Genomic DNA, 72,089 nt, shown 5'->3' on the forward strand with positions numbered 1-72,089 from the left:
TTGTTTTCTGTGAGAAATTTCTGGCCCTTGAAATGTTGCCATTTAGGCTTGTGGAGGCTTCCGCAGCCTGATGTCGGTGGCCGTCCCTTGGTACGCAGTCCCCAGCTGCCACTATTTTTCACGGTGTGCTGTGTCCACCTTTCACCAGCATATGTCCCAGTACATCACCTGTGCCCTGACCAACGCAGTTAGTGTGAAGGTCAACTTAACCACGGACACATGGACAAGTGCTTGTGGCCAGGGACACTACATTTCCCTGACTGCACACTGGGTGAATGTTGTGGGGGCCGGGAGTGAGTAGTACCCTGGTTTGGCACAGGTGCTACCCACGTCCAAGATTGCGGGCCCTATGTCCATCAGGGTCTCCGCCAGCAGCTATGTTACTGGCTCCCACCCCCACTTCTCCTCCTCCGTCGCCTCCTCCTCCACTTCCACCTCCAGCCGCAGTCAGCCATCAGTCGCTAGCTGGAAGCAGTGTAGCACTGCTGTAGGTAAGCGTCAACAGGCCGTGCTGAAGTTGATCTGCTTAGGGGACAAATGGCACACCGCCGCAGAGCTGTGGCAGGGTATAAGGGGTTGTGTCTGACAATGGCCGTAACTTTGTGGCGGCTTTGGAGCTCGGCAACCTGACACACATACCATGCCTAGCCCACGTCTTAAACTTAGTGGTCCAGCGGTTTATCAAAACCTACCCCAATTTGCCAGAGCTACTAGTGAAGGCGCGCCGCATGTGTGCCCATTTCCGCAAGTCGTTCACAGCTTCAGCCGGTCTGTCAATGCTACAGCAGCGCTCACCGACTGTTGTGCAACGTGAGCACGCGCTGGAACTCTACTTTCCACATGTTGGCCAGGCTTTGTGAGCAGCAGAGTGCAGTTGTGGAATATGGTTGTCGCCTTTCGAGTCAATTACCACTATTCACAAGTGAGGTGTGGGCATTGAGGAATCCATACAGATGGTTGGTGGCGAAAATGCTATTATCAGCGTAAACATCCCACTGCTGTGTCTACTCAAATGATCACTGCACACAATTAAAGGGTTTCTGTCATGAGAAATAATGTTATGTAGCTGACTGACATTAGCGATGTGCTAATGTCAGCAGTACATAACAGTATGCTTTATAACTCCCTGCCTGCCGCCGTTTTCTTGAAATAAATCAAGTGTACATGGGCGTGCCAAAGGGTGAGTAGACCGAGCTTCTAGGTGCTGAAGCACTGCCCTAATAGCACCTAGAGGTTCATTAGCATATTTTAAAAGTCTTTATTTCAAGACAGCGGTGGCAGGAAGAGAGTTATAAAGCATACTGTTATGTACTGCTGACATTAGCACATCGCTAATGTCAGTCAGCTACATAACGTTAATTTTTCATGACAGAAACCATTTAAGGACAATGCTCTGAATGTGGCAGATGAGGAAATGGGGGAGGACATTACACAGGGTGATAGCCAGACCACCCACAGTTTGTCTTCTCAGCGCGAATTGGACCATGAATAAAAGGAGGAGGAGCTGGAGACAGTTGGCTCTTCTACAGAGGGTAGTACCCATGGAACTTTAATTCCATCTGTTCAGCGTGGATGGGCAGAAGAGGAGGACGATGAGGAGATGGAGAGTCATCCTAATGTCAATATCAACATCTTGCCTGTTGGTACTCTGGCACACATGGCTGACTTCATGTTAGGCTGCCTTTCCCACAACCCTCGCGTTATACACATTTTAGACAACATGGATTACTGGGTGTTCACCCTTCTCGACCCCCGCTACAAAGAGAACTCATCTCTCATTCCTGTGGTGGAGAGGACGAGTAAAATGGTGGAATACCAGAAGGTACTTGTTGAGAAATTGCTAAAAAAAATGTCCATCTGACAAGGCGGCCGGCATAGTCCGTACTTCCTTAGGCAACCGAGGAAGGGAGACAAGGGGAACACACAGCAGTTCCAACAAAGGCAGAACAACACTCTCCAAGGCATGGGACAGTTTCATGACACCCTGCCAGCAACCTCACCCTGAAGCGCGGCGTAGTGGAACAAGGAGGGAAAAGTTTTGGAAGATCGTGAAGGAATACAAAGCAGACTGTGTCAGCGTTCTAAATGATTCCTCAGTGCCTTAAAACTACTGGGTGTTTTGGTGTTTTGTCTGAGCGTGTATTTAGTGCTGCTGGTGGCATTATAACAAATAAGCGTATCCGCTTGACCACTGGCAATGCTGACTCAGTGGCTAAGGGGACACTCTAGCCCCGAAACGCGTCTGGTGGTTTTATTGGTACCATTTTGTGGGACATGCACCTTTTTGATCACTTGGTGATGTAAGGTGACAAAAATTGCTTTTTTGACACAGTTTAATTTTTTTTATTTTTACGGTGTTCACCCGAGGGGTTAGGTCATGTGATATTTTTATTGATCTGTTTTTTACAGACGCGGCAATATCTAATATGAATGGAAGAGTTTCTGAGGCTCACCAGTCGATCTATATGGGTAGAGGTGCTCAATTGCCGGTACACCTAAAACCGTGAGGGTATATAGTATTGAAAAAGAAAATTGCAATGGCACACTCACATTTGGATAAAATTATTTAATGTTTTGGGTTAAAAGTGTTTGGTTTGCGATAATTATTAAATTGTCTATATAAAAAGATGTAAAAAATGGTTCAAAGTCTTTAGAGAGTCTGTGAATCCTGGATGGTGTTATCATATAGGTCAAAAATAGAATAGTTTACTTTTGTGGATTAACGTTGTCCTTCTAAAAATGGGCAATATAGTTACGAGAGAAAAAGTCCAGTATATCAAATAATGGTGCAAAAATAAAGAACATGAATAAAGTTTTCAGTTGAATAAAATGTAGAACTTGAAAAAGGTGCTCAATTGAATCAAATATGTTGTGCACAACAAAAAGTTAGTTAGTATATAGATGTTGTTTAAAAACTGGTGAATCATATATCATATAAGTGGTCTTCCTATATTGCAACACTGACCAATGGTTGTAAGTGTGAATGCCGCAGTTTTTGTTCGTATATTCACCGGGTTTCCCGGTGTTAGGACCTCCGCCTTATATGGAGATAGCGACTCTCCTAGCAAATGTTCAGTATACTTAAAGCCTGTTATATGCTCTCCCAGTAATGTTCTTTTGTATGGTCCTTACTGTTGGCAGTACATATACATTACAATGCGGAGGAACAGTAAAGATAAGATTGTACTTTACCCTTCTTCATCTGTTACGATGCTTTTCCTTTAGGCAAGGACCTGCATGGCGTCCCACGTGATCGCTCGCCTTACCATGTGATGCTTGCACGTGATGGTGATGCGGTTTGATGTTACTCAGTGTTTGGTTTCTGATTGGCCAATCCTTTTCACTGTGGGAAATTTAAAAGAATATCGCAGTGGCGGATATTTTTCATCCAATGATTTTCAATTCCAAATGTTCGTTTTTCTTATAGTCACTAGTTCCTCAGACCAGACGCGTTTCGGGACACTTATGGTCCCTTCCTCAGTGGTCAAGTTGTGGTATGACTGGAGCAAGTGAGGATTTATTTGCTGTTTTCTTTAAGGGGTGTTGCCTTCAATTTGTTTAGGTTGTTTGAAAATCCCGGACCGGATTTTGTCAGCGGCTAGATAGATAGATAATTAAGTGTATGTTCACATTGTCTATTCACATTGGATTTTTTGGGTGCGGTTGTGATACGAATTATGTGTATCCTACTTTATTGTTGGTTTGTTGTTTAAACTTCATCTGAGTGGTATTTATGGTAATCTCTCTTTTTATAATATCGGACCTCAGGTTTAACCTGATAAATATTTTAATGTGTTTATAATTTTTCTTCTTCATTTGTGAATACACGTATCTTGAAAGAGTGTTACTCCATAATTGGGGTTCATACAGTTTCTGCTGTTTGCGTTGCGGTTTTTGTGCGTTTTCTTGTAAAGTGTAGGTTTTTTGTAATGTCCAAATCTATTTTAAAGTTAGGATTTCTTCTTCTTTCTTAGTTTAAAACTAACTAATTGGATTTCTGCTAATAATTATCATTTTGTTATTTTTATGCCAGTGTTATTTCTTGATTCCCTGTTTTTTTTATTACCCAGACTGCTTAGTTCTGATGTTTATGGTTAGAATGTATACCTGATTTATGTATCACATCAATAACTTCTAAAAGACCTTTTCTATTATATGGACACATTGAGTGTTTATTTGCGGTTTCTTCTGCGGTTTCTGTGCGGTTTATCATCCGTGGTTGATTATATTGAAGGGATTGCGTATAAGGGAGAGGGGCCTAATATTTACACTTTTTTTTTATTTCACTTTAACACAATAATAGGATTTTTGAAACAAAAAAATGATGTTTTAATGTGTCCATGTTCTGAGAGCTATAGTTATTTTTTTACATTTTTGAGCGATTTTCTTATCTAGAGGCTCATTTTTTGCAGAATGAGGTGATGGTTTAATTGGTACCATTTTGTAGGACATACACCTTTTTGATCACTTGGTGTTGCACTGTTTGTGATGTGAGGTGACAAAAATTGCTTTTTTCGACACAGTTTTTATTTTTTATGATGTTTATCGGACTGGGTGTATCATGTGATATATTTATAGAGCCAACCGTCACGGAAGCGGCAATACCAAATATGTCTATTTTATTTTTTCTATTTTTAACATTTTTTTAATTCCTTACTTTTTTTATTTTAACACTTTATTTTTTTTTATACTTTTCGTCCCCCATAAGGTCATACAAGACCTCTGGGAGACATTTAATTTCACTTATTTTTTTATATTTTTTACTATTGATTTCTCCTGTAACTGGGGCAGCCCCAGTTACAGGTGAAATACACCCCCTTTGGAGGCCATTGAAGCCTTCAAAACCGTTAAAAGATCTTTTAGGAACGCCCCAGTCTTGATTCAGCTGGATCAAGAGAAACCTTTCATAGTGGAGGTGGGTGCTTCTGAGGATCGGGTGGGGGCTGTTATTTCCCAGGGACCCTCTAACCTCACTAATTTAAGACTTTGTGCATTTTTCTCACGGAAGTTCTCTCCCACTGAGAGGAACTATGATATTGGTAATCGGAAAATGGGCTTTTGAGGAGTGGAGAAATTTTTTGGAGGGGGCCAAACATTATATCACTGTTGCCACTGACCATAAAAATTTGTTGTTTCTTGAGTCTGCGAAAAGGCTAAATCCTCGTCAAACCAGATGGGCATTATTCTTCATCCGTTTTAACTTCTCTATTACTTTTAGGCCAGGAAGTAAGAATGTGAAGGCTGATGCCTTGTCTCAAAGTTTTTGTGCATTTAAATCCCTTGACATTCCTCCTGAAGCCATCTTACAGCTAACATCATTGTGGCAGCATTATCCGTGGATCTTGCATCTCATATTGAGGCAGAGCAACATCTAGCTCCAGGACAGACACATACAGATACGTTTTTTGTTCCTGGGCATTTCCGTCTCCGGATGCTTGGTGAGTGTCATGATTCAGTTTTTTGTGGGCATCCCGGTATTGAGGGCACCAGAGAACTTATGTCCAGGTCTTATTTGTGGCCCATGTTATCTAAGGATGTCAGGTCTTATGTCTCTGCTTGCGAGGTATGTGCCAAATCCAAGACTCCAAGTACGCGTCCTGCTGGTGAGTTGCGACCACTACCCATTCCTAGTAAACCCTGGTCACACATTTCTATGGATTTAATTACTGACTTGCCACCCTCTTAGGGTAAGTCAGTGGTTTGGGTAGTGGTTAATAGATTCATTAAAATGTTACACTTCGTTCCTCTAGCCCAGCTCCCGAATGCCAAGACTCTGGCTTCTGTGTTTATGGAACAAGTTATACGATTGCATGGAGTTCCTAAAAACATTACAAGGGTGTCCAGTTTGTCTCCAAATTTTGGAGAGCTTTTTGTCAGAGATATGAGATATCTTTGTCTTTTTCGTCAGCTTTCCATCCCGAGACCAATGGACAAACCGAACGGCTTAATCAGGGTGTTAAACAATTTCTAAGATCTTACATCTCTGATAAGCAGCAGTTATTGGCAAAATACCTCCCTTTGCCGGAGTTCACCAATAATAACCATGTGAACTCTTCCACTGGGGTGTCTCAGTTTTCAGCAATTTTGGTTTCAACCCTCGATTTAATTCTGGTTCATCTGTTCCTTCACCTAACCCTGAAGCTGATAGGATAACATCAGAACTGTGCACAGTCTGGGCTTGGGTTCAACTGTACCTGGAAAAAGCTCAGGAGGATCAGAGAATTAAGGCTAATAGGAAGCGTTCCAAAGGGGTGGACTTTCAGGTCGGAGAAGAGGTTTGACTGTCCACCAAAAATTTGTCGCTAAAGGTGTCGTCCAGGAAGTTTGCACCACATTTTATTGGTCCATATGAGATCCTCAATGTTATTAATCCTGTATCTTTTAGGTTGAAGCTGACATATTTGTTCCGTCTTCACAATGTATTTCACAAATCATTGCTTAAGAAAAATGTTTCCTCTGAAATTCCATCGCAGACAGTTCCTCCTTACCAAAATTAATTTGTCATTTCTAAAATCATTGACGTCAGGAGTAGGGTTGAGTGAACTGTAAATTTGTGACCCCAGACCAGAAACCGAACATTTCAGAAAAAGTTTGGGTTCGAGTTCGGTGTTCAGCGATTTACTGGCGCTTCTTGAAAGGCTGCAGGGCAGCCAATCAACAAGCATTTAACTTGTGTGCCCTTAGAAGCCATCACAGCCATGCCTACTAATGGCATGGCTGTGATTGGCCAGTGCAGCATGTGACCCAGCCTCAATATAAGCTGGAGTCATGTAGTGCCGCATGTCACTCTGCTCTTACTAGTGTAGGGATAGGATGCTGCTGCTCTGAGGGAGAAAATAGGAAAGAATCTATCTGATATCCGAACTTTCTGTTAACTCTGAAATCTACAGTGATTTTTTTTTTTGTGGGTGCAATACAACATTTTTGCACCCTGCCCTTAGCCCAGTGACACAGATTATTATTTTTTATCCGTCTGTTAGTTAGGTGGGCGTCGGCGGACATTTTGTGCAAGTTTAGTGCACCAGCACTGCATATGTGCCAGGGCCAATCATTTTTTCCTGTTCTTTTAGTTCAGTGGGCAACATATACCCATTTTTAAGTACACCTGCACTGCATATGTGACAGAGGAAGGGAAAATAGCATAGGTAATCCATCTGTGAGTTCAGGGACCCAGGGGGTGACATATTAAAAAAAAATTCTGTAAAGTACAATACAAGTAAATCCATCTGGAGGCAATTTTTTTTTTTGCTAAAAAGTACATTTGCGCCCTGCACTGCATTTGTGATAGTAAAAGTAATTCAGTTAAATCCATCTGTTTAACTGTGGGTGAAAAAATCATATATATTTTTTCCATAAAGTACCTTTGCGGCCTTTGCTGCATCTCTGACAGTCCAATACAACCGTTAAATACTGCTGTAATATTGGGGTTTTAAAAAAACACCCATTTTGTGCAAGATAATACATTTGCGGCCTTTGCTGCATTTCTGACAGTCCAATACAAGCGTTAAATACTGCTGTTTTATTGTGGTTTTAAAAAAAAGCCATTTTGTGCTAGATACTACATTTACTGCCTTTGCTGCATTTCTGACAGTCCAATACAAGCGTTAAATACTGCTGTTACATTGTTAGTTGAGAAATTAACATTTTTTGTGACCTTGAACTAATTGTATAAAATTTGCCTGTCACATTGTTGTGTGACCTCAAGAAATGTTTCCTCTTTATGACACCGACACTGCCTTACTGTCAGTGAACTTAATTGTTGACTATTGGCGTTACATTGTCGTCTAACATAAGCCATCTGTTAGTTTGGTGGGTGAACGCAAAGAATGAGGAGAGCATCAAATAAGGGGCATGGCCCTGGTCGTGGTGCTGCTGGTGTTGGTGGAGCTACTGTTGCAGGGAGAGGACGTGATCGATCTGTGCCAGCCACACGTACAAGTGAAACACCTTCCTCAGGTGCCAATAGGCTACAGAACCTTCAGCATTATTTGGTAGGGCCGAATGCAGCTCTACGAATGGTGAGGCCAGTATAGGTGATAGTAGATTGGGTGGCTGACAGTGCCTCCAGTTCCTTCACATTGTCTCCCACCCGGTCCCCTGCTGAAAGATCAGAGTTGGCACTTACAGCCCATGGCCATCTGTCTTTCAACTCACACCCTTGCAAATTAGGGAAGCATTCTGAGCCCCAAGTCATGCAGCAGTCTCTTATGCTTTTTGATGACTCTGCTGGCAGGGTTTCAGTGGGCCACCCACATAGCCCTGTCCCAGAAGTAGAAGAGATTGAGCGCAATGATGCCCAAGCACTTATGTTTCAGGATGAGGACATGGGAAGACCACCGCAGCACGTCTCTCATGATGACGAAACATAGGTGCCAACTGCTGTGGCTTTCTGCAGTCTGCAGACCGACAAGGAGGGCAGGGGTAAAGATTGGGTGAAAGATGATGTGGAGGATGATGAGGTACTAGACCCCACATGGAATTAAGGTCATGCGAGTGACGTGTGCAGTTTGGAGAAAGAGGCGGTCAGCACAGAGGCACCAGCACAGCAAAAGAGGAAGCAGCGTGCAAAAGCATTTTTTTTTACAATTTTTGCCATAAAAAACCCTGCTCTGCCTAGGGGACAGGGGCCTAATTTTTGTAAAATCATCTGTTCAATTGGTGGGTGACATGAACCCAGTTTTGTCGTGAATAAACCCCTGCTCTGCATATTTGACAGGGACTGAAATTTTTTAAAATCGTCTGTTCCATTGGTGGGTGACATTTCCGCCTGATCACATTTTAGCCATTGACCTCCCTTGGATGTGGTATCCCTTTCTCAGGGTCCCTCTCCGGCATGGAACCCTGATTCCCCATTACCCGTGAACACCATGGTAGGCGCATAAAAGAACATCGAAAGTTGATAGAGAAGATATCCAATTGGATCGTGGACGTCACGGGGATGTGTGATCAGGCAGAAGTTATCTAGAGTCAACAATGTGTCAGCAGGGCCTCTCCTGTCTAACATTTCCTAATCCAAAATACCGCAGTGACATTCCCTGTAAACTTTTATTAATCATTCCAATAACAGGACATCTTAAGAGTCCTGTATTGTTATTTATTGTCACTACCTCCCCGAGTCGGGAGTGGGTAATTGCCGCGTACCCCCTCCTTTACTTGGATGCTTCCACTTTAACAACTTGTCCCACATTTCCGCTCGATCACATTTCATCCATTGACCTCCCTTGGATGTGGTTATCTTTCTCACGTTCTCTCTCCGGCATGGAACCCTAATTGCCCGCTACCCGTGATCACCATGTTAGGCGCATAAAAGAACATCCAAAGTTGATAGGGAAGATATCCAATTGGATCAAGGCCATCACAGGGCCATGCGATCAGGCAGAAGTTATCTAGAGTCAACAAAGCGGCAGCAGGTCCTCTCCTTATTTATCATCACTACCTCCCCGAGTCGGGAGTGGGTAATTGCCGCGTCCCACATTCCTGCTCATTTACATTTCAGCCATTGACCTCCCTTGGATGTGGTATCCCTTTCTCACGCTCCCTCTCCGGCATGGAACCCTTATTCCCCGTTACCCATGATCACCATGGTAGGCGTATAAAAGAACATCGAAAGTTGATAGGGAAGATATCCAATTGGATCGTGGATGTCACGGGGACGTGCGACATGCTGGAGCAGTATGTGTGCACACGCCAACACGTATCGACTGTTAGGTCTGCCACATTCAACTTCTGAGTCTCCAAATTGGGCACATGGCCTGAGCTTGCCCTTTACTCCTTGGAGGTGCTGGCCTGCCCTGCAGCCAGTGTATTGTCTGAACGTTTGTTTAGCACGGCAGGAGGGGATTATCACAGACAAGCGCAGCCGCCTGTCCACAGCCAATGTGGACAAGCTCACGTTCATTAAAATGAACCAGGGATCCCACAGGACTTGTCCGTACCTTGTGCAGAATAGACATGTACTCCAGCGCACTTTCTCTTTGTTTTATTTTTTATATTTCCCAATGTTTTGTGGTCTACCCAAATTTGAACAAAAAATATAAATAAAATAAAAAACAAAAACCAGTGTTCACTATCTCCTCCATCCATGCTTCCACCTACACCGCCACATCCACCACCTCCTCAACCTTCTACTCCATATGGACCTCCTCCTCCTAGATCAAGATTATATTTTTTTATTTTTACGTATTTTATGTTATTTTAAGTCATTTCCCTATCCACATGTGTTTGCAGAGCACTTGCCATGCTTTAAACCACATGTTGCTGCCTTTTGCAGCCCTCTAGCCCTTTCCATGACTTTTTTAGAGACATTTTAGTGCTCCAAAAATCGGGTCCCCTTTGATTACAATGGGGTTTGGGTTTGGGGTCAAGTTTGGGTCCCGAACTCGATTTTTTTAGCGAAGTTCGTCCGAACCCGAACATTCAGGAGTCCGCTCAACTCTGGTCAGGAGAGTTCAAAACTCATTTCAATACCTGGATCATTGGAAGGGTTATGGACCTGAGGAAAGGTCATGGGTGCTAGGGAACGACGCCCAGTTGTGCTCCGTTACTTAGGATGGATAGTGCAAGTAGGCAGGGACAGGGGTGTGGGTGGAGTCAGTGGTGCACCATCCCCTCCCCCTCTTTGTGACAGGTTCCCTGCTTTCTCCCCTAAAATGGCGCCCCTTTCTTATTCACAGCCCCCTCTTAAAACACAGACCCTTCCCCCCACATTAGTAACCTCCACCAACTTAAACTGCCCAATCCCCATTCCTGCTTCCCTGAACCACCCCCGTCATGTCGGCTTCTCGCTAAGGCTATGCCTCCAGTCCGGCCTCACTTGACATTGGTAGTGGTTACTGGTCCGCTAACTCTCCAACCTATGTCCCAGGATCACTTCACATTTTTCCCAATAACCAGACTGACACAGTGGTGGATTTTAATTGGCCACAGCAGTCGTTTTATTATTTACATCTATACAAATTATGAACATTCTGAACATTAGCAATAAAGAAAGGTTCTCAAAGCCTAAAATATTTAAATGCCATATGTGGAACTCCACCTTGCCTCCAGCCATTAAGCACTAGCTCGGAGGCACCTACCTATGGACCCCTTAAATCCGCCACCAACCAAGGAAGTCCAGCCCCAACCATAGGGCCCTCCCCTCCTCAGCAACCTGGCAACTTCGAGGACCTCCCAGGGGATCCTATGACTTCTCTTGATGGACGCTGTGCAGACCTCACATGAGAAGAAGATCCACTGCTGGAAACTCTCACCACAAGAACTTGGAAAACTGAAGACTGCCCTCCCGCAACTGAAAAGCAGGGGGCGCTGAAGAGCATCTGGCACCCATCTCGCAGTGCAGGCTGAGCAGGGCCAGCCACATGCTGCCCGTTCTCTCCACAGGATTCACCAAGATGGCCCCTTGCATCCCTACTGCCTCCTGCCCGGTCACAGGCAGCAGCAGCGCTGGAATCCCTGATAGCAGCTCCGGAGGGGTAAGAGGATACACGCCCCCTCCCTGGGTACCGCCGCACTACAGGATTCCTCCCATGCCAGGGAGGCCGTGAAGGATGCGGTCTCCCAGCCTCCCGGTGCAGAGGGTCCCCGGAGGGGCTCCTCACCCAACGCCAGACCCTGGGGGTGACCTCTGGGCTTAAGCGCGCTGGAGAAAGGGACCTCCTCAGCCATCGTGCCCCGCCACTGCAGTGTGGCATCCACCTCAGCAGCCCCCAGAAAACTCTGCACTTGCCCTTGGAGCCATTCCAGACCCTGGGCCTGCTGTAGGATAACTTCCAAGCCCGCCATTGAGAAAGGTAGGTAGCAAGATGTAGCAGAGCAGATGGGTTCCCTGCTTTCGCCTCTATAATGGTGCCCCTTTCTTCCCCACAGCCCCCTCTTAAAGCCCAGACCCTTCCTCCCAAATTACTAACCCCCAGCGCCAGCAACTTAAACTGCCGAATCCCCATTCCTGCTTCCCTGAACCACCCCCCCGTCATGCCGGCCTCCCCCTAAGGCTACGCCTCCAGTCTTGCCTCACTTGACAGCTATACTTACTAGTAGACAAAGTAGCAGCTCTTAGCGCATATTATTAGTCAAAAATATGTCAGGCCCATCTACCCAGTCTAGATAGATATGAGATAGATAGATATGACATAGATGGTTAGATAGACAGACATACAGACATTACGCAAGCATATAAACTCACCATTTGTTGATTTCTGGAGGTCTTCTCTTGCTGGTCAGGAAGCAGGACCTCCTTTGCAGAAGGGCAGTGGAGGTGAGTTCAGTGAGGGACAGACAGGAGGTCAGTTAACTCTCTACCTCTCGCTACCTTGTAATGACCTCTGTTAGACATAACAAGACTTCCAAGTGTTCTGTGTCTCTGCAGCCTGCATGACCGAACTCTATCTGCATTTGAGACAGGAGGAAAAAGCAAACGGAGATAGCAGTACGTACATAGGGAGCGGTCTGGCTTTGCTTTGCTGGTGTGCTGCTCTATTCCATTCAGACTCTGTGTCAGGGGCTGCTCGACATTCCTCTGCTCCATTCGCCTGTTGGTAGCCGCAGCAATGAGCCGGGTTCTCCTTTAGGGATGTTCCTAGCCTCTTTCATGTGGCTTTCTACACTCTGTTTCTAGGTCCTCTACATTTCTCCCAGTCTTATTCCCTGTAGGCCCATCTGCATTAGCAGTAAGGGAGGATGTCAGGCCTGTGGGAAGCACAGCTAGATAATAAGCCAAGACACAACATAGGTATATTGCAATTATATGTTAGACTGTAGCCTAACTCTGCCTACCCTTTGTCCTGGCTCTGCAGACAGGACTCCTATTAATCATGGCATCTGAAGGGTTAAAATGCAGAAAACGGCTTTAATTCCAATTCCAGCTGGAAGAACCAAGTGCTAGCTTTACAATACAGTCAGCACCTGCAAGTGATGGAGTGAGCACAGATCCTGTGCCGCGTTATTTCCATGACATACTATTATGTCACAGACTGTTAACTACCAGCACCCTGTAACATAATACTATGTCAAATAACGTTAAGGAGATACATGCGCTGTTTGCATAGGGATTCTGGAAATTTTTGTTATCCAATGCAATAGAAAAATATGAGAAAATAGAGGAATATGGTATCATTTGTTTTTAGTTAGTGTGGTGTAAACACTGTGATGTCTTCCAGTGCATATGGTAGACAGGGCAATCAATTGTACTACAGCCTCAGATAAAGTTGCTTACAGAAATCCTTTCCTTGTACAAACATATCATGTCAGTCCTTTAAGCTACTCTGGCTCTAGTAATTTCAACCTTGAAATATATTTCCAAGGCTAAAGCAGCACACTCTGATGTATTAGAAGCATTTTGGATCAGTAAGAGACAATACATAGAAAAGACAACTTAAGCAGGTCGGGGATTTAAAAAGAGACACTGATGCTGATAATGTGAAAATAGACATTTTCAGATCTTCAGCAGTAAGCTCAGTAGACAGGTAAATGTATGCAGCCCATACGATATACAAGTGCAGAAAGATAGAATAATGCATTTTAGTGTTGATTGAGCACCAAAGTACTCGTGTGCAACACTTCCCGATGCTCAGGTGCTCTACAGAGCATCCAAGCACAATGGAAGTCAATGGGAGAAACCAAGCATTAAACCAGACACCCCCTGCTCTGAAGAGGGGAGGGTGTTGAGACTCTAGTTCAGCTTGAGAGTCCCTGCTCTGACTCCATATATAACTATGTCCATATATGGAGTCAGTGCTTTGGGACACCCCAGTGTATTTAAATCTAATTTAGCCTCTATTTCTGAAAAGTTTTGGAAAAGGATTGCGCTGCAGGAGAAAATTCTTTTGTATAAAAATAAAAATATATAATAAAAAGTTCCTTTGGTAGATCTTCAATCAACGTGGTCACAAGCCAACCTCACAACTTAACACTGGTATGGAAATCTGTTCTGAAATGAAAAAGCGCACTATGGTGTAGCAAGTTCCACAAACTTAGCGCACCTGCGAATAGATTATACTCACAGGGTATCTTGCGAGTAAATGCGGATATGAATGGATGGTGTCTTCAATAGTACTCTGTGACAGTGGCCCCCTCCTATCTCAAGAATTCTACTAGTGTCATTGATTTAATCAATGATATAGGAGAAATCCATGGATCTCTATGGCTAGCTACGGTGGATGTTTCTTCCCTCTATACCTGTATTCCCCAAAATTTGGGTATTAGGGGGGTTCAGGAAGCGTTAGATACCGATCTGAATATGGGGTTGGACCAGAAAACCTTTATTCTGGATTGTGTAACCTTCTGTCTGACTCACAATTATTTTCTCTACAAAGATAATTTTTATCTTCAACATTCTGGCGTGGCGATGGGGGCGAAATTCGCCCCGAGCCTCGCTAATCTTTTAATGACTATGTGGGAGAGGGAGAATATTGATCCAATTCTCAAAAAAGAGTTGGGTAAGGGACAACTTTTAGTGTGGCGAAGTTATATAGACGACTGCCTTCTCATCTGGCTAGGTGAGAGGGAGGGTCTAGATACCTTCATAGCAGGCATTAACATAAATGATTTTAATTTAAAATTCACCAGTCACATCAGTGCGGTTTCTGTGGACTTCCTAGATTTGGTTATATTTGTGGAAGAGGGGAGATTAAAAACCAAGACCTTCTTCAAAACGGTTGATGTAAATACATACATTGAGATGAATAGTTGCCATCATCCATCATGGCTAAAAAATATCCCTAAAAACCAATTTCAACGTATCTCGAAAAATTGCAGTAAGTTAGAAGACTTTAGAGAACAAGGACAATTGATCAAAAACAGATTCCTGGAAAAGGGTTATGAGACAGAATTTTTGGATCATTGTAAAGAGGAGGTAGAACGGAAACGCACTGATGTCACTTTTCAGTCAACTAAGAATAAAAATGAACAGAAGAAGGATTTTAGATATACCTTTTTGACTCGCTATAACAGCAAGGTGGGCTGTATAAAAAATATGATCAGTAAAAATTGGCATATCCTTCAAAACGATCCTGTACTCAGTAAAGATTTACCAACTAAGTCTCCTGTAGTCTTCACTAGAGCCGACAATTTGACTAATAAACTGGTCCGTAGTGCTAATCTCGCAACTAGTAAAAAACGCATCAGTGCACATAAAGGCAGGTTTACTTGGTGCGGTTTTTGCCTGCCCTGCAAAAACCGCATCCAAAAAGACCGAGAAAGGTTTGTGGAGACCATCAAAACCAATAAGATGAAAGACACTGCCTTGAAAATAAGGGGCCAATTCTCTTGTAATAGTGCTGGCGTAATTTATCTTTTGGAGTGCCCTTGTGGCCTCCAATATGTCGGCAGGACTACACGAAGCCTAAAAACTCGAGTGCAGGAGCACGTACGTAATATTAAAAAGGGTCTCGAGACCCATAGTGTCTCGTTACATTTTAAAATTTGTCATAATAAAAACCCTAGAGGTCTGCGCTTTTTTGGATTAGAACTTGTGCGCACACCTACTCGTGGAGGGGACTTCATCTCCTTAATAAATAAAAAAGAAGTTGAATGGATGTTCCTTTTAGGAACTATCCAACCCCAAGGGTTGAATGTAGAATGTGACGTTAATGCCTGTCTTTTTTAACACATCTTCCTTTAGCACCTTGCCCCATATACAATTTTTAATTTTTTAATTTATTTATGTTTTTATGTGGATTTTATATATATATATTTTTTGTTCATGTGTGTCTGCTTATGTATTCCTGTGAAGAATGTCATGACGTGGTAGAAGGGAGGTCTCCTGCTAATTTAAACTCTGTGGAATCCAATCACCAATCAACGCCCCAGACGAAGCATCACGGCGAAACCCGGGTCGGGCATTTCAGAGACTTTAGTCTTGTGGTTTTAGCTGTAATTTTATTTCTCATTAAATAATTTTTATCCGACTCTTTGGTGCGCATCCGTTCCACTTACCAGTCCTTTTGAGAAGCTGAGGTCTAGTACCATCTAGGTGCAGAAGCATTCCATCTGTCGGATCGATATTTGGAAATTCCTACTCGAGTATCTTGATCCTTGCCTGCTCCACCCGCCCAGCTGCCTGTGAAGATTGCACAGATTCCTTCCAAGCCTCTCATAAGGGACATCCTGTGAGTATAACCTTACAGCAAGCGTTTTAAGTGTAATTATATGCTACACTATAGTCCTCTCTTTTCAACAGAGTACTATTGAAGACACCATCCATTCATATACGCATTTACTCGCAAGATACCCTGTGAGTATAATCTATTCGCAGGTGCGCTAAGTTTGTGGAACTTGCTACACCATAGTGCGCTTTTTCATTTCAGAACAGATTTCCATACCAGTGTTAAGTTGTGAGGTTGGCTTGTGACCACGTTGATTGAAGATCTACCAAAGGAACTTTTTATTATATATTTTTATTTTTATTTTTATACAAAAGAATTTTCTCCTGCAGCGCAATCCTTTTCCAAAACTTTACTTATTTGACTTTTCCCACATTGTCTCCGGATTTGCAGCGCTAGAGAAGACAAGTATATCTAATAGAGACTTTACTTTATTTATTTTTCTATTTCTGAAAAGTTTATGGTGGGATTCAAACTCACAACCTTCTACATTACAGCCGATAATCTTATCCACTACACTGTAGAGCTGCATTGCCAGTTACCAGTTATTTACATATATTATTATATATTTAGAATATATTATATATACAGGGAGTGCAGAATTATTAGGCAAGTTGTATTTTTGAGGATTAATTTTATTATTGAACAACAACCATGTTCTCAATGAACCCAAAAAACTCATTAATATCAAAACTGAATATTTTTGGAAGTAGTTTTTAGTTTGTTTTTAGTTTTAGCTATTTTAGGGGGATATCTGTGTGTGCAGGTGACTATTACTGTGCATAATTATTAGGCAACTTAACAAAAAACAAATATATACCCATTTCAATTATTTATTTTTACCAGTGAAACCAATATAACATCTCAACATTCACAAATATACATTTCTGACATTCAAAAACAAAACAAAAACAAATCAGTGACCAATATAGCCACCTTTCTTTGCAAGGACACTCAAAAGCCTGCCATCCATGGATTCTGTCAGTGTTTTGATCTGTTCACCATCAACATTGCGTGCAGCAGCAACCACAGCCTCCCAGACACTGTTCAGAGAGGTGTACTGTTTTCCCTCCTTGTAAATCTCACATTTGATGATGGACCGCAGGTTCTCAATGGGGTTCAGATCAGGTGAACAAGGAGGCCATGTCATTAGATTTTCTTCTTTTATACCCTTTCTTGCCAGCCATGCTGTGGAGTTCTTGGACGCGTGTGATAGAGCATTGTCCTGCATGAAAATCATGTTTTTCTTGAAGGATGCAAACTTCTTCCTGTACCACTGCTTGAAAAAGGTGTCTTCCAGAAACTGGCAGTAGGACTGGGAGTTGAGCTTGACTCCATCCTCAACCCAAAAAGGCCCCACAAGCTCATCTTTGATGATACCAGCCCAAACCAGTACTCCACCTCCACCTTGCTGGCGTCTGAGCCGGACTGGAGCTCTCTGCCCTTTACCAATCCAGCCACGGGCCCATCCATCTGGCCCATCAAGACTCACTCTCATTTCATCAGTCCATAAAACTTTAGAAAAATCAGTCTTGAGATATTTCTTGGCCCAGTCTTGACGTTTCAGCTTGTGTGTCTTGTTCAGTGGTGGTCGTCTTTCAGCCTTTCTTACCTTGGCCATGTCTCTGAGTATTGCACACCTTGTGATTTTGGGCACTCCAGTGATGTTGCAGCTCTGAAATATGGCCAAACTGGTGGCAAGTGGCTTGACTTTTCTCAGTTCATGGGCAGTTATTTTGCGCCTTGGTTTTTCCACACGCTTCTTGCGACCCGGTTGACTATTTTGAATGAAACGCTTGATTGTTCGATGATCACGCTTCAGAAGCTTTGCAATTTTAAGAGTGCTGCATCCCTCTGCAAGATATCTCACTATTTTTGACTTTTCTGAGCCTGTCAAATCCTTCATTTGACCCATTTTGCCAAAGGAAAGGAAGTTGCCTAATAATTATGCACACCTGATATAGGGTGTTGATGTCATTAGACCACATCCCTTCTCATTACAGAGATGCACATCACCTAATATGCTTAATTGGTAGTAGGCCTTCGAGCCTATACAGCTTGGAGTAAGACAACATGCATATAGAGGATGATGTGGTCAAAATACTCATTTGCCTAATAATTCTGCACTCCCTGTATATATATATATATATATATATATATATATATACTTTCCAAAGAACGAGGCAGCACTTCCAGATTTCGGTGACAGGGTGAGGACCCCAAAACCTTTATTCCCCAGCAACGTTTCGGCCTACTCAATGAGGCCTTTGTCAAGCTTGATAAAGGCCTCATTGAGTAGGCCGAAACGTTGCTGGGGAATTTAAGTTTTGGGGTCCTCACCCTGTCACCGAAATCTGACTTAGCTGCTGGGGTATTTGCTTTATATATATATATATATATATATACATTATGGCTAAAACATCAGTAGTAGTTTCCCACATATTATGCATTCATATATATGGGAGTATGATTTTATCTCTATATATATTTTATTTTTTGTAATTACACATTTTTTGCAATTACAAAAAAATATATAAAGCATATTAATTTGTTTTAGCCTCTATTTCTGGCGGGATTTGAACTCACAACCTTCTACATTACAGCCAAGAACCTTAACCACTACATTATAGAGCTGCATGACCAGTTACAAAAAAATTATATGTATATATGAGACTTCTGCTGTATAGGAATACTTACTACTAGTAATTATTCCTGTAAAGCATGTCTCATATTTTCATTTTTTATTTTTTTTAAGCAGCTGGCCATGCAGCTCTATAGTTTAGTGGTTAACATTCTTGGCTGTAATGTAGAAGGTTGTGAGTTTGAATCCCGCCAGAAATGCTTCAGAAATAGAGGCTAAATTAGATTTAAATACACTGACTCGAGCATCGCACTTGAGCACACACGATGCTCGAGCCAAACTGGTGTTCAGCCGAGCATGCTCGATCAACACTAATGCATTTATAATTCTCCTGCTTCACATTTCTCCATGGATATTTACATTTCTTCTGATTTTTCACAAATTATTGGGTGGTGTTTATGTCCTAAACAAAAAGTTATTATCTACACAAGCGAACCAGTTTCTATCAGCTATAAATACTGTATGCACAAAATATTATTGGAATTCAGGTGTTTCATTTACCATAGTCTCATTGGTACTTTTGTAAAAAAAAATCTAGCCCATAGACATGAGATCTGCCTTTGAAAAAATTTGTCTAAGAATGGCTTGTTCTAAAAGGGCAAAACAAGGAGAGTTCCAGCATACGATAATTCACACAGTAGTAACTGTGTGAATTATCGGATGCTAGAACTCTCCTTGTTTTGTACTTTGCACAGAAGATTGGTCTGGTCTTGTTCCCCGCATCCACAGTTATGGTGAGCTGGAAAACGCATTTCTTTTTTCACACTAACTTGTTCTAAAAGGGCTCAAATTCCTGTGAGGTCCTGTAATAGGATGCCAGTGCTACAATAAGTCAGTTTATGATGTTTCTTCCCTCCTAGATATTCCACCATCAACTCTGAGTAGTATTTAGAGATGAGTGAATCGAGTTCGACCTGAATTTGTCAAAATATTTGGGTTCAAACCAAATCCCATTTTTTATGATTTAATTAAGGTGAATTTCTCAAAATAGTGTCAGACTTTTCAGTTTAGAAGACAGGAAAGATGTAGAAGGAGAATCACATGATCCCGGGAGGTGTCTGTGTATACACACCAGCAGACACTTGCCACCAAAAAGTGAAAAAATTTGGAGATATAAAAAAAAAAAAAAAAATCCAACAGTGCTGGGCATTTTTCCAGAGTCTGTTTGTTGCCATCATCAGCCATGCAAGTCTTGTGTCACCAAACACAATGCCAAGTGTCAGATGGAATGGTGAAAGCACAATGCCAAGTGTAAGATTTGCAGTAGTGAAATTGTGCTCTGTGGAGTGATAAATAACACTTCTCTATCTAGGAGTTTGATGGATGAGTCTGAGTTTGATGGATGTCAGGTGAACATTACCTGCTTGATTGCAATGCGCCAACTGTAACATTTGGTGAAGAAGGGTTAATGCTATAGGATTGTTTTCCAGGGCATGGCCTGGGCCCCATAGTTACAGTGAAGTAAAATCTTAAAGGAGTTGTCCGAGTTATAAAAAAAAAATATATAGCACTGAAAATCTGATGGGCAGCAATATATAACTAAGCTAAGCAAGTTGTATTAAAAAAAAATAATAAAACAAAAATATATATATATATTTACTTGTTTACATGCAATAAAAACAATCTCTGCCCCTCCCCCCTGTTCTGCTAAAGGAGTGGCTACAAGAGCTGCCCTGAGTGACATGTCTGCCTGCTGGGAGAATCAGAAGCATGTTGTAAGTGTAGGACTACAATTCCCAGCTGTACAATGACACTGCTAAGGGAGTGGATACATGAGCTGCCCTGAGTGCTGGGAGAATCAGCAGCATGTTGTATGTGTAGGACTATGTCCCAGCTGTATAATGACACTGCTAAGGGAGTGGCTAAGAGTGCTGCCCTGAGTGACATGTCTTCCTCGGGGAGAATCAACAGCAACTTGTAAGTGTAGAACTACAAGTCCCACCTGTATAATGACACTGCTAATACACACAGGATCTTCCCCTACCTCCTTGTGCAATGCTCTCTCTAGTCTGTCAGCTCCTGTGCCCAGAATTCTTACTGCTGCAGCTACCCAGTCTGTGTAGCTGAAGGGGTTAAGAATCCTAAGAGAGAGCAGACAGCAGTGGAGGGGGATGTGGCCACCACAGTGATGTCTCGTTTACAGAAGCTGACATCATAGGTCATGTGACCCTCAGTGAAATCTGAGAAACCAGCCACTGAAGATAAAGTGAGTTAATTGGAAACCCATTGGACAACCCATTTAATGCTTCAAGATACCAAGACATTTCAGACACTTTCAGGCCAAACTAGGCCTAATAATATGTTAACACTTTTTGTTCATTTCAGGCAACTTTTCAGCAGAAAAGAATTATAGCTACCACTTTTGCATATATGTACAACACACCATTCACAATAGGTAATATTGCAACTTATATACTTCTCCTGACCTCTGCAGAGATAACAGAGCCTGCCTAGAATATTATCACATAGGAGTCAATGAGTTTCTATCCATCATGTCTATGTCTACTATCAAAGTATTGACAAATTTTAGACCTAGTGGCCAGTGTGAAAATGTTATGATTTTAGGATTATTGTTTTGGATTCTGTCATGACATTTGAGACCTATAACCTAAACATATGGCCAGGTCCCTACTAATAACCTGAATCTGAAACTGTCCTTATTTAATGTGCCTGTGGCTCTATTAGCACATAAAACAGGTTTTTATAACCTGTCATTCACCTTCCTAAGGTGCACAAGGGGACGTCGCTTCATACAGGGTGGCCGGCTGCAACCATCTCCGTCTGGTGCCCAGCGCCACCTTCCCACTAGAAATCGCCGCCCTCCCTTTCTTTAGAGCCGCCTTGCTCACCTCAGCGCTGCCTCCCTCACCTCAGCACTGCCTCCGAAATCGTCCGCTCCCTCAGCCAGATCCCATGCGGCTGTCAGAGCATGGCTTCAATAGGGCGGTCAAGGCAGCTTTGCATGCGCACTTCGCTCAACGAGGCCGCTGCCAGGAGTCCGCACGGGCTCGTCAGGTTATACCTAGTGCGCACGCGCGGGATCTGGCTGAGGGAGCGGACGATTTCAGAGGCGGTGCTGAGGTGAGGAAGGCGGCCCTATAGAAAGGGAGGGCGGCAATTTCTAGTGGGAAGGCGGTGCTGGGCACCAGACGGAGATTGCTGCAGCTGGGCACCCTGTATGAAGCAACGTCCCCTTGGGCATCTTAGGTAGGTGAATGACAGGTTATAAAAACCTGTTTTATGTGCTAATAGAGCCACAGGCACATTTAATGAGTACAGTTTCGGATTCGGGTTATTAGTAGGGACCTGGCCATATGTTTAGGTTATAGGCCTCAAATGTCATGACAGAATCCCTTTAATGCATTTTTCATTTAAACAGGACTTGAATTCTTCATGAAATAATTCTGGAACATATTTTACTAGTTAACTGTTATACCATTCCTCTCTTATTTCTCTTAAATATGTGTGAATAAAATGACAACTTGGTGTTAATTCCCTTGTCAAAGAGCTATGCCGTTACACATTTATCAGCATTGATTGGACAGTGTCATAGTGTGTAGAAATATGCCACCAACTCATAACACCCAACAGTTAATTCATATATACATATTCATGTCAAGGAGGAATAGCAATGAAACTCAACAAATTAGCATTCTATTAAAAAAAAAAAAAAAACACTATGTAGCTGTTATTTTATGGAAAATACAGTTATTCACTAGAATAGAAATGTCAGCAGAGCTGACAGGTCCTTTTTAGATACTGTACATATAATTCAAATATTAATTAACGAGTAGGGGCACCTTTGCATCTTTTGTATCACATATTTTGAGATAAAACATTTTTTTTATTGAGTTTACCTAAAATTTTCTTTGACTTCTGCAGTTGTCATCTGTGTAGACTACAAGGCAGACTACAGTCTGATGGCAAATTCATCAGACTGGCTGTCTGACGGCTCGGTCTCCAAATGTTTATTACTAATGACTGGAAGTTTGAGTTTGAACATTTGTAAAAGGAATGAAAAATCAACCAATTATACTCAATATAACACTATTAACACTACTATACTTAAGCAAATCGATTCAACATGAATCACATTTTTAAGAATTTCCTAATGTTGAACAATTGTTGCCAAAAAAGTTGCTAAACTTTGTAATTAGTTAATTGAGTAATTTAGACCAAGCAATAGCTTTTTCTAATGCTACTGTGTTTGCATAAGCATAGGTTGAAATCTGCCTATACTATGGCAGAATTTTCGGACTGCTTGCGATAGTACTGGGTGTCCAGGGTGTGTATAACACTGACAGGCATCTACCCCAATAAGGGACAATTTTGAAACCTCTTTTTATATTAACCCATTCCCGACGGCGCAGCGGGATGTGACTTGCCGCCTAGCGCAGTATTATTATTACGGCACACTGATCGGGAGGGTGCAGGAGCTTCGCCCACCTGATCAGATGCAGGGGACAGGCTGTTCCCGTTAGTCGGATCCCTGCTGTATGCACCAGCATCGGTGAAAATACTGATGCCAAAGCATTAACCGCTTCTATGCCGCGGTCAGCGCTGGCCGCAACATAAAAGGGGATTGCTGCTGGTGAGGGAGCCCATTTGGTCCCCGCGCTGCTGTGGCAGGGACCCGATGGGTGAGAAGGAAGCCCGATACCGTGCAGAGGCTGCCCAATGCCTTGCAAGGCATTGAGACCTGCCTTCTACTGGTGCCCAGGAGATCCAGCCTCAGGCTGGGTCTCCTAGGCAACCTGTTAGTGTATTACTCTGTGTAATACACTAACAGGCAATGCATTACAATGCAGATGTATTGTAATGCATCGCAGAGGGGATCAGACTCCCAATAGTTAAAGTCAAAAATAAAGTTAAAAAAAGAAAAAAAAAACAGTGTTTTTAATAAAAACAATTAGTTTCAAGTAAAAAAAGAAAAATGCCCCCTTTCCCCTGATTTTACAATAAAAAATTGAAAAAAAGAAAAAACACACATATTTGGTATTGGCGCGTCCAAAACGACCAGCTCTATAAATATATCACATGATCAACCCTGTCTGATAAACACCATTAAAAAAATAAAATAAAAATTGTGTAAAAAAAAGCCATTGTTGTCGCCTTACATCACAAAAAGTCAAACACAAAGCGATCAAAAAGGCATATATGCCACAAAATGATACCAATAAAACCGTCACCTCATCCCGCAAAAAATGAGCCCCTACATTAGACAATCGCTAAAAAAAAAAAATATAGCTCTCAGAACATGATATATAAAGACGTCCGGCAGCACTCCTATATCCAAAAAAGAGCCAATTTGGAAGGTCCATACACTGTACCTTAACCACGGTAATACTGGGGCCGGCAGATTGGGATCCTGGCTGTTGATCCACCATCAAATAGTAATACAAAAAAGTCTGCAGCACTCATCAATTTGTAGTAAAAAAAAATTAGTGTGGATTTATTCCATAATCAGACAGCAAGATAATGTGACGTTTCGACTGTTCCCGGTCTTTTTCAAGCAAATTGCTTGAAAAAGACCGGGAACGGTCGAAACGTCGCATTATCTTGCTGTCTGATTATGGAATAAAGCCACAGTAATTTTTTTTACTACAAATTGATGAGTGCTGCAGACTTTTTTGTATTACTCTCAGAACATGAGACACTAAAACATATTTTTTTTTTGTTTCAAATATGCTATTATTGTGTTAAAATGAATAAAATAAAAAAAGTATACATTTTAGGTATTGCTGCGCCCATAACACCCAGCTCTATAAAAATATCCCATGACTAGGGATGAGCGAACTCGAACTGTATAGTTCGGGTTCGTACCGAATTTTGGGGTGTCCGTGACACGGACCCGAACCCGGACATTTTCGTGAAAGTCCGGGTTCGGGTTCGGTGTTCGTCGCTTTCTTGGCGCTTTTGTGACGCTTTCTTGGCGCTTTTTGAAAGGCTGCAAAGCAGCCAATCAACAAGCGTCATACTACTTGCCCCAAGAGGCCATCACAGCCATGCCTACTATTGGCATGGCTGTGATTGGCCAGAGCACCATGTGACCCAGCCTCTATTTAAGCTGGAGTCACATAGCGCCGCCCGTCACTCTGCTCTGATTAGCGTAGGGAGAGGTTGCGGCTGCGACAGTAGGGCGAGATTAGGCAGATTAACTCCTCCAAAGGACTTGATTAACTGATCGATCTGCAGCTGTGGATCATTGAGCTGCTGATCCTCAATTGCTCACTGTTTTTAGGCTGCACAGACCGTTTGTCAGTCTCATTTTTCTGGGGTGATCGGCGGCCATTTTGTGTCTTGTGGTGCGCCAGCACAAGCTGCGACCAAGTGCATTTAACCCTCAATGGTGTGGTTGTTTTTTGGCTAAAGCCTACATCAGGGTGAAGCTGTCACACCAAGTGCATTTAACCAGCAATAGTCTGTTCATTTTTTGGCCATATACAAAATCAGGGGCAAGCTGCGCCTGTCACCAAGTGCATTTAACCCTCAATGGTGTGGTTGTTTTTTGGCTAAAGCCTACATCAGGGTGAAGCTGTCACACCAAGTGCATTTAACCAGCAATAGTCTGTTCATTTTTTGGCCATATACAAAATCAGGGGCAAGCTGCGCCTGTCACCAAGTGCATTTAACCCTCAATGGTGTGGTTGTTTTTTGGCTAAAGCCTACATCAGGGTGAAGCTGTCACACCAAGTGCATTTAACCAGCAATAGTCTGTTTATTTTTTGGCCATATCCCAGTCTAATTCTGTCACTAAATCCATACCGGTCACCCAGCGCCTAAATACTAGGCCTCAAATTTATATCCAGCTAAATCTGTCCCTAGTGCTGTAGCTGGGCGAGTTATTTAGTGTCCGTTCAAGCACATTTCTTGTTCTGGGTTGAAATACAATTCCCAATTTAGCAATTTCATAATTTAGTGGTTCCTGCTATATCAGAGCTATTTGAAATCTATCCCAAAAAGGGTATATAATATTGAAGGTGCACATTGGGTCATTCAGAATAACTTCACACACACCCGCTACTGTGTATTTCCAAGTCTAATTCTGTCACTAAACCCATACCTGTCACCCAGCGCCTAAATACTAGGCCTCAAATTTAAATCCCTCTAAATCTCTCGTTACCGCTGTACTGTTGTTGCTGGGCAAGATATTTAGTGTCCGTCAAAGCACATTTTTTGTTCTGGGTTGAAGTACAATTCCCAATTTAGCAATTTCATAATTTAGTGGTTCCTGCTATATCAGAGCTATTTGGAATCTATCCCTAAAAGGGTATATAATATTGAAGGTGCACATTGGGTCATTCAGAATAACTTCACACACACCCGCTACTGTGTATTTCCAAGTCTAATTCTGTCACTAAACCCATACCTGTCACCCAGCGCCTAAATACTAGGCCTCAAATTTAAATCCCTCTAAATCTCTCGTTACCGCTGTACTGTTGTTGCTGGGCAAGATATTTAGTGTCCGTCAAAGCACATTTTTTGTTCTGGGTTGAAGTACAATTCCCAATTTAGCAATTTCATAATTTAGTGGTTCCTGCTATATCAGAGCTATTTGGAATCTATCCCTAAAAGGGTATATAATATTGAAGGTGCACATTGGGTCATTCAGAATAACTTCACACACACCCGCTACTGTGTATTTCCAAGTCTAATTCTGTCACTAAACCCATACCTGTCACCCAGCGCCTAAATACTAGGCCTCAAATTTAAATCCCTCTAAATCTCTCGTTACCGCTGTACTGTTGTTGCTGGGCAAGATATTTAGTGTCCGTCAAAGCACATTTTTTGTTCTGGGTTGAAGTACAATTCCCAATTTAGCAATTTCATAATTTAGTGGTTTCTGCTATATCAGAGCTATTTGAAATCTATCCCTAAAAGGGTATATAATATTGAAGGTGCACATAGGGTCATTCAGAATAACTTCACACACACGCTTCTGTGCATTTCCAAGTCTAATTCTGTCACTAAATCCATACCGGTGACCCAGCGCCTAAATACTAGGCCTCAAATTTAAATCCCTCTAAATCTCTCGTTACCCACCGCTGTACTGTTGTTGCTGGGCAAGATATTTAGTGTCCGTCAAAGCACATTTTTTGTTCTGGGTTGAAGTACAATTCCCAATTTAGCAATTTCATAATTTAGTGGTTTCTGCTATATCAGAGCTATTTGAAATCTATCCCTAAAAGGGTATATAATATTGAAGGTGCACATAGGGTCATTCAGAATAACTTCACACACACGCTTCTGTGCATTTCCAAGTCTAATTCTGTCACTAAATCCATACCGGTGACCCAGCGCCTAAATACTAGGCCTCAAATTTAAATCCCTCTAAATCTCTCGTTACCCACCGCTGTACTGTTGTTGCTGGGCAAGATATTTAGTGTCCGTCAAAGCACATTTTTTGTTCTGGGTTGAAGTACAATTCCCAATTTAGCAATTTCATAATTTAGTGGTTTCTGCTATATCAGAGCTATTTGAAATCTATCCCTAAAAGGGTATATAATATTGAAGGTGCACATAGGGTCATTCAGAATAACTTCACACACACGCTTCTGTGCATTTCCAAGTCTAATTCTGTCACTAAATCCATACCGGTGACCCAGCGCCTAAATACTAGGCCTCAAATTTAAATCCCTCTAAATCTCTCGTTACCCACCGCTGTACTGTTGTTGCTGGGCAAGATATTTAGTGTCCGTCAAAGCACATTTTTTGTTCTGGGTTGAAGTACAATTCCCAATTTAGCAATTTCATAATTTAGTGGTTTCTGCTATATCAGAGCTATTTGAAATCTATCCCTAAAAGGGTATATAATATTGAAGGTGCACATAGGGTCATTCAGAATAACTTCACACACACGCTTCTGTGCATTTCCAAGTCTAATTCTGTCACTAAATCCATACCGGTGACCCAGCGCCTAAATACTAGGCCTCAAATTTAAATCCCTCTAAATCTCTCGTTACCCACCGCTGTACTGTTGTTGCTGGGCAAGATATTTAGTGTCCGTCAAAGCACATTTTTTGTTCTGGGTTGAAGTACAATTCCCAATTTAGCAATTTCATAATTTAGTGGTTTCTGCTATATCAGAGCTATTTGAAATCTATCCCTAAAAGGGTATATAATATTGAAGGTGCACATAGGGTCATTCAGAATAACTTCACACACACGCTTCTGTGCATTTCCAAGTCTAATTCTGTCACTAAATCCATACCGGTGACCCAGCGCCTAAATACTAGGCCTCAAATTTAAATCCCTCTAAATCTCTCGTTACCCACCGCTGTACTGTTGTTGCTGGGCAAGATATTTAGTGTCCGTCAAAGCACATTTTTTGTTCTGGGTTGAAGTACAATTCCCAATTTAGCAATTTCATAATTTAGTGGTTTCTGCTATATCAGAGCTATTTGAAATCTATCCCTAAAAGGGTATATAATATTGAAGGTGCACATAGGGTCATTCAGAATAACTTCACACACACGCTTCTGTGCATTTCCAAGTCTAATTCTGTCACTAAATCCATACCGGTGACCCAGCGCCTAAATACTAGGCCTCAAATTTAAATCCCTCTAAATCTCTCGTTACCCACCGCTGTACTGTTGTTGCTGGGCAAGATATTTAGTGTCCGTCAAAGCACATTTTTTGTTCTGGGTTGAAGTACAATTCCCAATTTAGCAATTTCATAATTTAGTGGTTTCTGCTATATCAGAGCTATTTGAAATCTATCCCTAAAAGGGTATATAATATTGAAGGTGCACATAGGGTCATTCAGAATAACTTCACACACACGCTTCTGTGCATTTCCAAGTCTAATTCTGTCACTAAATCCATACCGGTGACCCAGCGCCTAAATACTAGGCCTCAAATTTAAATCCCTCTAAATCTCTCGTTACCCACCGCTGTACTGTTGTTGCTGGGCAAGATATTTAGTGTCCGTCAAAGCACATTTTTTGTTCTGGGTTGAAGTACAATTCCCAATTTAGCAATTTCATAATTTAGTGGTTTCTGCTATATCAGAGCTATTTGAAATCTATCCCTAAAAGGGTATATAATATTGAAGGTGCACATAGGGTCATTCAGAATAACTTCACACACACGCTTCTGTGCATTTCCAAGTCTAATTCTGTCACTAAATCCATACCGGTGACCCAGCGCCTAAATACTAGGCCTCAAATTTAAATCCCTCTAAATCTCTCGTTACCCACCGCTGTACTGTTGTTGCTGGGCAAGATATTTAGTGTCCGTCAAAGCACATTTTTTGTTCTGGGTTGAAGTACAATTCCCAATTTAGCAATTTCATAATTTAGTGGTTTCTGCTATATCAGAGCTATTTGAAATCTATCCCTAAAAGGGTATATAATATTGAAGGTGCACATAGGGTCATTCAGAATAACTTCACACACACGCTTCTGTGCATTTCCAAGTCTAATTCTGTCACTAAATCCATACCGGTGACCCAGCGCCTAAATACTAGGCCTCAAATTTAAATCCCTCTAAATCTCTCGTTACCCACCGCTGTACTGTTGTTGCTGGGCAAGATATTTAGTGTCCGTCAAAGCACATTTTTTGTTCTGGGTTGAAGTACAATTCCCAATTTAGCAATTTCATAATTTAGTGGTTTCTGCTATATCAGAGCTATTTGAAATCTATCCCTAAAAGGGTATATAATATTGAAGGTGCACATAGGGTCATTCAGAATAACTTCACACACACGCTTCTGTGCATTTCCAAGTCTAATTCTGTCACTAAATCCATACCGGTGACCCAGCGCCTAAATACTAGGCCTCAAATTTAAATCCCTCTAAATCTCTCGTTACCCACCGCTGTACTGTTGTTGCTGGGCAAGATATTTAGTGTCCGTCAAAGCACATTTTTTGTTCTGGGTTGAAGTACAATTCCCAATTTAGCAATTTTATAATTTAGTGGTTTCTGCTATATCAGAGCTATTTGAAATCTATCCCTAAAAGGGTATATAATATTGAAGGTGCACATAGGGTCATTCAGAATAACTTCACACACACGCTTCTGTGCATTTCCAAGTCTAATTCTGTCACTAAATCCATACCGGTGACCCAGCGCCTAAATACTAGGCCTCAAATTTAAATCCCTCTAAATCTCTCGTTACCCACCGCTGTACTGTTGTTGCTGGGCAAGATATTTAGTGTCCGTCAAAGCACATTTTTTGTTCTGGGTTGAAGTACAATTCCCAATTTAGCAATTTCATAATTTAGTGGTTTCTGCTATATCAGAGCTATTTGAAATCTATCCCTAAAAGGGTATATAATATTGAAGGTGCACATAGGGTCATTCAGAATAACTTCACACACACGCTTCTGTGCATTTCCAAGTCTAATTCTGTCACTAAATCCATACCGGTGACCCAGCGCCTAAATACTAGGCCTCAAATTTAAATCCCTCTAAATCTCTCGTTACCCACCGCTGTACTGTTGTTGCTGGGCAAGATATTTAGTGTCCGTCAAAGCACATTTTTTGTTCTGGGTTGAAGTACAATTCCCAATTTAGCAATTTCATAATTTAGTGGTTTCTGCTATATCAGAGCTATTTGAAATCTATCCCTAAAAGGGTATATAATATTGAAGGTGCACATAGGGTCATTCAGAATAACTTCACACACACGCTTCTGTGCATTTCCAAGTCTAATTCTGTCACTAAACCCATACCTGTCACCCAGCGCCTAAATACTAGGCCTCAAATTTAAATCCCTCTAAATCTCTCGTTACCGCTGTCCTGTTGTAGCTGGGAAAGTTATTTAGTGTCCGTCAAAGCACATTTTTGTTCTGGGTTGAAGTACAATTCCCAATTTAGCAATTTCATAATTTAGTGGTTCCTGCTATATCAGAGCTATTTGAAATCTATCCCAAAAAGGGTATATAATATTGAAGGTGCACATTGGGTCATTCAGAATAACTTCACACACACCCGCTACTGTGTATTTCCAAGTCTAATTCTGTCACTAAACCCATACCTGTCACCCAGCGCCTAAATACTAGGCCTCAAATTTAAATCCCTCTAAATCTCTCGTTACCGCTGTCCTGTTGTAGCTGGGAAAGTTATTTAGTGCCCGTCAAAGCACATTTTTTGTTCTGGGTTGAAGTACAATTCCCAATTTAGCAATTTCATAATTTAGTGGTTCCTGCTATATCAGAGCTATTTGAAATCTATCCCAAAAGGGTATATAATATTCAAGGTGCACATTGGGTCATTCAGAATAACTTCACACACACGCTTCTGTGCATTTCCAAGTCTAATTCTGTCACTAAATCCATACCGGTCACCCAGCGCCTAAATACTAGGCCTCAAATTTATATCCCGCTGAATTTGAATACAATACATTGGGCCAAATAATATATTTGTTGTTGTGGTGAACCATAACAATGAGAAAAACATCTAGTAAGGGACGCGGACGTGGACATGGTCGTGGTGGTGTTAGTGGACCCTCTGGTGCTGGGAGAGGACGTGGCCGTTCTGCCACATCCACACGTCCTAGTGTACCAACTACCTCAGGTCCCAGTAGCCGCCAGAATTTACAGCGATATATGGTGGGGCCCAATGCCGTTCTAAGGATGGTAAGGCCTGAGCAGGTACAGGCATTAGTCAATTGGGTGGCCGACAGTGGATCCAGCACGTTCACATTATCTCCCACCCAGTCTTCTGCAGAAAGCGCACAGATGGCGCCTGAAAACCAACCCCATCAGTCTGTCACATCACCCCCATGCATACCAGGGAAACTGTCTCAGCCTCAAGTTATGCAGCAGTCTCTTATGCTGTTTGAAGACTCCGCTGGCAGGGTTTCCCAAGGGCATCCACCTAGCCCTTCCCCAGCGGTGAAAGACATAGAATGCACTGACGCACAACCACTTATGTTTCCTGATGATGAGGACATGGGAATACCACCTCAGCATGTCTCTGATGATGACGAAACACAGGTGCCAACTGCTGCGTCTTTCTGCAGTGTGCAGACTGAACAGGAGGTCAGGGATCAAGACTGGGTGGAAGACGATGCAGGGGACGATGAGGTCCTAGACCCCACATGGAATGAAGGTCGTGCCACTGACTTTCACAGTTCGGAGGAAGAGGCAGTGGTGAGACCGAGCCAACAGCGTAGCAAAAGAGGGAGCAGTGGGCAAAAGCAGAACACCCGCCGCCAAGAGACTCCGCCTGCTACTGACCGCCGCCATCTGGGACCGAGCACCCCAAAGGCAGCTTCAAGGAGTTCCCTGGCATGGCACTTCTTCAAACAATGTGCTGACGACAAGACCCGAGTGGTTTGCACGCTGTGCCATCAGAGCCTGAAGCGAGGCATTAACGTTCTGAACCTGAGCACAACCTGCATGACCAGGCACCTGCATGCAAAGCATGAACTGCAGTGGAGTAAACACCTTAAAACCAAGGAAGTCACTCAGGCTCCCCCTGCTACCTCTTCTGCTGCTGCCGCCTCGGCCTATTCTGCTGCTGCCGCCTCGGCCTCTTCCTCCGCCTCTGGAGGAACGTTGGCACCTGCCGCCCAGCAAACAGGGGATGTACCACCAACACCACCACCACCACCTCCGTCACCAAGCGTCTCAACCATGTCACACGCCAGCGTTCAGCTCTCCATCTCACAAACATTTGATAGAAAGCGTAAATTCCCACCTAGCCACCCTCGATCCCTGGCCCTGAATGCCAGCATTTCTAAACTACTGGCCTATGAAATGCTGTCATTTAGGCTGGTGGACACAGACAGCTTCAAACAGCTCATGTCGCTTGCTGTCCCACAGTATGTTGTTCCCAGCCGGCACTACTTCTCCAAGAGAGCCGTGCCTTCCCTGCACAACCAAGTATCCGATAAAATCAAGTGTGCACTGCGCAACGCCATCTGTAGCAAGGTCCACCTAACCACAGATACGTGGACCAGTAAGCACGGCCAGGGACGCTATATCTCCCTAACTGCACACTGGGTAAATGTAGTGGCAGCTGGGCCCCAGGCGGAGAGCTGTTTGGCGCACGTCCTGCCGCCGCCAAGGATCGCAGGGCAACATTCTTTGCCTCCTGTTGCCACCTCCTCCTTCTCGGCTTCCTCCTCCTCTTCTTCCACCTGCTCATCCAGTCAGCCACACACCTTCACCACCAACTTCAGCACAGCCCGGGGTAAACGTCAGCAGGCCATTCTGAAACTCATATGTTTGGGGGACAGGCCCCACACCGCACAGGAGTTGTGGCGGGGTATTGAACAACAGACCGACGAGTGGTTGCTGCCGGTGAGCCTCAAGCCCGGCCTGGTGGTGTGTGATAATGGGCGAAATCTCGTTGCAGCTCTGGGACTAGCCAATTTGACGCACATCCCTTGCTTGGCGCATGTGCTGAATTTGGTGGTGCAGAAGTTCATTCACAACTACCCCGACATGTCAGAGCTGCTGCATAAAGTGCGGGCCGTCTGTTCGCGCTTCCGGCGTTCACATCCTGCCGCTGCTCGCCTGTCTGCGCTACAGCGTAACTTCGGCCTTCCCGCTCACCGCCTCATATGCGACGTGCCCACCAGGTGGAACTCCACCTTGCACATGCTGGACAGACTGTGCGAGCAGCAGCAGGCCATAGTGGAGTTTCAGCTGCAGCACGCACGGGTCAGTCGCACTACAGAACAGCACCACTTCACCACCAATGACTGGGCCTCCATGCGAGACCTGTGTGCCCTGTTGCGCTGTTTCGAGTACTCCACCAACATGGCCAGTGGCGATGACACCGTTATCAGCGTTACAATACCACTTCTATGTCTCCTTGAGAAAACACTTAGGGCGATGATGGAACAGGAGGTGGCCCAGGAGGAGGAGGAGGAGGATGAGGAAGAGGGGTCATTTTTAGCACTTTCAGGCCAGTCTCTTCGAAGTGACTCAGAGGGAGGTTTTTTGCAACAGCAGAGGCCAGGTACAAATGTGGCCAGCCAGGGCCCACTACTGGAGGACGAGGAGGACGAGGATGAGGAGGAGGTGGAGGAGGATGAGGATGAAGCATGGTCACAGCGGGGTGGCACCCAACGCAGCTCGGGTCCATCACTGGTGCGTGGCTGGGGGGAAAGGCAGGACGATGACGATACGCCTCCCACAGAGGACAGCTTGTCCTTATCCCTGGGCAGCCTGGCACACATGAGCGACTACATGCTGCAGTGCCTGCGCAACGACAGCAGAGTTGCCCACATTTTAACCTGTGCGGACTACTGGGTTGCCACCCTGCTGGATCCACGCTACAAAGACAATGTGCCCACCTTACTTCCTGCACTGGAGCGTGATAGGAAGATGCGCGAGTACAAGCGCACGTTGGTAGACGCGCTACTGAGAGCATTCCCAAATGTCACAGGGGAACAAGTGGAAGCCCAAGGCCAAGGCAGAGGAGGAGCAAGAGGTCGCCAAGGCAGCTGTGTCACGGCCAGCTCCTCTGAGGGCAGGGTTAGCATGGCAGAGATGTGGAAAACTTTTGTCAACACGCCACAGCTAACTGCACCACCACCTGATACGCAACGTGTTAGCAGGAGGCAACATTTCACTAACATGGTGGAACAGTACGTGTGCACACCCCTCCACGTACTGACTGATGGTTCGGCCCCATTCAACTTCTGGGTCTCTAAATTGTCCACGTGGCCAGAGCTAGCCTTTTATGCCTTGGAGGTGCTGGCCTGCCCGGCAGCCAGCGTTTTGTCTGAACGTGTATTCAGCACGGCAGGGGGCGTCATTACAGACAAACGCAGCCGCCTGTCTACAGCCAATGTGGACAAGCTGACGTTCATAAAAATGAACCAGGCATGGATCCCACAGGACCTGTCCGTCCCTTGTCCAGATTAGACATTAACTACCTCCCCATAACCATATATTATTGGACTCCAGGGCACTTCCTCATTCAATCCTATTTTTATTTTCATTTTACCATTATATTGCGATGCTACCCAAAGTTGAATGAACCTCTCCTCTGCCTGTGTGCTAGGCCTAAATATATGCCAATGGACTGTTGCAGTGGTGGCTGACATGAAGCCTGATTCTCTGCTATGACATGCAGACTAATTCTCTGCTGACATGAAGCCAGATTGTCTGTTACGGGACCTCTCTCCTCTGCCTGGGTGCTGGGCCTAAATTTATGACAATGGACTGTTGCAGTGGTGGCTGACGTGAAGCCTGATTCTCTGCTATGACATGCAGACTGATTCTCTGCTGACATGAAGCCAGATCCTCTGTTACGGGACCTCTCTCCTCTGCCTGGGTGCTGGGCCTAAATTTATGACAATGGACTGTTGCAGTGGTGGCTGACGTGAAGCCTGATTCTCTGCTATGACATGCAGACTGATTCTCTGCTGACATGAAGCCAGATCCTCTGTTACGGGACCTCTCTCCTCTGCCTGGTTGCTGGGCCTGAATATATGCCAATGGACTGTTGCAGTGGTGGGTGACGTGAAGCCTCATTCTCTGCTATGACATGCAGACTAATTCTCTGCTGACATGAAGCCAGATTGTCTGTTACGGGACCTCTCTCCTCTGCCTGTGTGTGTGCTGGGCCTAAATATATGCCAATGGACTGTTGCAGTGGTGGCTGACGTGAAGCCTCATTCTCTGCTATGACATGCAGACTGATTCTCTGCTGACATGAAGCCAGATCCTCTGTTACGGGACCTCTCTCCTCTGCCTGGGTGCTGGGCCTAAATTTATGACAATGGACTGTTGCAGTGGTGGCTGACGTGAAGCCTGATTCTCTGCTATGACATGCAGACTGATTCTCTGCTGTCATGAAGCCAGATTGTCTGTTACGGGACCTTTCTCCTCTACCTGGGTTCTGGGCCTAAATTTATGAAAATTGACTCTTACAGTGGTGGGTGACGTGAAGCCTGATTCTCTGCTATGATATGAAGACTGATTCTCTGCTGACATGAAGCCAGATTGTCTGTTACGGGACCTTTCTCCTCTGCCTGGGTTCTGGGCCTAAATTTATGAAAATTGACTCTTACAGTGGTGGGTGACGTGAAGCCTGATTCTCTGCTATGATATGAAGACTGATTCTCTGCTGACATGAAGCCAGATTGTCTGTTACGGGACCTTTCTCCTCTGCCTGGGTTCTGGGCCTAAATTTATGAAAATTGACTCTTACAGTGGTGGGTGACGTGAAGCCTGATTCTCTGCTATGATATGAAGACTGATTCTCTGCTGACATGAAGCCAGATTGTCTGTTACGGGACCTTTCTCCTCTGCCTGGGTTCTGGGCCTAAATTTATGAAAATTGACTCTTACAGTGGTGGGTGACGTGAAGCCTGATTCTCTGCTATGATATGAAGACTGATTCTCTGCTGACATGAAGCCAGATTGTCTGTTACGGGACCTTTCTCCTCTGCCTGGGTTCTGGGCCTAAATTTATGAAAATTGACTCTTACAGTGGTGGGTGACGTGAAGCCTGATTCTCTGCTATGATATGAAGACTGATTCTCTGCTGACATGAAGCCAGATTCTCTGTTACGGGACCTCTCTCCTCTGCCTGGGTGCTGGGCCTAAATTTATGACAATGGACTGTTGCAGTGGTGGCTGACGTGAAGCCTGATTCTCTGCTATGACATGCAGACTGATTCTCTGCTGACATGAAGCCAGATTCTCTGTTACGGGACCTCTCTCCTCTGCCTGTGTGTGTGCTGGGCCTAAATATATGCCAATGGACTGTTGCAGTGGTGGCTGACGTGAAGCCTCATTCTCTGCTATGACATGCAGACTAATTCTCTGCTGACATGAAGACAGATTCTCTGTTACGGGACCTCTCTCCTCTGCCTGGGTGCCGGGGCCTAAATATCTGAGAATGGACTGTTCCAGTGGTGGGTGACGGGAAGCCAGATTCTCTGCTATGGAACCTCTCTCCAATTGATTTTGGTTAATTTTTATTTATTTAATTTTTATTTTAATTCATTTCCCTATCCACATTTGTTTGCAGGGGATTTACCTACATGTTGCTGCCTTTTGCAGCCCTCTAGCTCTTTCCTGGGCTGTTTTACAGCCTTTTTAGTGCCGAAAAGTTCGGGTCCCCATTGACTTCAATGGGGTTCGGGTTCGGGACGAAGTTCGGATCGGGTTCGGATCCCGAACCCGAACATTTCCGGGATGTTCGGCCGAACTTCTCGAACCCGAACATCCAGGTGTTCGCTCAACTCTACCCATGACCTAACCCCTCAGATGAACACCGTAAAAAATAAAAAATGTATAAAAGAAAAGCCATTTTTGTCAAATTACATCGCAAAAATTGCAACACCAAGTGATCAAAAATTCCTATGCCCCCCTAAATAGTATCAATTAAACCGTCACCTCATCCTGCAAAAAATGAGACCCTAATTAAGACAGTTGGTCAAAAAATTTAAAAAATCTTTTACTTTGGAGACACTAAAATATGATTTTTTTTGCCTCAAAACTGCTATTATTGTGCTAAAGTGAAATAAAGTGAAATAAAAAAAAAATTATACTTATTAGGTATCTTCGAGTCTGTAACAACCAGCTCTATAAAATTACCACATGACCTAACCCTCAGGGGAACGCTGGAAAAAATAAATAAATTAAAACTGTGCCAATAAACCTTGCCCCATAAAGTGTTATAATGAATTATCAAAAAATCATATGTACCCAAAAATGGTACCAATAAAAACGTCAATTCTCCCTGCAAAAAAAACAACCATTGCACAAGGCAATCGGAAGAAAAATAAAAAAATAAGGCACTTAGAAAATGGAGACACAAAAACATATTAATTTTCAAAAATGTTTTATGTAAAACTGAAACAAAGAAAGTAAACATATTTAATATTATTGCATCTGTAACAACCTGCCCTATAAAAATAGCAGATGATCTACCCTGTCAGATGTTGTAAAATGTAAAAAAAAAAGATGCAAAAACAGCCATGCCTCACAAAAAATTTAATATAGAGCAATTAACATTCATATGTACCCCAAAATAGTACCAACAAAACTGCCACCTTATCCCGTTTTCAACATAGGGTCACTTTTTGGGAGTTTCTACTCTAGGGGTGCATCAGGGGGTCTTCAAATGTGACATGGCAGCTTAAAATGATCTCAGTGAAATCTGTCCTCCAAAAACCATATAAAACCATATGGTGTTCCTTTCCTTCTGCAACCTGCAGTGTGCCTGTACAGCAGTTTACGACAACATATGGTGTTATATTGAGTTTTGTTTGGCTGTTAACCCTTGCTTTGTTAGCAGAAAAAAATGATTAAAATGGAAAATCAGGGGACATGGCGTAAAAAAAACAGTCCATTAAAATCTGCATTCCAAAAACCATATGGCGTTCCATTCCTTCTGCGCCCTGCCACGTAGCTATACAGCAGTTTATGACCACATATAGGGTGTTTCTGTAAACTACAGAATCAGGGCAATAAATATTGAGTTTATTTTGGGTGTTAATCCTTGCTTTGTTAGCGGGGAAAAAAAATTATTAAAATAGAAAATCTGCCCCAAAAACTTGAAATTCAGAAATTTCATATCGATTTTTAATAAATTCTTGTGGAACACCTAAAAGGTTAACAAAGTTTGTAAAATCAGTTTTGAATACCTTGAAGGGTGTAGTTTCTAAAATGGGGTCACTTTTTTGCAGTTTCTACTCTAGGGGTGCATCAGTCTGGTCCTTAAGTTGAAAAATTGCACACGCCTTAAGGGGTTAATAATGCTGTCTTTGCATTAGAGAGTTTGAAAGGGAGAGGAAGAAAGAGAGAGAAAGAAGTTATAATATATATATATATATATATATATATATATATATATTTATATATATAAAAGAAAAACTAAACTAGATAAACAAATGCAAATCTTGGTAGCTCTCAAAGTGGCATACACAAATTTTCAGGCCAAATGTAACACTTCAATTTGTTAGAAGCTGACTCTAAAAGAATTTAAAAATTTCAAGACATTCGCTCATCTCTTCTGCTGCAATGAAAACTACTATATACTTGTCACAGCACAACTGAGTCAGACCAATAAGAATGCTAATGGAACTAGTCTTTGACAGACTTAAGCATTATTACAGGAGGTACATAAGCAAAAACTACATTTGGATTGAAAAGATATATAAAATCTAATTGGAGAGCCAAAAAATACAGCCAAAGATTGTGTAAAATCAAGGGGTGTAGACAGTAGTACTATGGTGGGAGTAGAGCAGTGATTACTTAGATAAATACTATGGTAGACAAGGGTGAGGAGGATGAAGGGGCCCTCTGACCCTACCTTGCCCCCTAAAGCTTAATGGAACACCTCAAGGGGAAACCCTGCAACCTACTCCTAGTAGCGCCTTAACAAATCCACACACTGTCCTGAGGCATGTTCCCCCAAGTGCTGGTTCATTAGGAGACTCAACTTAGATACTGCTCCCAAAAACGGGATAAATTTTTGATGGATTTTGTAAAAAGCCATTCCTTATTTACTCTCTAGGATGATATATATGGCTGGAAAATAACACTAAACACTGTTGATACTAGCCAAACATGGATAGTGTTTGGGCTGTTAACCCTTTCCTGACCTGTGCTGTAATAGTATGGCAAAATTCTGGTCTTTAAAGTTGGCACCGCTTCCTATGTGCAGCAGAGTTCATAGCCAAGTGGTTTTTGCTGTTTTATACAGCAGACACCTGAGGTAGATTGCAGGCATATAACCCCTCAGATGCTGTGGTCAAATGTGATAATGACATCTGAGAATGCAAAGCCCAGAAGTGCAGGGCTTCCAGGGGCAATGAATGGCATACCTACATTGGGATCAAGGGAGCCGTTTGTTGTTTGTGAAAGGCTGTCACTCTAGTGCCTTTTACAGGTATATTCCAATTTTCAATTTTTTTATGCATTTATTTCCATTGATAAATAGAAGTGACAATCTAATGATTGTATGATATGCCCTTGGGGGCCTAAAAGAAAGTAGAAAATTAAAGAGTTTGAAAGGGGTTGGAAACCGTCCTAGAAGACATTTCAGGGCAAATTGAGTGCTTTCAATTTACAGTAATTCAAACTTATTCTGACTGAAATTAATTTAATGTAGAAATAATTAGAATATGACCCAAAATAGATTTCTGGAAATGTGCCCATCTTTACACAGTACTAAACTAGGCTTCATACAAATCATCAGAAAGCTAAAAAAAAATACCTAACAAAAATGTGACTATTTAATATACTAGTAAAAATAACCTTGACAGGTATTTTATAGGTAGAGCAGCAAATTGTAGTAATAATAATAATAATAATAATAATAATAATAATAATAATAATAATAATAATCCATAATTATATAAATCTAAAATAAAATGTTAAAATAATTGACATACTAAATTCTCGTGTGGTGTTATGAAAAAATGTCATTTACAAATTACTTTTCCCAAGAATATATCATTTTTACTGTAACATATTTTTACATTTACTTCCCTTTGTGTAAGTCACTTTTATCCTCAATTAGAAAGTAGAATATTAAATTACCAGAAAGCATTAATATTGTAAATTAATGGATTTATAAATGGATTTACTTTTATTTAAAAATGTATCACTTTGAAATAACAAATGTTTTACCAAAGCTGCTAATAAGTACAGTTGCAAGAAAAAGTATGTGAACCCTTTGGAATGATATGGATTTCTGCACAAATTGATCATAAAATGTGTGTAAAATATGTTTGTCCAGCTCACCTGCTCAGCATATATTATCCCGTGTGCCCGGAGTCAAACCAGCAAGTTCCTGGATAAGTAGACAAAATGGAATAAAAAACAATTCCGGCACTGTATTTTCTTCCCATTAAAACCTTCCTCTTTTTTGAGTTACAGAATTATTATACGGACAGTTTCACAAACAAGCAGTTGTTTCCACATTTCGGAGACCTTCTCCTTAGTCGTAACAATGTGGTCTGTGGGTTTAAAAAATTTTAAGACCCATGTACCCTTCCCCATCTAGTGGGTGGTGGTAACATGACATCATAGCTTAATCAACCCACAGGCTCACACCTGTCGTTTCTTTCTCAATGAACACATGAATTAAAATAGCTCCACACGATGCGCTCCGCACTATCCTGCGCTTGGACTATATATACACTCACCTAAAGAATTATTAGGAACACCATACTAATACGGTGTTGGACCCCCTTTTGCCTTCAGAACTGCCTTAATTCTACGTGGCATTGATTCAACAAGGTGCTGATAGCATTCTTTAGAAATGTTGGCCCATATTGATAGGATAGCATCTTGCAGCTGATGGAGATTTGAGGGATGCACATCCAGGGCACGAAGCTCCCAATCCACCACAACCCAAAGATGCTCTATTGGGTTGAGATCTGGTGACTGTGGGGGCCATTTTAGTACAGTGAACTTATTGTCATGTTCAAAAAACCAATTTGAAATGATTCGAGCTTTGTGACATGGTGCATTATCCTGCTGGAAGTAGCCATCAGAGGATGGGTATATGGTGGTCATGAAGGGATGGACATGTTCAGAAACAATGCTCAGGTAACCCGTGGCATTTAAACGATGGCCAATTGGCACTAAGGGGCCTAAAGTGTGCCCAGAAAACATCCCCCACACCATTACACCACCACCACCAGCCTGCACAGTGGTAACAAGGCATGATGGATACATGTTCTCATTCTGTTTACACCAAATTCGGACTCTACCATTTGAATGTCTCAACAGAAATCGAGACTCATCAGACCAGGCAACATTTTTCCAGTCTTCAACAGTCCAATTTTGGTGAGCTCGTCCAAATTGTAGCCTCTTTTTCCTATTTGTAGTGGAGATGAGTGGTATCCGGTGGGGTCTTCTGCTGTTGTAGCCCATCTGCCTCAAGGTTGTGCGTGTTGTGGCTTTACAAATGCTTTGCTGCATACCTCGGTTGTAACAAGTGGTTATTTCAGTCAACGTTGCTCTTCTATCAGCTTGAATCAGTCGGCCCATTCTCCTCTGACCTCTAGCATCAACAAGGCATTTTCGCCCACAGGACTGCCGCATACTGGATGTTTTCCCTTTTCACACCATTCTCTGTAAACCCTAGAAATGGTTGTGCGTGAAAATCCCAGTAACTGAGCAGATTGTGAAATACTCAGAACGGCCCGTCTGGCACCAACAACCATGCCACGCTCAAAATTGCTTAAATCACCTTTCTTTCCCATTCTGACATTCAGTTTGGAGTTCCGGAGATTGTCTTCACCAGGACCACAACCCTACATGCATTTAAGCAACTGCCATGTGATTGGTTGACTAGATAATCGCATTCATGAGAAATAGAACAGGTGTTCCTAATAATTCTTTAGGTGAGTGTATATCACCATGGCTAAAAAGCCTTTATGTATCAAGAACTCAAGTACAAGCACAAGGTGTGAGGAAATGCATCATGTGAATAAGGCATATACAAGATATCAAATAACATGTAAAATGAAATAAACTGTAGAGATCTCTACATGCGAAAAAAACGGGGGAGATGGATTTTACATGGCCACATCTCCTGTTAATTATAGTGTAAATGAACATGTCATGTTTTGCATATAAGGATAATGATGAACCATAATTGACAGACATGTAATGGAGTATTTTTCCATCTAGTGACATGCTGAGAGATCAAGTGCAGACATCAGATAATTACTGGTAAATATACATTAGTTATTTCGTTTGGTTGAGACCTGTTGGCACCCTCGTATTTAACCACCTCCCGACCGCCTAACGCGCCGATGCGTCCGGGAGGTGGTTGATTTGTTCCTCCTGGACGCATCGGCGCGTCATCTCGCGAGACGCGAGATGACGTCACAGCCGGCCTGCGCATGCGCATCGCAGGCCAGCATTTCGCAGCAGAGTATTTCGTCAGCAACCTGCCGGCCACGATCATTGGCTGGCAGGTTGCTGATTTTCAAAAAAACCAATCAGCAGCCATTTAACCCATCATATTAGTAAATATGATGGGGTTATATGGCTGCTGTGCTCCTCTGCTCCTTCTTTTGGTCGGTTGGTTCCAGCAGAGGAGCAGAGGAGCACACATCACTGTGAGTACCCACTACACCACACTTAGCCCCCAGATCACCCCTATTAACCCTTTGATCACCCCCTTCTTGCCCCTGTCAATCACTAGTGAAAGGAAAAAAGTGATCAGTGCAAACTGTCACTTTTTTTTTTCACTGGTATTGACCGTTAGGTTTCAGTATAGTTTAGGCCCCTTGGTTAGGTAGTTTAGGGATCGGTTAGCGCCCAGCCCACCGCACCGCAGTCCGTTATTCGCTGATTAGCGTATCGCTAATCAGCATTTATACTTTTATAGTATCTGCAAGTGATCAAAACTGATCACGGTCAGATCTATAATTGTATTAGTGTCACTTTAGTTCTCCCTCCACCCAAAACGCAGTGTTTGCCCGATCAGGCCTGATCGGTCGCCCACACGTGCGTTCGCCCACGCCTGCCCCACCGCAGTGACAAAAAAAAAAATTTTTTTTGATCGCTCCACATTCACTTTACACGCACTGCGAATCCAGCGGGTCAGAATACGAACCTGTAGAAAGCAGCGGCTCTCTGACCCAAAGTTCGGACGAGGAGGTTGAGGTCCCTGATAGCAGCAGGCGTACCTGGCCCCGTGTCGCTAGACCGCAGGTTGCGCAGGATCCGCTTCAAGAGCAGCAGAGTGGGGCTGGTGCTGTCGGATTACGTGGTGAGGCATACACCAGCAGCCCAGCCCTTCCTGGACCTAGTACCAGCACTGCCGTAGAACATGGTGAAGTAGCGAGCACCAGAAGGGCAGTTGAAGCTGGTACGGTGGCACGTGCAGTAGTGACCCCGTCGCAGCCACTGCAAAGACGTGCCCGTAGAGCCCCTAGAATCCCAGAGGTGCTGGCAAACCCTGATTGGCAGTCCCCAACTTCAGCCGCACCTGTAGTTCCCCCTTTCACCGCCCAGTCTGGAGTTCGGGTTGAGACAGCTCAGATCGGTTCGGCCCTGGGATTTTTTGAGCTGTTCTTGACTGCGGATCTCTTAGACTTAGTTGTGGCAGAGACAAACTGGTATGCCACACAATTTATAACCACTAACCCAGGAAGCTTTTATGCCCAGCCTTTCCGGTGGAAACCAGTCCAAGTTTCCGAAATTAAAACTTTTTTGGGCCTCCTCCTCAACATGGGTCTAACTAAAAAGCATGAATTGCGGTCATATTGGTCCACGAACCCGATTCATCACATGCCCATGTTCTCTGCTGCTATGTCCAGGACACGATTTGAGACCATCCTGCGTTTCCTGCACTTTAGTGATAACAGCACCTCCCGTCCCAGAGGCCACCCTGCTTTTGACCGGCTCCACAAAATTCGGCCCCTCATAGACCATTTCAACCTGAAATTTGCAGATATGTATACCCCAGAGCAAAACATCTGCGTAGACGAGTCCCTGATACATTTTACCGGGCGCCTTGGCTTCAAACAATACATCCCAAGCAAGCGCGCCCGGTATGGGGTCAAATTGTATAAGCTCTGTGAAAGGGCCACAGGCTATACACACAAATTTCGTGTCTATGAGGGAAAATATCAGACCCTGGAGCCGGTCGGTTGCCCTGACTACCTGGGGAGCAGTGGGAAGATAGTCTGAGACTTGGTGTCACCTTTATTCGGCAAGGGGTACCATCTTTATGTGGACAATTTTTACACAAGTGTGGCCCTCTTTAGGCATTTGTTTCTAGAACGGATTGGCGCCTGTGGTACCGCGCGAACTAGTCGCGCGGGCTTCCCCCAACGGCTCGTTAGCACCCGTCTTGCAAGGGGGCAGAGGGCCGCACTGTGTAACGAAGAACTGCTCACGGTGAAATGGAGAGACAAGCGTGATGTTTACATGCTCTCCTCCATTCACGCAGACACGACAATACAAATTGAGCGAGCAACCCGTGTCATTGAAAAGCCCCTCTCAGTCCACGACTATAACCTTCACATGGGGGGGTGGACTTCAATGACCAGATGTTGTCTCCGTATTTAGTTTCCCGCAGAACCAGACGCTGGTATAAGAAGGTGTCTGTATATTTAATTCAATTGGCTCTGTACAATAGTTTTGTTCTCTACAGTAAGGCTGGGAGAACTGGATCCTTCCTCAAATTTCAGGAAGAGATCATCGAGAACCTCCTGTATCCAGGAGGTTCCGTGGCCCCATCCACCAGTGTAGTTAGCCGTCTACACGAGCGACATTTCCCCAATGTCGTTGCTGGTACCTCAACCCACCCGTCACCCCGAAAAAGATGTCGTGTCTGTAGCAGGAGTGGAATAAGGCGTGACACCCGCTATTTCTGTCCTGACTGTCCTGACCACCCTGCCCTATGCTTAGGGGAGTGTTTCCGGAAGTACCACACACAGGTACACCTAGCATAGGGATCATCTCACCAGGACAGGCACACAGGGCTATTAGGGCCCATTCACTCACAGCTGCTGCAAACGTCTCCTTTCACATGGGACAAAGTGCATAACGCACTTCGCCACATTTTTGGGCGATTTGCGCTTTGCACATTGACCCATGGGGAAGGAGAGGTTTGTTCTATAAAGGTAAAAAAATAAAATAAAAAATAAAAACACCAGTAAGCAAACACGTTAATGTTTAGTTCAAAAAGTTAAAGTTTACATGTTCTGTTCCAAAGTTAATAAAATTATTGCGTTGTGGCCTGGTTTTTTCTTTTTTTACCTTCCAGGTGGACCAACCGATCTACTAGCTGCAGCACCGATGTGCATTCTGACAGAAGCATTGCGCTGCTGTCAGATTACACGCAAGTCGGTGTATGCGGCGCTGCAAGACGGGATTTTCTCCTCTGCAGTAACAGATACGTTTGCCAAGGCATACGAGCTGAGGAGGAGGCGGCGTTCCTATGCTTTGGCAAACACTTTGTATATATATTAAAAAAAAAAAAAAAAAATCCCGGCAATGATTTATTCATCCACATCGATTGATGCGAATGGAGAAATCTGGTTTGCCAGGGCATGCGAGCTAAGTGGGTATGGATGTAGGGCGGAGCTCCTATGTCCTGGCAGACGCCTTTCCCCTCCATTTTTTTTTTTTGGCAGATATTTTTTCATCCACATTGATCGATGCGAATGAAGAAATCTGTGCTGAACGGAAAAAAAAATCTCATTACCTGTATGCTCAATATAAGGAGAATAGCAGAAACTCCTAATGCTGGCCATACATGTAATGATTGCGGAGACCCTCAAATGCCAGGGCAGTACAAACACCCCACAACTGACCCCATTTTGGAAAGAAGACACCCCAAGGTATTTGCTGAGGGTCATATTGAGTCCATGAAAGATTGAAATTTTTGTCCTAAGTTAGCGGAAAGTGAGACTTTGTGAGAAAAAACAAAAAAAAATCAATTTCCGCTAACTTATGTGAAAAAAAAAATTTCTATGAACTTGCCAGACCCCTCATTGGATACCTTGGGGTGTCTTCTTTCCAAAGTGGGGTCACATGTGGGGTATTTATACTGCCCTGGCTTTTTTGGGGCCCTAAAGTGTGAGAAGAAGTCTGGGATCCAAATGTCTAAAAATGCCCTCCTAAAAGGAATTTGGGCCCCTTTGCGCATCTAGGCTGCAAAAAAGTGTGACACATCTGGTATCGCCGTACTCAGAAGAAGTTGGGGAATGTGTTTTGGGGTGTCATTTTACATATACCCATGCTGGGTGAGATAAATATCTTGGTCAAATGCCAACTTTGTATAAAAAAACGGGAAAAGTTGTCTTTTGCCAAGATATTTCTCTCACCCAGCATGGGTATATGTAAAATCAGAGACAGGGGAGGAAAAAAAAGAGGGTTAGTCACTGGGCCTTCAGGAGTGATGGTCCAGGGGTAACTTCGCAGGGCGCCAAAGGTAGGGCAGACTGGGTGTGATAAGATTGTGTATTATATATTTGGAAATGAAAATAATAAAATTATATATCTTAGGAATATATATAATGGTCAAAAGATAATGGTAAAAAGATAATGGTAAAACAGAGAGGGGCCGGCTGCCAGTGGTCTCAAACCACCCTGATCTCTCAAGGTGGGTGATTGGAAAGAAAACAGTGGGGTTGCGCGAAAGCGCAAAAAAGGACCACAGGGGGGCGCCAGTAACCCTGATGTCTATGGTTATGATTGTGTAAAGCACAAAGGTAGAGGCTTATCCTTTTGTGTACACTCACCGGATAATGTAGTTGATTGGTATACAATGGGTATACAATAGGTTGTTAGTGGTTAAGAATAAGATAACAGTAGCGATAAAATATATACAATCGAGTTATAAGATCCCATAATGGGTTGTAAAATCAAATCAAAATTTAAAAATTTTAGTGACTCACTTCACCCAGGAGGGTAATGTGGGATAAAGCTCAAGACACCCACATCACACCTCCTGCGCCTGGATCGCCAGTAGAATCTCAGAAACGAACAGTGATCACTCTGGAGTCCTTGTTCTTTCTTTCAATCTTTTATTTCAAAGCCAGGGTGGGGGAGTGAGGAGCTCGACGCGTTTCGGGGCCTCTTAGTGGGTCCCCTTCATCAGGAGCAAAGATAATTACAACATGGTACACATACGGTTTAAGTAGCAATGAAGGAACAAGAAAACCCTCCTGGTTCCTGACCTCTGTCTACGCAAGACCCTGCTTCGGTTTAGCCATCCGTTTGGACTTTTGCTACGGCTTGATTTCCAATAAAGCCTTCTTATTTCCACTCATCTCTGTTGTACGTCTGGTTCATGGTTCCATGACATTAGGACCAAGCCATGAATTCTGACGGTACAGGGCCATCCTCGCTACCTACGCTGGTTGCCAGACTTGATCAGCAGGATCACCTGTTGGGTCGGTTCGCTGTGGCGTTGCAAACCCTGCTTGAACGCACGGCTCATTTCACTTCCGTTGCCGATGGGTCGGTTGTCGCTCCTGGGCCCGCTCCTACTGCCGCCCCGGTTGTTGCGCCAGAGTCTACCCCGACACCTGTTGCTGCGCCTGCGGTGTCTCGGGGTATGACCGGTTCTGCCCCCCTTCCACAGCGCTTTGGGGGAGAGCCAACTCAGTGCTGAGGTTTCCTTAACCAGGTGGGCATTTATTTCGAGTTGCTGCCACATGCCTTTCCTACTGAGAGATCAAAGGTGGGCTTCTTGATCTCGCTGCTCTCGGACAAGGCCTTGGCCTGGGCCAGCCCTTTATGGGAGAACAACAATCCGGTGGTTGCCGAGTTTTCCGGTTTTGTTGCTTCTCTTCGGAAGGTATTCGATGTGCCGGCTCGTGCTGCCTCTGCTGCGAAGCTCCTTATGTCCATCAGACAGGGTTCACGATCCGTAGCTGAATACGCCATTGAGTTTCGTACCCTGGCAGCAGAGGTGGGCTGGAATAATGAGGCTCTGGTCGCTGCTTTCTCTCATGGTCTCTCGGATGCCTTGAAGGATGAGGTTGCAGCTAAGGACCTACCAGTGGAGCTCGAGTCTCTTATTTCTTTCCTGATTTTGATTGACACCAGACTCAGGGAGAGACCTTCCTTTAAGGAGAGCCTGCGGAGGTCTCCTAACAGATTGGCGCCTACGTTTGCTGTCCCACCCGTGCCTCCCTCTCCTCCCACGCCTCCTGGGGATGACTTGTCTGGGGGTGAACCCATGCAGCGGGGGTTTGCTCGCCTGTCCGAGGGGGAGAGGGCACTCCGGAGACGCGAGGGCCGATGCATGTACTGTGGTCTCGGTGGGCATTTTCGGTTGGCATGTCCGAACCGTACGGGAGAACGCTCGCACCTGAGGTCCTGTCGGGGGCAGATCTTGGGTGGAGTCTCCTCGTCCCCGGTTTCCCGTGTTGACAAACCACTGATCACGGTTGTCCTCTCCTGGGTCGGGGGCTCGGTGACGACCCAGGCGTTGGTGGACTCTGGTGCTGGTGGTTTGTTCATTGATAGAGTGTTCGTTGACGCCAATTCCATTCCTCTGCAGCCTCGAGGTTCTCCACTGGCTCTTGAGGCGATAGACGGCAGACCCCTTCTGCCGCCACACGTGACTCATGAGACCCTTCCAGTGGGGATAGCCATTGGTGCCGTTCACAGAGAGTCGGTCTGTCTCCAGGTTATTTAGTCTCCACACTACTCGGTGGTCTTGGGGTACCCCTGGCTCCAGAAGCATAACCCGACTTTCGATTGGAGATCGGTCGAGATCCTCTCGTGGTCACCGCAGTGTGGGGTTAGTTGCATCCATGGGCCTGTCAAGTTGCTGTGTACTTCCTCGGACTCTCTGTTGCCTCCTGAATACGAAGAGTACCGGGATGTATTCGATAAGGTGCGCGCGGTTGCCCTACCTCCGCACCGCCCATACGATTGTGCCATAGAGTTACAATCCGGTGCCGTTCCTCCTCGTGGCAAAGTCTATCCACTGTCAGTAGCGGAGAATGAGGCCATGGAGGAGTACGTGAGGGAGGCGCTTTCACGCGGACACATTCGCAAATCCTCGTCCCCGGCAGGGGCTGGATTTTTCTTTGTGAAAAAGAAGGGCGGTGAGTTGAGGCCTTGCATCGATTACAGGGGTCTCAATCGCATCACGATCAAGAACGCTTACCCGATACCCTTGATTTCCGAGCTGTTCGATCGCCTCAAAGGGGCCACGGTCTTTACCAAACTCGACCTGAGGGCGGCATATAACCTGGTAAGGATCAAGGCGGGCGATGAGTGGAAGACCGCGTTTAACACCAGGACCGGTCATTATGAATCCTTGGTTATGCCCTTTGGGTTGTGCAATGCGCCCGCAGTCTTCCAGGAATTCATCAACGATGTTTTCCGTGACCTGTTGCAGCAGTGTGTGGTGGTCTATTTGGATGACATCTTGGTATATTCTGAATCCATGGAGGCCCACATTATGGATGTCAGACGAGTGTTGCAACGGTTACGAGAGAACAGGCTGTTCGGTAAGCTTGAGAAATGCGAATTTCACCGATCCCAGGTAACCTTCTTAGGTTACATCATTTCCGCTGAGGGGTTCTCCATGGATCCTGAGAAGGTTTCGGCTGTCTTACAGTGGCCCCAGCCCAGTGGTCTCCGTGCCCTTCAGCGCTTTTTGGGCTTCGCCAATTATTATCGGACGTTCATCAGGGACTTTTCCATGCTAGCCAAGCCTCTCACGGATCTGACCAGGAAGGGCAGTAATTTCCAGGTCTGGCCGCTCAAGGCCATCCGAGCTTTTGAGGCTCTAAAGTCCGCCTTTGTGTCGGCTCCGATTCTGTCGCATCCCAACCCTGGGTTGCCCTTTGTCCTCGAGGTGGACGCGTCTGAGACGGGAGTAGGCGCCCTTCTGTCTCAGCGTAGAACACCAGAGGGTCCTCTGCTTCCCTGTGGGTTTTACTCCCGGAAACTGTCTTCCGCGGAGTGCAACTATCAGATTGGTGACAGGGAGTTATTGGCCATCGTGCAGGCCCTTAAAGAATGGAGGCACTTGCTCGAGGGCTCGGTGGTTCCGGTTCTCATCCTGACGGACCACAAGAATCTGACCTACCTTTCTGAGGCCAAGAGATTGACACCACGTCAGGCCAGATGGGCTCTGTTCTTGTCACGTTTTAATTACGTGGTCTCCTACCTACCCGGTTCCAAGAACATCAGAGCGGATGCCTTATCACGGCAGTACTCCGAGCTGTCCGGGGAGGAGTCGATTCCGACTTCGGTCATACCTCCGAATCAGATCCTGGCCGCCATTCGCACCAGCCTGACCTCTCCCCTGGGTGAGCAGATTTTGGCGGCTCAATCTGGTGCTCCCTCTGGGAGACCCAACGGCAGGTGTTTTGTGCCTGAGGAGTTGCGCACTCGGTTGTTGCGAACCTACCATAACTCTAAGGCCGCGGGGCATCCTGGAAAGAACCAGCTGTCCTGGGCTGTTTCACGTCTGTTCTGGTGGCCTTCTCTACGTTCCGACATCGCCGCATATGTAGCGGCATGCTCCGTTTGTGCCCAGAGTAAGTCCCCTCGGCACCTTCCGTTGGGCCTTTTGCAACCCATAGCCACCGGGGAGCGCCCATGGTCACACCTGGGGATAGATTTCATTGTGGACCTCCCTGCATCCCGAGGCCATACGGTCATTCTCATGATTGTGGACCGGTTTTCCAAAATGTGCCACTGTGTTCCTCTCAAGAAGTTACCCTCTGCACAAGAGTTGGCCATGATTTTCGCCAGGGAGGTCTTCCGGTTGCACGGTTTGCCCAAGGAGATTGTGTCGGATCGGCGGAGTCAGTTTGTGTCCAGGTTCTGGCGCGCCTTTTGCTCCCAGTTGGGGATTCATCTCTCTTTCTCCTCGGCCTACCACCCTCAGTCCAATGGGGCCGCAGAACGATCTAATCAGGCCTTGGAGCAATTCCTTCGTTGCTATGTCTCCGATCACCAAGACAATTGGGTTGACCTCCTGCCTTGGGCTGAGTTTGCCAGGAACACGGCGGTGAACTCTTCCTCTGGGACGTCTCCCTTCATGGCCAATTATGGGTTCCAACCTGCCGTGTTACCAGAGGTATTCTCTCCCCAGGATACTCCGGCTGTGGAGGATCACCTTTCCGTCCTACGTGCTTCTTGGGTACAGATCCAGAGGTCCCTTGAGGTCTCTGCGCAGCGCCAGAGACTCCAGGCTGATCGCAGACGAGCGCCCGCTCCTTCCTACCAGGTCGGAGACCGTGTATGGTTGTCCACCCGCAACCTCAACCTTCGAGTGCCCACTCCCAAGCTGGCGCCTCGCTTTGTTGGTCCCTTCCGAGTGCTTCGCAGGGTAAACCCGGTAGCCTATGCCCTTGCGCTTCCTCCTGGCATGCGGATCTCCAACGTGTTTCATGTCTCCCTGTTGAAGCCGTTGGTGTGTAATCGTTTCACTTCCTCGGTTCCTCGGCCCCGTCCGGTCCAAGTGGGCAATCGTGAGGAATATGAGGTGAGCAATATCCTGGACTCACGCCTGGTCCGCGGTCGGTTGCAGTTTTTGGTCCATTGGCGTGGTTATGGTCCAGAGGAGCATTCCTGGGTTCCCTCCACAGATGTCCATGCTCCTGCTTTGCTCCGAGCCTTCCACGCACGCTTCCCTCAGAAACCGTTCCTTACTCCGCGGAGGAGGGGCCCTTGAGGGGGAGGTACTGTCATGGTCTTACCTTCGTTTGACATTTGCTGGCGGCCATCTTGGTTTCTGGGTTTCTTGTAGCCTCCCACCCTGCGGCTTCTCCTTCCCACTGGGAGGAGCTGGATACCTAGCTCATATATATAGGAGGTCTGTGGCTTCAGTTCCTTGCTTGGTCCTCCTGTGTTCACATGCTTCTAAGACTGCTGCTGCTTCTGGTTCCTGATCCTGGCCTCGTCTGACTACCCCGTTGGTTCCTGATCCTGGCTTCGTCTGACTACCCCGTTGGTTCCTGATACTGGCTTCGTCTGACTACCCCGTTGGTTCCTGATCCTGGCTTCGTCTGACCACCCTCCTGGTTCCTGACCTCTGTCTACGCAAGACCCTGCTTCGGTTTAGCCATCCGTTTGGACTTTTGCTACAGCTTGATTTCCAATAAAGCCTTCTTATTTCCACTCATCTCTGTTGTAAGTCTGGTTCATGGTTCCATGACAGTATCTCCATGCGTTCCACTGTGGAACGCACCGGAAATGACGTCCTGATAGTTACAGGGTTGGTAGTTTTTTTCCCTATATAGTTAGTGCAGATGTCCCAATGTTAGCCCGTTAAAATTATCAGCACTGGGATACCTATAAGGCTGGTGGAGGATCTTGTTAGGCGTCCTCACCGCTTTTTAGTAGTTCCCTATGGGAGCGCTCGCGGTGGAACGCATATCGAACTTCCGGTGCGTTCCAGCCTGGAGCGCATCCGGACCGGAAGTGAGCCTCTAGTCCGAGGTATTCGTTTCATTGGATTGTTAGTGAAAAGTTAAACAGGTTGTCTGGTGTCTGATGATATGAATATAAATATTGAAATATGAATATTGAAGGGGCATATCGATTTTATATAGAATAGAATAGAATATAGAATACATCTTTTGGCAAAAAAATATATATCAGATATATCTAGTGTCTAATGGCGATAATAATGTATCTGTGTTTGTGGATATAGTCTGCACCAATCATTAATATTATTAAAGGAATAGAGGGAAATTTTTGGGGGGGGAAGATAAAAAGCAATTAAATAAGTGGATTATATATTAAAGAATAGAAAGTTTTAAAATTGTATATATATAAAATTATAAGAAATATTATTAATAAATAAATTTTGGCTTTAAAAATGCGGCCAATAAGAAGATGATCATAATAATAGAGAAAGATCGGAGATATGTATATATCGTAAAATTGTACAGAAATATAATATATATATATGAATGTACATACCATAGATATTAACATGAAATGGTTTGAATTGATAGTTGAAAACATATATTAAAAACACATATTGAAATATATATTGAAAGTATATGTGAAGTTATAGAAGAACAAGTGGTGTATTAAAGAGATACATTATATATGGGAAGAAAAAAAAAATAATAATAATTCATACTCATTCAAGGTTATGTTATCGTTATATATATATATATATATGATTATGTTCATTTAGTAATTGGAATATTCTAGACATTCATTTAGGCCGAAGGGGGACAGAGTATTCAATGTGAAAATCCAGTACATCTCTTTCCGGCATAACTGTTGATAAGATGAGGTAATGGTTTCTATAGGGGTGACTTTGAGGCCGGTTATGGAGCCTTCATGTTGTGTAGAAAAATGGCGGGATACACTGTGTGTCAGGACCTTGCGTTTGATGTTGGACCTGTGTTCGCACATCCTTTCCCTAAGGTTCTGTGTGGTCCTACCCACATATTTTAAACCGCACGGGCATCTCAAAAGGTAGATGACATTTCTTGTCCCACAGTTTAAGTCCTGTTCTATTGTCCAAGGGCCTGAGGGGTCTCCGGTATCGATAGTATTAGTGTTATGTGAGATCATCACACAGCATTTGCATTTTTTAATGTTGCATCTGAAACACCCTTTTCTCGTTGGTAGTGGGAAAATTGTTTTTGTTGGAGCTTCCAGTTTGGGACAGGATGGGGCGATAATATTTTTAATGGTTTTGGCCCTTCTGAATGTTATGGATGGTGATTGGGGTAGTATATTTTTAAGGATGGGGTCCTTTAGTAGGATGTACCAATGTTTCATAACTACCTTTCTGATATTAAGGTGGTCTTTATTATATCTGGTAATAAGATTGTATTGGTATCCTTTTGGGTCTAATGTTTTTGTGGGTGGTGGTTTCAGAGCTTCTCTTTGGTCTGTTTTTAGGATCCTCTGGGTTGATGCTTTAATTAAACTTTTCGGGTAGCCTTTTTCTAGGAAGCGTTCTTTTAGAATTCCAAGTTGTGTCCTCAGAATCTTTTCATTGGAACAGTTTCTCCGAATTCTCTTCATCTGCCCGTATGGTATGTTCCTCTTCCATTTTGTATGGTGACAGCTAGAGTATTCAAGGTAGCTGTTAGCGTCAACTTTTTTAAAATGGGTGCTGGTGGTGATCTTGTTGGCGATGGTTTTGATATGTAGATCCAAAAACGTTGCTTCCTTAGAGTCAGATTCGTGTGTGAACTGAAGGCCCCATTCGTTTTGGTTTAGCACTGATATGAAGGATGTTAATTCTTCAGAGGTCCCCCCCCAGATAAAAATGATGTCGTCGATATATCGACGGTAGAAGTGCACATCCTTATGGGATTGGAGACCTGAAGATTCTTCAAAAAGGCCTACGAACAGATTTGCATAGGAGGGTGCAAATTTTGTGCCCATGGCAGTACCCCTAGTTTGGATGTAAAAGGTTTCAATAAACAGGAAAAAATTGTCTTCTAAAATAAATTGTATTGAGTTTAAAATAAACTCTTTCTGAAGGGGGGGCATTTCGTGGTCTAGCTCAAGAAAATGTTTGATTGCGCATAATCCTAAGTCATGACGGATGTTGCTATAAAGGGATGCCACGTCAAGGGTGACCCAGATATAGTGGTCCTCCCAAGATATATTGTTGAGGGTATTTATGAGATCTGTGGAGTCTCTTAAATAAGAGGGGAGTTTTTGTGCATATTTTTGTAGGAAGGTGTCAACGTAGGCTGAAAGGTTTGATGTAAGGGAATTTATACCGGAGATAATTGGTCTACCAGGTGGGTTAATAAGGGTTTTGTGGATTTTGGGTAGAAAGTAAAAGCGAGCAGTGGTGGGATGGTTAGGGGTGAGAAAAGTTTTTTCTTTTTTGTTTAGGATATTATGATTAGACCCAGAGTCTACAAGTTCAAACAGTTTTTTCTTGAAGGTGGCCGTTGGGTCATTAGCTAGCACTTTATAATAGGTTGGGTCAGACAAGATTCTTTTAGATTCCTGTATATAATATTCTAGGTCCATAATTACAACTCCCCCTCCTTTATCTGCGTTTTTTATTACGATGTCCCTATTCTTTTTGAGGTCCGTCAAAGCTCTTTTTTCTCGGGCATTGAGATTATTCCGACTATCTGAGGTAATGATTGCTTTTGGGGTTTTGAGGTCGTCTAGGACTATATTGAGGAAACTCTCTAAGTAAGGGCCTCTACTTTGTAGGGGATAGAATGAGGATTTTGTCTTGAGGCCAGATGGTATGTAGGCAGTGGTTTTATCTTCCGTTAGGGATGATACAGAAGGATCTTCTGTGATGAGGGTGGTTGGCTGTATGGTGAGAATGGTATTGGTGGTATCTGATACTGCTGATGGGTTTTTATTTCCTCCTGAACTGATCTCTTGGGTTGCAAAATGTCTTTTGAGTGTTAGCTTTCGGATCCATTGATTGATGTCGACAAATAGTTTGAAAGGATCAGAACTGTTTGTGGGGCAGAAGGAAAGTCCCTTACTGAGTAGGCTGAGTTCGGTTGGTTTGAGTTTGTATTTTGATAGATTGAATATTCCTCTAGTATCTTTAGGTGTGTCGGTCTGTGGGTTAATGAGGGAATCTTTTAGTGTGTTGGGGACTGTGGGGTTGGGTCTGTCGTCGTACTCATTAATGTATTGGGCGGTTTTAGTTTTCTTTTTTTGGGGGTGTTTGATTCTACCCCCTCTGCATCCCCTGAATCGTTTTTTGCTCTTTTGCGGGATGCCGGGATCGGGCTGAAAAAATGAGTGATCTTGAGATTTGGAGTGGGGGTGGGCATGGAGGGTAGGGGTCCTGTTGGAGTGAAGAAGGGGCTCAGGACTTGGAGACTTGATAATATCTGTCTGGCAGGTGGAGTGTGATTGTGGTCGTTCAATGAGGGCGAGATTCTCCCTAAAAAAGGGCTTTCGGAAAGGTTGGGGGGTAGGGCTAAAAAAATTTCAGATTGGGTGGTGGAGACTGAATGTGTTGAAAAATCGTTTATAGAAAGTTTTGATCCAGTGGGGGTGGTAAGAGAGTGGGATTTGTTCTGTGCGGAGGGGGATGGTGTTTGACTTGGACTGGAACAGATGGGTTTGGAAGGTGACCTTGGTGGAATGGGACTCTTAATGCGTAGGGCAGTAGAATCAGAGCAAGAGGAGCTACTATTTGGTGTGTGGACTGAGGGGGTTTCTCTCTTAGTATTTTGGCCTATGGATTTCGGTCGACAGGAGGTGTCCTGTGTCTGGGTGGAGCCCCGGTGGAATTTTGGGGGAATTGCTGTCCTGGATATTTGTTCTTGGTCTTTAACTGGTTGAGGGTGTGGTGTAGGGGTGTGAATGGGTCTTGATGGCCCATATTTATTGCTATTATAGAAAACTCTGTTATGAGAAAATTGTTGTGTTGGCATGGAGGTGGGTCTGTAGTGGGACTCTAAGTGGGTAGATCTAGTGTAAGAGTTTTTAGAGAGAGTAGGTACATTATTGGGAGCATGGGGGGAAGGGTGTTTTCTTTCCCAGGATCTGGTCTTGTTTAGATTATAGTCTCTGATGTCCCTGGAAAGTTTGTTGCATTTTCTAAGTACCTCATTGTATTCAAAGCGTCTAAGAGGGTCCCAGTGGGGATTTGTTCTCTCATTGGCCTTGAAATGCGGTCTGATTAGGGACCAGGTTTTGAGTTTTTGCCCCAGGTGCATACATGTGGCTTTTCTTTTGGCGATTAAAAGCCTCATGTATTGTTGTGAACATTTGTCACTTGTATTTATCCAATTTTTAACAAATTCTGGGTCATTTATAAAAGATGGTTTTATAGACAGTCTTAGGCCTCGGGGGATGATCCCCATAAATTCATAAATGTAGAGAAAATACCAGTCAATTTCGTTCTTTACAAAGTTCTTAATGGTGTCCAGTATCTCAAGGTCCTCTTTGGTAGTATTCAATTTTCGGATTTCAGGTGTTGGGGGAAGTTGTTCCTCGATGGACTGCCAGGTACCACTGATTGTGTTTGGGAAGGGTAGCCTTAGTTCAGTTGTGGTGGGAAGTCTTCTAATTTCCTTTAAGATTCTCGTCATTAAGCCATGGATATCTCTATCCAAATATGCCGAACCTATGTCAGCCGCTGCTCCTCTGGTCGGCCGTTGGTCACCCATCGGCCGAACAAATGTAAGTCAGAGACAGGGGAGGAAAAAAAAGAGGGTTAGTCACTGGGCCTTCAGGAGTGATGGTCCAGGGGTAACTTCGCAGGGCGCCAAAGGTAGGGCAGACTGGGTGTGATAAGATTGTGTATTATATATTTGGAAATGAAAATAATAAAATTATATATCTTAGGAATATATATAATGGTCAAAAGATAATGGTAAAAAGATAATGGTAAAACAGAGAGGGGCCGGCTGCCAGTGGTCTCAAACCACCCTGATCTCTCAAGGTGGGTGATTGGAAAGAAAACAGTGGGGTTGCGCGAAAGCGCAAAAAAGGACCACAGGGGGGCGCCAGTAACCCTGATGTCTATGGTTATGATTGTGTAAAGCACAAAGGTAGAGGCTTATCCTTTTGTGTACACTCACCGGATAATGTAGTTGATTGGTATACAATGGGTATACAATAGGTTGTTAGTGGTTAAGAATAAGATAACAGTAGTGATAAAATATATACAATCGAGTTATAAGATCCCATAATGGGTTGTAAAATCAAATCAAAATTTAAAAATTTTAGTGACTCACTTCACCCAGGAGGGTAATGTGGGATAAAACTCAAGACACCCACATCACACCTCCTGCGCCTGGATCGCCAGTAGAATCTCAGAAACGAACAGTGATCACTCTGGAGTCCTTGTTCTTTCTTTCAATCTTTTATTTCAAAGCCAGGGTGGGGGAGTGAGGAGCTCGACGCGTTTCGGGGCCTCTTAGTGGGTCCCCTTCATCAGGAGCAAAGATAATTACAACATGGTACACATACGGTTTAAGTAGCAATGAAGGAACAAGAAAAGACCGCCAAAATGGTTAGTAAATTAGTCACTTCCGGTATCTCCATGCGTTCCACTGTGGAACGCACCGGAAATGACGTCCTGATAGTTACAAGGTTGGTAGTTTTTTTCCCTATATAGTTAGTGCAGATGTCCCAATGTTAGCCCGTTAAAATTATCAGCACTGGGATACCTATAAGGCTGGTATATGTAAAATGACACCCCAAAACACATTCCCCAACTTCTCCTGAGTACGGCGATACCAGATGTGTGACACTTTTTTGATGCCAAGGTGGGCAAAGGGGCACATATTCCAAAGTGCACCTTTTGGATTTCGCAGGCCATTTTTTACACATTTTGATTGCAAAGTACTTCTCACACATATGGGCCCCTAAATTGCCAGGGCAGTATAACTACGCCACAAGTGACCCCATTTTGGAAAGAAGACACCCCAAGGTATTCCGTGAGGGGCATGGCGAGTTCCTAGAATTTTTTATTTTTTGTCGAAAGTTAGTAGAATATGAGACTTTGTAAGGAAAAAAGAGAAAAAAAAAAATCATCATTTTCCGCTAACTTGTGACAAAAAAAAAAAATTCTAGGAACTCGCAGTGCCCCTCACGGAATACCTTGGGGTGTCTTCTTTCCAAAATGGGGTCACTTGTGCCGTAGTTATACTGCCCTGGCAATTTAGGGGCCCAAATGTGTGAGAAGTACCTTGCAATCAAAATGTGTAAAAAATGACCGGCGAAACCCGAAAGGTGCACTTTGGAATATGTGCCCCTTTGCCCACCTTGGCAGCAAAAAAGTGTGACACATCTGGTATCGCCGTACTCAGGAGAAGTTGGGGAATGTGTTTTGGGGTGTCATTTTACATATACCCATGCTGGGTGAGAGAAATATCTTGGTCAAATGCCAACTTTGTATAAAAAAATGGGAAAAGTTGTCTTTTGCCAAGATATTTCTCTCACCCAGCATGGGTATATGTAAAATGACACCCCAAAACACATTCCCCAACTTCTCCTGAGTACGGCGATACCAGATGTGTGACACTTTTTTGATGCCAAGGTGGGCAAAGGGGCACATATTCCAAAGTGCACCTTTCGGATTTCACCGGTCATTTTTTACAGATTTTGATTGCAAAGTACTTCTCACACATATGGGCCCCTAAATTGCCAGGGCAGTATAACTACGCCACAAGTGACCCCATTTTGGAAAGAAGACACCCCAAGGTATTCTGTGAGGGGCATGGTGAGTTCCTAGAATTTTTTATTTTTTGTCGCAAGTTAGTGGAATATGAGACTTTGTAAGAAAAAAATAAAATAAAAAATCATCATCATTTTCCACTAACTTGTGACAAAAAATAAAAAGTTCTATGAACTCACTATGCGCATCAGCGAATACCTTAGGGTGTCTACTTTCCGAAATGGGGTCATTTGTGGAGTTTTTCTACTGTTTGGGCATTGTAGAACCTCAGGAATCATGACAGGTGCTCAGAAAATCAGAGCTGTTTCAAAAAGCGGACATTCACATTTTTGTACCATAGTTTGTAAACGCTATAACTTTTACCCAAACCATTTTTTTTTTGCCCAAACATTTTTTTTTTTATCAAAGACATGTAGAACAATAAATTTGGCGAAAAATTTATATATGGATGTCGTTTTTTTGCAAAATTTTACAGCTGAAAGTGAAAAATGTCATTTTTTTGCAAAAAAATCGTTACATTTTGATTAATAACAAAAAAAAGTAAAAATGTCAGCAGCAATAAAATACCACCAAATGAAAGCTCCATTAGTGAGAAGAAAATGAGGTAAAATTCATTTGGGTGGTAAGTTGCATGACCGAGCGATAAACGGTGAAAGGAGTGTAGTGCCGAAGTGTAAAAAGTGCTCTGGTCATGAAGGGGGTTTCAGCTAGCGGGGCTGAAGTGGTTTTAACCACCTCCCGACCGCCTAGCGCCGATGCGTCCGGGAGGTGGTTGATTTGTTCCTCCTGGACGCATTGGCGCGTCATCTCGCGATACCCGAGATTTCCTGTGAACGCACGCACGCAGGCGCGCGCGCTCACAGGAACAGAAGGTAAGCGAGTGGATCTCCTGCCTGCCAGCGGCGATCGCTCGCTGGCAGGCTGGAGATGTGATTTTTTTTAACCCCTAAAGGTATATTAGACGCTGTTTTGATCACAGCGTCTAATATACAGTGGGATGCGAAAGTTTGGGCAACCTTGTTAATCGTCATGATTTTCCTGTATAAATCGTTGGTTGTTACGATAAAAAATGTGCTATAATTGTTTAAACAAAATTAGGCAGGTGCATAAATTTGGGCACCACAAAAAAGAAATTAAATCAACATTTAGTAGATCCTCCTTTTTCAGAAATTACAGCCTCTAAACGCTTCCTGTAGGTTCCAATGAGAGTCTGGATTCCGGTTGAAGGTATTTTGGACCATTCCTCTTTACAAAACATCTTTAGTTCATTCAGGTTTGATGGCTTCCGAGCATGGACAGCTCTCTTTAAGTCACACCACAGATTTTCAATTATATTCAGGTCTGGGAACTGAGATGGCCATTCCAGAATATTGTACTTGTTCCTCTACATAAATGCCTAGTGGATTTTGAGCAGTGTTTAGGGTCATTGTCTTGTTGAAAGATCCAGCCCCGGCGCAGCTTCAGCTTTGTCACTGATTCCTGGACATTGGTCTCCAGAATCTGCTGATACTGAGTGGAATCCATGCGTCCCTCAACTTTGACAAGATTCCCAGTCCCTGCACTGGCCACACAGCCCCACAGCATGATGGAACCACCACCATATTTTACTGTAGGTAGCAGGTTTTTTTCTTGGAATGCTGTGTTCTTTTTCCTCCATGCATAACGCCCCTTGTTATGGCCAAATATCTCAATTTTAGTTTCATCAGTCCACAGCACCTTATTCCAAAATGAAGCACATTTGGCTTGTCCAAATGTGCTTTAGCCCACCTCAAGCTGCACTTTTTGTGCTGTGGGCGGAGAAAAGGCTTCCTCTGCATCACTCTCGCATACAGCATCTCCTTGTGTAAAGTGCGCCGAATGGTTGAACGATGCACAGTGACTCCATCTGCAGCAAGATGATGTTGCAGGTCTTTGGTGCTGGTCTGTGGGTTGACTCTGACTGTTCTCACCATTCGTCGCTTCTGTCTATCCAAGATTTTTCATGGTCTGCCACTTTGAGTCTTAAAGGGGTTGTCCGGGTTCAGAGCTGAACCCGGACATACCCTTATTTTCACCCCGGCAGCCCTTCTGAGCCTCGCATCGGAGCATCTCATGCTCCGATGCGCTCCAGTGCCCTGCGCTAGATCGCGCAGGGCACAGGCTCTTGTGTTTTCAATAACACACTGCCGGGCGGTAACTTCCGCCCAGCAGTGTGTTCGGTGACGTCACCGGCTCTGAGGGGCGGGCTTTAGCTCTGCCCTAGCCGTTTTACTGGCTAGGGCAGAGCCAAATCCCGCCCATCAGTGCCGGTGACGTCACCGGGCTGCCTGTCAGCCCCATAGAGAGCCCCGGTACGTCACCGGAACTCAGAAAAATGCCTTTGCCCTGTGCAATTTAGCGCAGGGCAAAGGAGAGCATCGGAGCATGAACTGCTCCGATGCTCATGTCAGGGGGGCTGCCGGGGTGAAAATGGAGGGATGTCCAGGTTCAGCTCTGAACCTGGACAACCCCTTTAACTTAAACTGAGCCTATGATCTTCTATTTCCTCAATAGGTTCCTAACTGTGGAAACAGACAGCTGAAATCTCTGAGACAGCTTTCTGTATCCTTCTCCTAAACCATGATGGTGAACAATCTTTGTCTTCAGGTCATTTGAGAGTTGTTTTGAGACCCCCATGTTGCTACTCTTCAGAGAAAATTACAATTACAGTTGACCCCCTTAAATACTCTTTCTCATAATTGGATTCACCTCTGTATGTAGGTCAGAGGTCACTGAGCTTACCAAGCCAATCTGACTTCCAATAATTAGTTCTAAAGGTTTTGGAATCAATAAAATGACAACAGTGCCCAAATTTATGCACCTGCCTAATTGTGTTTAAACAATTATAGCACACTTTCTGTAAATCCAATAAACTTCATTTCACTTCTCAAATATCACTGTGTGTGTCTCCTATATGATATATTTAACTGACATTTTTTATCGTAACAACCAACGATTTATACAGGAAAATCATGACGATTAACAAGGTTGCCCAAACTTTCGCATCCCACTGTACCTACTACCTGGTCCTCTGGTGGTCCCTTTTGTTAGGATCGACCACCAGAGGACACAGGTAGGTCAGTGAAGTCGCACCAAACACTACACTCCACCCCCCACCCCCCCCCCTGTCACTTATTACCCCTTATAAACCCCTGATCACCCCATATAAACTCCCTGATCACCCCCCCCTGTCATTGATCACCCCCCTGTCATTGATCACCCCCCTGTCAGGCTCCGTTTAGACGTCCGTATGATTTTTATGGATCCACAGATACATGGATCGGATCTGCAAAACACATACGGACGTCTGAATGGAGCCTTACAGGGGGGTGATCAATGACAGGCGGGTGATCACCCATATAGATTCCCTGATCACCACCTGTCATTGATCACCCCCCTGTCATTGATCACACCCCTGTCATTGATCACCCCCCTGTCAGGCTCCATTCAGACGTCCGTATGATTTTTACGGATCCATGGATACATGGATCGGATCCGCAAAACACATGCGGACGTCTGAATGGAGCCTTACAGGGGGGTGATCAATGACAGGCGGGTGATCACCCATATAGATTCCCTGATCACCCCCTGTCATTGATCACCCCCCTGCAAGGCTCCATTCAGACGTCCGTATGATTTTTACGGATCCATGGATACATGGATCGGATCCGCAAAACACATGCGGACGTCTGAATGGAGCCTTACAGGGGGGTGATCATCCCATATACACTCCCTGATCACCCCCTGTCATTGATCACCCCCCTGTAAGGCTCCATTCAGACGTCCGCATGTGTTTTGTGGATCCGATCCATGTATCCATGGAGCCGTAAAAATCATGCGGACGTCTGAATGGAGCCTTACAGGGGGTGATCAATGACAGGGGGTGATCACCCATATACACTCCCTGATCACCCCCTGTCATTGATCACCCCCCTGTAAGGCTCCATTCAGACGTCCGCATGTGTTTTGCGGATCCGATCCATGTATCCATGGATCCGTAAAAATCATGCGGACGTCTGAATGGAGCCTTACCAGGGGGGTGATCAATGACAGGGGGTGATCACCCATATACACTCCCTGATCACCCCCTGTCATTGATCACCCCCCTGTAAGGCTCCATTCAGACGTCCGCATGTGTTTTGCGGATCCGATCCATGTATCCATGGATCCGTAAAAATCATGCGGACGTCTGAATGGAGCCTTACCAGGGGGGTGATCAATGACAGGGGGTGATCACCCATATACACTCCCTGATCACCCCCTGTCATTGATCACCCCCCTGTAAGGCTCCATTCAGACGTCCGCATGTGTTTTGCGGATCCAATCCATGTATCCATGGATCCGTAAAAATCATGCGGACGTCTGAATGAAGCCTTACCAGGGGGGTGATCAATGACAGGGGGTGATCACCCATATACACTCCCTGATCACCCCCTGTCATTGATCACCCCCTGTCATTGATCACCCCCTGTCATTGATCACCCCCCTGTAAGGCTCCATTCAGACGTCCGCATGTGTTTTGCGGATCCGATCCATGTATCCATGGATCCGTAAAAATCATACGGACGTCTGAATGGAGCCTGACAGGGGGGGTGATCAGTGACAGGGGGGTGATCAATTTTGGAGGTGATCAGGGAGTCTATATGGGTGATCACCCCCCTGTCATTGATCACCAGGCTCCATTCAGACATTTTTTTGGCTCAAGTTAGCGGAAATATATATATTTTTTGTTTGTTTTTTCTTACTAAGTCTCATATTCCACTAACTTGTGTCAAAAAATAATCTCACATGAACTCACCATACCCCTCACGGAATCCAAATGCGTAAACATTTTTAGACATTTATATTCCAGACTTCTTCTCACGCTTTAGGGCCCCTAAAAAGCCAGGGCAGTATAAATACCCCACATGTAACCCCATTTTGGAAAGAAGACACCCCAAGGTATTCCGTGAGGGGCATATTGAGTCCATGAAAGATTGAAATTTTTGTCTTAAGTTAGCGGAAAGTGAGACTTTGTGAGAAAAAAACAAAAAAAAAATCAATTTCCGCTAACTTATGCAAAAAAAAAAAATTCGATGAACTCGCCAGGCCCCTCATTGAATACCTTGGGTTGTCTTCTTTCTAAAGTGGGGTCACATGTGGGGTATTTATACTGCCCTGGCTTTTTAGGGGCCCTAAAGCGTGAGAAGAAGTCTGGGATCCAAATGTCTAAAAATGCCCTCCTAAAAGGAATTTGGGCACCTTTGCGCATCTAGGCTGCAAAAAAGTGTCACACATCTGGTATCGCCGTACTCAGGAGAAGTTGAGCAATGTGTTTTGGGGTGTCATTTTACATATACCCATGCTGGGTGAGAGAAATATCTTGGTCAAATGCCAACTTTGTATAAAAAAATGGGAAAAGTTGTCTTTTGCCAAGATATTTCTCTCACCCAGCATGGGTATATGTAAAATGACACCCCAAAACACATTCCCCAACTTCTCCTGAGTACGGCGATACCAGATGTGTCACACTTTTTTGCTGCCAAGGTGGGCAAAGGGGCACATATTCCAAAGTGCACCTTTCGGATTTCGCAGGCCATTTTTTACACATTTTGATTGCAAGGTACTTCTCACACATATGGGCCCCTAAATTGCCAGGGCAGTATAACTACGCCACAAGTGACCCCATTTTGGAAAGAAGACACCCCAAGGCTTTCCGTGAGGGGCATGGTGAGTTCCTAGAATTTTTTATTTTTTGTCGCAAGTTAGTGGAATATGAGACTTTGTAAGAAAAAAAATAAAAAATAAAATCATCATCATTTTCCGCTAACTTGTGACAAAAAATAAAAAGTTCTATGAACTCACTATGCCCATCAGCGAATACCTTAGGGTGTCTACTTTCCGAAATGGGGTCATTTGTGGGGTTTTTCTACTGTTTGGGCATTGTAGAACCTCAGGAATCATGACAGGTGCTCAGAAAATCAGAGCTGTTTCAAAAAGCGGAAATACACATTTTTGTACCATAGTTTGTAAACGCTATAACTTTTACCCAAACCATTTTTTTTTTGCCCAAACATTTTTTTTTCATCAAAGACATGTAGAACAATAAATTTGGCAAAAAATTTATATATGGATGTCGTTTTTTTTTGCAAAATTTTACAGCTGAAAGTGAAAAATGTCATTTTTTTGCAAAAAAATTGTTACATTTTGATTAATAACAAAAAAAGTAAAAATGTCAGCAGCAATAAAATACCACCAAATGAAAGCTCCATTAGTGAGAAGAAAATGAGGTAAAATTCATTTGGGTGGTAAGTTGCATGACCGAGCGATAAACGGTGAAAGGAGTGTAGTGCCGAAGTGTAAAAAGTGCTCTGGTCATGAAGGGGGTTTCAGCTAGCGGGGCTGAAGTGGTTAAAATGAAGCAGGCATGGATCCCACAGGACTTGTCCGTACCTTGTGCAGAATAGACATTTATACCAGCCTCAACCATCCATTCTTGTACTCAAGTGCACTTATTCTTAGTTTTGTTTTGTTATATGTCCCAATATTTTGGGGGATACCCCAATTTTAAAATAAAAAATAACACAAATCAGTGTTGGCTACCTATTCCTCCTTCACCGCCGCTTCCACCTACACCGCCACGTCAACCTACACCGCCACATACACTCATCCACCGCCTCCTCAACTTCCTACTTCTAGATCCAGATTGTTATTTTTAATTTTTCTGTATTTTATGTTGTCATTTTCCTATCCACATTTGTTTGCAGAACAGTTGTCATGCTCTTAAGCACATTTTGATGCCATTTGCAGCTTTCTAGTCCCTTTCCAGGACTATTTTAGAGCCATTTTAGTGCCCAAAAGTTCGGGGTTCGGGTTCGGGGTCAAGTTCGTGTCCCGAACCTGAACTTTTTTCAAGTTTTTCAAGTTCGGCAGAACCCAGGTGTCCGCTCAACTCTAATTGTAACGTTAGACTGTTCTGTTGCTAAAACTCCAGGAGACAGTTCCATAAGAATGGCTTAAATGAGAGGACAGTCTCTTAGACATTGCCAGCAACTTGAACAAGCTAGTGTACTCTTTTAAAAAGTGTTTCACAATTAGGTAATCATGTACGCCATGCATGTCTTATTTCTCCTAGATTCAGCGTGGACATTGTTGCTGTACACCTTGCCCTGTTGGAGTTGAATGGGAGAAAGCCAGCAGGATGTTGGATGTACTTTAGCAAGTGATCAGCTTTGTGGTACTCTCGCTCAGGCCAATCAGCTCCAAACACATGTGACTTGACACATGTGATAGGAAGGAGGGGGAGTGGGAGTGACACTCTACCCTGCTACTGGTGGGAAGATGTACATGGCAGATAAGTTCCAGGTGTGGTAGCCAGACCGGCATAAACGTGGAGGTGTAAAAGAAACCTGGCCTTGTTGCTGGGATGCTGCTTCACTACAACTGCAAAAACATTGATTTAGTGGGCCATGAAAGACATGTACTGTCCCTGCAAATAAAAGCTGCTCCAGGTATCCAGCGTGGCATGCACCTTGACACACAGCAACAATTGCAAAGAAGGTCCCACTGTGTGACAGTACAACGTTGGGATAGTTTTTTAGGAGAAATAATGCGAGCTAGGTATTTTCCAGCACGGCTAAGCGCAAAAGTTGAGCGAACAGAAGTGCAATAAATAGATTACTATATAAATTTCAGGAAAAACTTTGATTTGCAACTAATCAAAATTTCCTCTTGCTTTGTGGTAACAAATCCTTTTTTTCCCCCTAAAATCGTAGCTACATTTGTCACAAAGTGAAAGTTAGAAGCCCAGGAATACGATATTACCCATAACGCCATGCAGCCAGCCAATCAGCAGATAGACATCCCTTATGATGTCAAAACCCTAAAAAAGCCTCAACCCGAGTGGTTGGTGCCATTTCACTATGAACTGAGCATGGGGAGAGTTGTGGAAGGGGCTAGGGACAGTGTTTTAGCAAGTTTCTAATTGTAAAATATTGGATAGGGACAGTGTAGGGAGATTGTAAAGAGAGTTTTTAGACAGTGTAGGGACAGTGGAGGCTGAGTGAATGTGCCCTTTGCATCTTGTTCACCTGCCACGCCATTCATTCTTAATCTGTTCTCTTATACATAAACTTACTGTACATCAGTCTAATTGTCAACACGCGGTCTGATATATAGTTGTGTTTATCTAATTTATCTGCTGCACCATTTACAGTTAATCTGTCTTGTTGGACTTACTGTGCATCGGACTCATTATGAACAAGCGGTCTAATATACTTTATAGGTGCTGTGGGGGTCAGCTCAATAGTGGTAGGCACAGCAGTCAGAGACAGTGACACCACAGTACAGTGTATACAGGGATTTGCCTGTTTTCTTTATTTTCATACATAAACAAAAATATAAGGCCTTTACATTCAGGCAAAAACACTATGATAATTTCCTGCTCGGCTGAGCGCTAACTAACACAAGATTACCCTTTCTATACGGGCAACCTACTACCAGTCACAAGACACAACACAAATTAAACTTACAGTGTGCTTTTTGTTGCTTTAGCAGACTTCAGCAGTACTAGTGAAAGACAGTCTGTTCAACCAGTCCCCCACCCACACATGCTCATAGTGCAGACCTTTATAGCCCAGAAATGAGCTGAGCTCCATCACCTTGCTGAGAGCAATGTAGCAAACCTGTTCCGGACAGGAAGGGAATGATCAATCATTCCATAAAAAACCAGGCCCGACAACACCATTAACCAAAGTCCTCAGCACACAATGTTTTGCTAATTCAACCCATCTTTCCTGGATTTCTGATATCTCATCCAGCTTTCCTAGTTGAGATATCCACTAGCCTAATACACTGTATATGAAAGAAACCTAGGCAAAATATAGCGTTTTTTTTTTACTATTTTTTTAGTCACTGTCTCACAGCATTTTTAAATAGTTCATCTGCTGCACCATTCATACTTAAACTGTCTTGTTATATTGTTCATAGACTTACTTTGCATCAGACTTAACAGCCGGTCTATTATATAGGCATGTTTATCTAGTACACTTGCTACACCATTAATACTTAATCTGTTCTGTTGTAGATAGACACATTGATTAAAAGATAAACAATTCTATTAGGCCCTGAGTCTCATTCTACTGTTTTTGATGTGTCCACCTTGATATTTAACCACTTCTGCTGGTTAAACAGTTACTGTGTTTCCAGAGCGATGATTTACAGTGTTAGAGCTCATGCACACAAACATATTTTCTTTCCGCTTCCGTTTTTTTTTTTTGCGGACCGTAGGCAGAACCATTCACTTCAATGGGGCTGTACAAAATACAGACGTTACTCCGTGTGCATTCCATTTCCATTTGTCCGCATGGCCATTCCGCAAAAAAGTTGTGCATGTCCTATTATTGTCCGCAAATCATGTTCTGAGGCCCCATTCAAGTCAATAGGTCAGCAAAAATACGCAACACACACAGAACACATCCGTATGTCATCCGTATTTCATCCGTATTTTGCGGATCCATACTGTAGAAATGCTATGCCCAGCCCATATTGCTCATGTGTTTGGTGATTAATAAGTTACTGTTTCTGTATACGATCCACAAAAAACGGATCAAATACGGATCAAATACATGATCTAACCTGTCAGATGAATGTTAAAAATAAATAATAAAAACGGTGCCAAAACAGCTATTTCTTGTTATCTTGCCTCACAAAAAGTGTAATATAGAGCAACCAAAAATCATATGTACACTAAACTAGTACCAACAATACTGCCACCCTATCCCGTAGTTTCTAAAATGGGGTCACTTTCTTGGAGTTTCTACTCTAGGGGTGCATCAGGGGGGCTTCAAATGGGACATTGTGTCAAAAAAAAAATGGTCCAGCAAAATCTGCCTTCCAAAACCGTATGGCATTCCTTTCCTTCTGCACCCTGCCGTGTGCCCGTACAGCGGTTTACGACCACATATGGGGTGTTTCTGTAAACTACAGAATCAGAGCCATAAATATTGAGTTTTGTTTGGCTGTTAACCCTTGCTTTGTAACTGGAAAAAAAAATATTAAAATGGAAAATCTGCCAAATAAGTGAATTTTTTTAAATTGTATCTCTATTTTCCATTAAATCTTGTGGAACACCTAAAGGGTTAACAAAGTTGGTAAAATCAGTTCTGAATACCTTGAGGGGTGTAGTTTCTTAGATGGGGTCACTTTTATGGAGTTTCTACTCTAGGGTTGCATCAGGGGGGCTTCAAATGGGACATGGTGTAAAAAAAAAACAGTCCAGCAAATCTGCCTTCCAAAAACCATACTGCGCACCTTTCCCTCTACGCCCTTCTGTGTGCCCGTACAGTAGTTTACGGCCACGTATGGGGTTTTTCTGCAAACTACAGAATCGGGGCAATAAATATAGCATTTTGTTTGGCTGTTAACCCTTGATTTGTTACTTGCAAAAATGGATTAAAATGAAAAATTTGCCCAAAAATTGAAATTCGTAAATTGCATCTCCATTTGCCAATAACTCTTGTGCAACACCTAAAGGGTTAACAACGTTTGTAAAATCAGTTTTGAATACCCTGAGGGGTGTAGTTTCTTAGACGGGGTCACTTTTATGGAGTTTCTACTCTAGGGGTGCATCAGGGGGGCTTCAAATGGGACATGGTGTCAAAAAAACAAGTCCAGCAAAATCTGCCTTTTCAAAAACCATACGGCGCACCTTTCCCTCTACGCCCTACTGTGTGCCCATACAGTAGTTTACGGCCACATATGGGGTGTTTCTGCAAACGACAGAATCGGGGAAATAAATATAGCATTTTGTTTGGCTGTTAACCCTTGCTTTGTTACTGGAAAAAAATTAATTAAAATTGAAAATTTGCCCAAAAATCTAAAATCTGAAATGTTATCACCATTTGCCATTAACTCTTGTTTACACCTAAAGGGGTAACGACGTTTGTAAAATCAGTTTTGAATACCTTGAGGGGTGTAGTTTCTTTTAGCATTTTTGGGTGGTTTCTTTTATGTAAGCCTCACAAAGTAACTTCAGACCTGAACTGGTCCCTAAAAAGTGGGTTTTTGAAAATTTCTGAAAAATTTCAAGATTTGCTTCTAAACTTCTAAGCCTTGTAACATCCCCAAAAATAAAATATCATTCCAAAATTGATCCAAACATGAAGTAGACATATGGGGAATGTAAAGTAATAACTCTTTTTGTAGGTATTACTATGTATTATAGAAGTAGAGAAATTAAAACTTGGAAATTTGCAAATTTGTAAAAAAAATTGTTAAATTTGGTATTTTTTTATAAATAAAACTTTATTTCTTTGACTTCAATTTACCAGTGTCATGAAGTACAATATGTGACAAAAAAAAAACAATCTAAGAATGGCCTGGATAAGTCAAAGTGTTTTAAAGTTATCACCATTTAAAGTGACACTGGTCAGATTTGCAAAAAATGGCCTGGTCCTTAAGGTGAAATATGGCTGTGTCCTAAAGGGGTTAAGCTGTCAACTAAGGTAGAGGAGGGTATATTACACCAATAAATTGGAGAATTTCACCCAAAAATGTAACTGCCAATTTTATTAAATTTTTTTGGTCTACTAGGTATAGGTGTGGTACATTACACCCAAAAATTGGTGAATTTCACCAGAATATATAACTGACAATTTTTCTTTTTAACCTGTCTACTAGGTATAGCAGTGGTACTATACACCCAAAAATTTGTTTATTTCGCCAGAAAATGTAACTGACATTTTTTTTACCGTTCCACTAGGTATAGCAGTGGTACTATACACACCAAAATTGGTGAATTTCACCCTAAATTGTAAGTGGTGCTGGTTGTTGTGGCATGCTGACAAAGCTTTTCCACATTTCGGCCATGCTAACCCTGCCTTCTGAGGTGCTGGCGGTGCCCCAGCTGCGTTGGCGACCTCTCCGCGTCCTCTGCCTTCGCCTTGTGCTTCCACTGTGCCCCCGTTGTCAGGTGGGAATGCCACCAGCAGCACTTCTACCAGCGTGCGCATGTACTCGCGCATCTTACGCATCTTACGATCACGCTCCAGTGGCGGAATTAAGGACGGTACGTTGTCCTTGTAACAGGGATCCAGCAGCGTGGCCACCCAGTAATCAGCACAAGTTAGAATGTGAACACACATTCTCCTCATCCTCCACCTCCTCATTCTCCAGAACTGTGCCCTGGCTGGACAATTGTGTACCTGGCGTTTGTGGGTGAAGGAACCCACCCTCGGAGCCACTTGGGAATGACTGGCCGGAAACCCTACAAAATGATCCCTCTTCCTCCTCCTCCTCCTGTGCCACATCCTTTTCCATCATCGCCAGGAGCATTTTTTCAAGGAGGCATAGAAGTTGGATAGTAACGCTGAGAATGGCGTTATCGGCACTGGCCATGTTGGTGGAGTACTCAAAATAGCGCAACAAGGAACACAGGTCTCGCATGGAGGCCCAGTCATTGATGGTGAATGGTGCAGTTCCGCCGAGCGACTCACTCGTGCGTGCTGCAGCTGAAACTCCACTATTGCCTGCTGCTGCTCGCACAGTCTGGCCAGCATGTGCAAGGTGGAGTTCCACCTTGTGGGCACATCGCATATGAGGCAGTGAGCGGGAAGGCCGAAGTTACGCTGCAGCGCTGACAGGCGAGCTGCAGCAGGGTGAGAACAACAAAAACACGCACTTTATGCAGCAGCTCTGACATGTCGGGGAAATTTTTAAGGAATCTCTGCACCACTACATTCAGCACATGCGCCAGGCAAGGGATGTGCGTAAAACCGGCTAGTCCCAGAGCTGCTACGAGATTTTGCCAATTATCGCACACCACCAGGCCGGGTTTGAGGCTGACTGGCACAAACCACTCATCGGTCTTTTGTTCA

This window comes from Bufo gargarizans, chromosome 5 (assembly GCF_014858855.1).
Source record: "Bufo gargarizans isolate SCDJY-AF-19 chromosome 5, ASM1485885v1, whole genome shotgun sequence".
NCBI lineage: Eukaryota > Metazoa > Chordata > Amphibia > Anura > Bufonidae > Bufo > Bufo gargarizans.